Source organism: Pan troglodytes, chromosome 15 (assembly GCF_028858775.2).
Source record: "Pan troglodytes isolate AG18354 chromosome 15, NHGRI_mPanTro3-v2.0_pri, whole genome shotgun sequence".
NCBI lineage: Eukaryota > Metazoa > Chordata > Mammalia > Primates > Hominidae > Pan > Pan troglodytes.
This window is the reverse complement of record NC_072413.2, coordinates 84,932,545-85,004,633: the sequence shown is the minus strand read 5'-3', so window position 1 is coordinate 85,004,633 and position 72,089 is coordinate 84,932,545. Positions and strand designations below refer to the sequence as shown.

General features: G+C 36.7%; 1 long non-coding RNA gene across 1 annotated transcript; it reads left to right on the top strand.

Moving 5' to 3' along the window:
* Nucleotides 1-13,702: 13,702 nt before the first annotated feature.
* LOC134808409 (uncharacterized) lies at nt 13,703-62,179 on the top strand. The gene is made up of 5 exons (XR_010151302.1): nt 13,703-13,770; nt 45,674-45,737; nt 46,738-46,809; nt 49,467-49,601; nt 62,116-62,179. It is a non-coding gene; the product is annotated as an uncharacterized LOC134808409 (long non-coding RNA).
* The last annotated feature ends 9,910 nt before the right edge of the window (nt 62,180-72,089 follow it).

Here is a 72,089-nt window from a genome sequence, read left to right as displayed (position 1 = left end):
AAGGAAATACATTTGACTTCTGCTGAACAGATTTGATTTGATTGCACCAATGACAGGAATAAACTTCATACAGACTTGCTGAAACTTTATGCTGTTTTGTCATGTAGCTTAAAATGGGAAAGCTATTCTTGACCCTCTTTGTCCTTGACAAGTTCCAGAGATTGTTGAAGGAATCAGCACCAGCAAGAAAGACAATTTGTTCGACTCTGAATAGAATACTGGCTTGATCAGTACAGAGCAACTTCTTCCCCAGGATTTAGGTTACCAGGAGAACCGGAACCAAGAGCAAAGAAAATGGATTCAGTTCTCATCATCATGTGTCTGCAAGTTGAGTTTCACAGTGGGACATGTGATGAAACTGCAAAAATGTAGGATCTATTTATGTTTACTAAGATGGAACGTGGGGAATTGAGAGACATGGGCTATAGAAAAAAAGAGTATTCCAAATTTATTCTTACCAGATAGCATTATGCTCTTTTGTGTTTTGAAATAAAAATTTTGAAAGCAAAGATAATGTTTTTAAAGTATTGGCTAAATTCTACTCCAGTGCTAAAAAGAAAAAAAAATTCATTTATCAGCATATGCATGAATGTGTCTGTATAAACATGTTTGTGTATAGTTCTGTTAGTTCCGTTACTTAAAGACACTTTTCCTCCTTGTTCGGAAAGTGTTACAGCTCTATTACCTGTTGTATATTCAGCTGCTTTTTTTTTTTTCTCAGAAAACAAGTTTTTAAAAAATTCTAAAAATAAATCTGGCAGAAGACAAATCTGTGTCCTGTCAAAACTTACTTCTGTGTTTGAGGTATGATTTATTTCAATATCACTTCTTACAAACAAGATGAGAAAAGTGCAGGGTGCTGTCTTCAGAAGAACTTGCACCTACAGATGAAGAATTCCTGGGTACAGTTTGTAATGGGTAGAATGTGAAGCTTGCGCACAACTTTGACTTTCACGGTAACTTTATACTATTTTGAAGACTTATGAACACATATGACTTGAATGAAAGTAGCATTATACATTTTTGAGGTTTGGAGTGACACAGTCAACTAACCAATCGTACAGATAATCACAGTGTCTAGGACACAGTGGTGTTATTTCACAGAGCTCACCAACCTCGTAAGGGTTGGATGTGATAGGACTGATCGCAATAAGCCAGCCTCAATTATTTCCATGCAATTTGAGGTTCTTAAATGTGCCAGGTCTCTCTAGGATAAAGGAATCCGATTTTAAGCAAGAGCAGACACAGAAGGAGATCAAGATACCCAGCGTTAGGCAGAGTTCACACAGCTACAGCCTTCCCATCCTGAGATTCCAAGCAAGTCCTGGATTTGGCTGCCTTCACCACTGAGATTATGAGCACAAGAATAAGCCACTGTGTGCATCAATTTGTCAAATTTCAAATCCACGAAATATGAAAATGAATAGCACTTATCTCAAAGCATTCCATAGGAAGCTGAGAGTGCCAACATAATAATAGCTGTCATAAAGCTTTCAACTCTTTGGAGGAAAGAGTATCTCTATTTTCATGCTTACAAGTTACTTTTTGCCGTTGTCATCTTAATCACACTCAAGTAAATGAATTCATAAGCCTATATTCTTCAGTCATCTGATTTTTTCTATAAACAGAGGATTTAATAAACATTCACTGAATTTTCAAAACACCTGGTGTCATGTTATTAAGGTCAACTATTTTCATGTTTGGACTGCTGCAGGCACTCAGGGAGAATGGGAAATACTTCAACCAAACAGTAAAATTAATATTTTTCTCTTGAACTTGGAGTATACTTAAGGCAGAAAGAAACTAAGGAGGGAGGATGATAGAGTGAGAAAGAATTTCACATTTGTTCACCTTGTCTTTATAAACCAACTCAACATGCAAAGCTTAAAAGTATTTCTAGTTGGTTCTACTATTGAAAATTTCTCTTCTCATAGGAGTGGGCATAGCAGGGAATACAAGCTATTGCAACGTCATTTTAAAATATGCCTTTCTAGATGTCCTGGAATTGATGACTAAACTTAAAGTCCAGGATAAGTGGGCATAAAGTAGCCTATATTCTAAAGAGGGAGATGCCCCAAATGAGGGTGGTACACCTCCCTCAGGCTTGATATGAACAGGCTCTGTTGCCCTAATCCTATTCTAGCCTCATCCCAGGCTCTATAAGGGGAATGGAAAGAAGAGAGAGAAACTTCAGATTTGAGAGACATTAAACTGAAGAGTGCTAGGTCTTTCTCTCTGATACCTGGAGAAGAGGGTGCTAACTACTCCTGTATCTAGTGTGGCTGGTACCAAGAAAATCACTTTTAAATATGGAGAGTTTCTACAAGAAGGGAAGAGGGAAGAGTTCTATCTCCTTCCCACACTGGATATAAGTTTAGGTAGTAACCTTGTTTATTTATTTATTTTTTCTGCATCTACCTCATCTAGGGAAAAGAGATCTGGAAAGGAGATACCTGAGCACAGACAGGGTCCAGGGGTGAAACAGACAACCTTCCACCTTTTGTTTGGTATGTACAGTTAAGTATCGTCTGGGGTTCAATGTGCACTATAGCAGATTGATGTGGTTTGAATGGATTCCTTCCAAATTTCAGGTGTTGCCAGTATGACGCTATTAAAAGATGGGGCCTTTAACAGTTGATTAGGGCATGACAGCTGCTCCCTAGTTAATGGGATTAAGGCTCTTTTAAAAGAGGCCTCACACAGCATTAGCTTAGCTCACCCTTCTGCCTTCTGTCATGTGAGAACATGCACAGTAAGAAGGCCCACACCAAACCAAATGCCGGTGCCAAGATCCTCAACTTCTCAGCCTCCAGAACTGTGAGGAATACATTTCTCTTCTTTATACATTACCTCGTCTGTAGTGTCCTATTGCTGTAACACAAACAGCCTAAGATACAGATAGCCCAGCATTTGTTCCCTGGCTGCTAACTCACCCACAAAGCTGGCTATCTGGTGATGGGACTATATCACCAAAAGGCTGTGGGGGATCACACGGAAGAACAGGAACTGAGGGGTGAGCTGGGTTGGGGGAACTCTGTCATAAGGAGTCTCAACCAAGAGCTTGCTTAAAAACACTCATGTTTGGCTCCAAGACAATGGTAGCCTTAGGCATGAACAGCCAGGCTGAAGATGTGAATATTGAATTTGACTAGACAGGACTTTTAGTAGCTCAACGATGAAGAAAAACTATGAGATCGACCTGAGAAACTGACAATAATAAAAACAAAAACCAGGAAAGAGAGGTTCCTGTAGCTCATTTGGAGATGATATTTGGAGAAAAATAGAAGTGTCTGCGCTTGTGCTCCTGTCTTCTAAAGACTACTATATAAGAAGCAAACTGTGGTCATGACCCCTTGGAGCACCTGTGTGATGGGGACGTGAAGTCTTCTTCTCTATTTGTGTTGATGTCCCAGTGTCCTGTTCACTGCTCTAAATTCCAGTGTTTCATTAAAGGTACATGAGTGTTTTTAGATATTTAAAGTGATAAAATGGCTGACTTACCTGGTACCAGCTAACACACTGAAGTTATACCCCATTTCACTTAAATATTATTTTTGCTTCTAGGCAACTCAAAAATTAAAAACAGATTTTTGCCAAAGCCGTGACTGAGCCATAGTGATGTCACTTGCTCATCTGATTCCTATTATAAGATTCAAAGAATTCACAGCTGAGCACTTTCCGCCACCTTTCTCAGTTTTATTTGAGCCCAAAATGTTTGTATCTCTCTCTGTGGCAAACCAGTTTGAAAAGAATCAGGACTCCAGAGCAGAGGTGGAGCGGCAAGGGGTGGAAGGGAAGAGAGGCGAGCATGCCAATTGCTATTAAATAAATTAGAAACTGTTGAGAAAGGGGTTTTTACCACAATGTGATTGCACTTACCACTGGAATGTCTTTAAAGGGTGTATTTAAGAACACATTTTTGCTTCACATTTATGTCAAAAGTTTGGCCTGTCCTCTATCACCATCAAGTGAGGACAGGAAAGCAGGAGGGGGGAGAATAGCAAGGAAAGGTCTCAAATGAGAAGGCAGTGAGTACTTTAAAGATGTCTGATTGTCTTGCCCAGTCAGCAAGCAGTAGACAATAAAATGGCCGCACAGAGAATGTGCATATGCTGAGCCTCTACGACCAAGGTGCGTTTCTACACAGACTGTTCCCCCACAAAGAAAATAAGCCACCCTCCTTCACACATGAATAAATTTGATTAAACATGATTAACTAAATTGCTTATTTTCTGCAAATAGGAGACATCTAACTCTCTCTGATGGAAATACAGCTTACTTTATTTGTTCCCTCTTCAAAAAGAAAGAAAACGACAAAGAAACTAAAATGTTATTCATATATTTCAAATATATTTTTGTTTATGGTCTATACATATGCTATATATTATTTAAAACCCCAGCCCTAGAAACCTAGCCCACTGAAAATAATTTTTGACAGTAATATTGGGTGAGAAAGTAGTCATTTCCCATTGCAAGTGTTTTGGAAATTCTTATATGGAACATGCCTATTTGTGTAAATAAAACAAGATGCCATTCTGGGAAATGGATTCCTCTTTATGGCTGAGGAAATTAACCACAGATTTGGGAGGCCCAAAGAGAAGAGTAGGGTAATGATAACTGATCTGATTTGTGTGCAAATTATGGGATCTATTTAGACAGATTCAACTGTAAAGATACTATGGAAATCAAGAAGTTTGGCTAATTTGATAACACAAATAACTATTTATTTTTCACAAGGAAGATTTTCAAAATAAACATAGAGGCTTAGTTAGGCATGACCACACTCTTCATGAGGCCCATCTGACTTGTAATGTTGCTATAGTGACCTCCAGTATAATATGAAAATGATGCCTTCCTCTGTGCAATGTGTTTTTTTCCCTGATTCGTAAAGCAATTTCTACTAACTGTGCCGCTGCATTAAATATGAGGGCAGGCAGGAAATGGCACACAGTGTTGGCTGGAGTGTCTCCTGCAAGCCTTCATTACAATTTCCAGTCAACATTGTTACCAGAAAAATGGAGAACTGAGACAGTTCCACACATAGTTTATGCAACCAAGGCTTCCATCTTCTAAAATCTGCAGTGATAAATATTTTATAGAGGTGGGTGGCAGTAGATATTGAACTTTGCAAAATGCATCCATTTTAATTTCAAAATAAAAAATAAAATACAATGAAGCCTCCAAATTATTTTGTTATCCCAAACATGCCCAGATATTAGCATTTCTGTGGCTAAAAAGCAGGGCAGTTTTTATCATGTTCACTTGTCTGACTAAATGGTTCTGGCCCTTAGGCTATTACATTTTTAAAGACATACATGTTTTATATATAGCCCAATAAATTAGTTCCATTGTGATTTTTTAAAATGTTGCTAGAAGATTTTTTTTTGTTTTGATCTTTACAAAGAGGTAAAGTTGTAAAGATCTTCCCACCACACTATTTCAAGGTTGAATAATCTGAAAAATTTCCTTACAAAGTGAGAGACACATAGCATAATCGTTAGTAGATGAATTCTAGGGTCAGGTTTCTGTTACTCACTAACTGACCTCAGCTAGATTTCTTTTCTTTCTTTTTTTTTTAAGGCTTTTTTTTTTTTTTTAGAGCAGTTTAGGTTCACAGCAAAATTGAGAAAAAGACACAGAGATTTCTCCTATTCTCCCTGCCTTACACGTGCAGACACTCTCCTATTATCAACATCTTCTACTAGAATTGGCTAAGGTTTTTAGCCTTGTAATGCCCCAGTTTTCTCATTTGTAAAATGGGATAATAAGTACCTATTGCTAAAAAGGACTAAAGAGGACCAAAGTGTCGCTAAGAGGAATAAATAGTTCATATTTGTAAAGAACGTAAAACAATGCATTGCACATACAAAGTGTTACAAAAGTGGTTGCCAAATCATTTAATGCTGTGTTTAATAAATGTTTATTGATAGCTAAATTGTTTACTTTTTCTTTTTGTAGAGGCAGGGTCCTGCTTTGTCACACAGAGGGGTGCAGTGAGACGATCATAGCTCACTGTAACTTTGGACTCCTGGGATCAAGTGATCCTCTCACCTCAGCTTCCTGAGTAGCTGGGACGACAGGTACATGCCACCATGCTCAGCTAATTTTTTTTTTTTTTTTTGAGATGGAGTCTTGCTCTGTTGCCCAGGCTGGAGTGCAGTGGCAAGATCTCGGCTCACTGCAAGCTCCGCCTCCCGGGTTCAAGCCAGTCTCCCGCCTCAGCCTCCTGCGTAGCTGGGACTACAGGCACCCGCCACTACACCCAGCTAATTTTTTGTATTTTTAGTAGAGAAGGGGTTTCACCATGTTACCCAGGATGGTCTTGATCTCCTGACCTTGTGATCCACTCGCCTCAGCCTCCCAAAGTGCTGGGATTACAGGCCTGAGCCACTGTGCCCGGCCCATGCTCAGCTGATTTTAAAATTTTCTATAGAGATGGGGTCTTGCCATTTGCCTAGGCTAGTCTCAATTCCCGGCCTCAAGCAATCCTTCCACCTTGGCCTCCCGAAGTGCTGGGATTATAAGTGTGAGCCACCACATACAGCCTGTTTTAAGTATGCTTTACAAAACGAGGACAAAAGAGTTTTAGAATATAGAGTCAACCCATTTCATGAGTACTTTCTATGATATAGAACATTCATTGGCGATACGTTTAGGGGCAAGGCCGGTCTGCTCCTGTGTTGTGTCTGGCTGGGGGGGTTTCCTCCAAAGTCAGGCAACCATCACTACCACACAGCTTACATAGCAGTTTCACTTCTATGTCATGCTCCTACTCAGTTTGCTGTCCTTCATTGACTTAATTAATCAACTAATATATAATAGTAATATTGCCATAAATAAGCTATTTTTAATTTTCTGAGACCAAAACATCATTCTCATGCACCACTTCATGGGGAACAGGGTTTTAGACGAAATGGGCTATAAAGGGCTTCTGTTACTGCTGTTGTTATTGCTATGGGCATTTATTCACTCTAGAGTGTATTTCCATTGTAAAATTTAAGGTTCCCAACACGTTCGCCAAACAAAAATTTCCCTTATCTACATATTGAGCATTTTTAAATATTTGATAATTCTCTTCATTTTTTTCCCCTGGTTTCTCATAAATGTTTCATGGCCTAAAACTATATGAAGATTATTGTTGACAAAAGTAAAGGACTTTAAATGCAAAACAGGAAGCAATTTTATGTAATAACAGAAAGAAAGGTAAAGAAAAAGCCTTTTACAAAAATTTAAGAAAAACCAACATCAGGAAAGTATGTGACATTAATCATACTGGCTTTTGGAGCGAGGTATCCTGGTATTGAATTCCAGCATTACTAACTATAAGAACTTGGGATCTGAGATTTTATTTCCCCATCTGTAAAATGGCAATAAAAACATCCACCACATAGAAATGGTGAGGGGATCAAGAGCTGCTTAGCTTAGGGACTGGCACACAGAAAAAGAAAGTTCTCAGTTTAGAAAGCTGTTAAATTAATCGTGACATCAAATCACACATTATAAGCCCCTTGAGAACAAGTACCATATACTCCACCATACATACCAAGCACTCTATAAAGTAATCACTGATTGGCAGACAAGGCAAACATCTGCTTCTAAAAGGACTATGGAATAAATCAACTGGATTATGGATAGTTCATGAAACATACACCTTGGATAGTTCATGAAACATACACCTTGCCTGAGCAGCATCGGCTTTGAGGGCTAGAGTTGCTGACCTTCAGTCTTACTCATGGGATGGAATCATTTTCCTTTATCAAGATTAACATTCAGTTTTAATTCCACAGTGCACTATAGAAAGAAAAGTCAAAAACCAAAAATGATAGCTGTCAATATACAACGACGCTCAAATTGTGATAGAATGATCAATATCTTAACTCCTCCTTGAATGTGTTAATATTCACACTATTAACTAATAAACTTTGTTTAAATATTCAAAAATTTCTTAAGCTTTAGTTTATATAAAACATTCTTGTTGTTTTTTTTTTAAGTAAGAAGTTTTTTTATATAAGTAAGAACATGTGGTATTTGCTTTTCTGTTCCTGCAGTAGTTTACTAAGGATAATAGCCTTCAGTTCCATCCATGTTCCCACAAAAGACATGATCTTGTTCTTTTTTATGGTCGTATAGTATTCTGTGGTGTATATGTACCACATTTTCTTTTTCCACTCTATCACTGATGGGCATTTATGTTGATTTCATGTCTTTGCTATTGTGAATAGTGCTGCAGTGAGCATTCACACGCATTTGTCTTTATGGTAGGATGATTTATATTCTTGTGGGTATATACCCAGTAATGGGATTCCTGGACCAAAGGGTAGTTCTGCTTTTAGCTGTTGAAAAATTGCCACATTGCTTTCCATAATGGTTGAACTAATTTACACTCCCACCAACAGTGTATAAGTGTTCCCTTTACACCACAACCTTGCCAGCATCTGTTATTTGTTTTTACTTGTTAATAATAGCCATTCTGACTGGTATGAGATGCTATCTCATTGTGGTTTTCAATTGTATTTATCTAATGACTAGTGATATTGAGCTTATTTTTCAAATGCTTGTTTACCACACGTATGTCTTTCTTTGAGAAGTGTCTGTCTTTTTTTGTCTGCTTTTTAATGGGGTTGTTTTCTCTTGTAAATTTGTTTAAGTTTCTTATAGATGCTGGATATTAGACCTTTGTCAGATGGATAGTTTGAAATATTTTCTCCCATTCTGTAGGTTGTCTGTTTACTCTGTTGATAGTTTTTTGTTTGTTTGTTTTTCTTGGCAGAACCTCTTAAGTTTAATTAGATCCCACTTGCCAATTTTTGCTTTTGTTGCAATTGTCTTCAGTGTCTTTGTCAGAAAATCTTTGCCTATTCCTGTGTCCTGAATGGTATTGCCTAGGTTGTCTTTCAGAGTTTTTATAGTTTGGGGTTTTACACTTAAGTATTTAATCCATCTTGAGTTAATTTTTGTTTATGGAGTAAGGAAAGGGTCCAGCTTCAATCTTCTGATATGGCTAGCCAGCTATCCCAGCACCATTTATTAAACAGGATGTCTTTTCCCCATGCTTGTTTTGGTCAGCTTTGTTGAAGATCAGATGGTTGGAGGTGTGCAGCTTTATTCTGGGGCTCTTTATTCTGCCCCATTTTTCTATGTGCCTGTTTTTGTACCAGTACCATGCTGTTTTGGCTACTGTAGCCCTGTAGTATAGTTTGAAGTCAGTAACATGATGCCTCCAGCCTTGTTCTTTTTGCTTAGGATTGCCTTGACTATTTAGGCTCCTTTTTTGGTTCCATTTGAATTTTTTTTTAATTTTTCTCTAGTTCTGTGAAGAATGTCATTGGTAGTTTGATAAATAGCATTGAATGTATAAATTGCTTTAGGCATTTTACAGATTATTTATGATTATTAGTAGTATAATATTTCCCTTCCCTTAAAAAAATTAAATTCCATATTGTGGAAGCCAGGACTGGGTTCTAGAAATCTCTGACACTTAGTTCATTTAGATTTGTATGAATCTCAAGTTGGTTGGACAGAATGGTGTTTTAATACATGCCTTCTCTAGAGGAAAATCTGTTTGTTTTATGTAAATGAAATGCATTTGCTATTTTCTATCCTTTGCATTTGCAGAGCTGGACATAACTTGAACATTATGTATATATTTCTAATTGAGAATTCCATTTTCATTCTCTAACAAGCTGTTAAACCAGAGAGTGAGTCATGGCAAGAAGGCCTTGCTTACTCTGAAGACACATTATTTGGAAATCTAAAAGGCATAGATCTAAAAATGTAAAGTAGCCAATTATGAGGAAAATTCACTGATTTTTTTTAATTTTATTAAATTTACCCAAAATAACACTTTATACATCCCAGAGTATCATTATATAAGGGCATCTAATATTACCCAAGTTTTCTCCTGAATATTTCTTGGAAGATAATAATGCTAGAAATAAAGCTGGGAAATGTAGCTTTTATGGCACTCAATTTTATTACACATTTTCTGGGGGTTCAACTCTTAGAATTAAATCCATATTACTATATTTTCGAGTTTTAGGAAAGTAAATTAAACAATTTATGGTTTTTTATTGGTCTATCTATTTGCTTTTCTGAAAATCTTGCTTTCTTTAGTGTATTAGAGTGCAGGATGCCCATCGTTAGAATCTCTGTTCAGCTTGACTGCTGTTGAAACAATATTCAGCAATAAAATGTGAGTTTTGATGTGGTAATAGGCATACATTGTAAACATTTCAACTGAAAATTAGACTTAAGAGCTACCGATTTATATATCTGAGAACGTGTTTGAACAGTTTATTGATTAAAAATTCGGGATACAGGCAGGGCATGGTGGCTCATGCCTATAATCCCAGCACTTTGGGAGGCTGAGGCGGGTGAGATCACTTGAGAGCAAGAGTTTGAGATCAGTCTGGCCAACATGGTGAAACCCCATGTCTACTAAAAATACAAAAATTAGTCAGGCTTGGTGGCACACTCCTGTGATACCAGCTACTCGGGAGGTTGAGGCACAAGTATCACTTGAACCTGGGAGGCAGAGGTTGCAGTGAGCCAAGATTGCACCACTGCACTCCAGCCTGGGAAACACAGTGAGACCCCATCTAAAAAAAATTGGTAGACATTTTGAAAAAACAATTAGATAAAACTTCCAATGTAAAAAATTTAACTCAACAAGAAAATATACAACCTACTTAAAACATAGGCAAAAAACCTGAACACACCTCACCAAAGGAGATACACTCACAGCAAATAAGCATATGAAAGGATGCTCAACATTCTGTGTCATTATCAAACTGCAAATCACAACAACCATCAATGGTAAGCCACCAGACAACTACTAGCATGGCTAAAATCCAAAACACCGAAAACATCAAATGCTGGCAAAGATGTGGAGCAACAGAAACTCTCATTCATTGTTGGTGAGAATCCAAAACAGTAAAGCCATTTTGGAAGATAGTATGGCAATTGTTTACAAAACTAAACGTCTTCTTACTATGTAATCCAGTAATGATATACCTTGGCATTTACCCAAATGAGTTGACAACTTATGTTCACATAAAAACCTAACCATAGAAGTTTATGTCAGCTTTATTCATAATTACCAAAACTTAGAAGCAACCAAGATGCCCTTCAGCAGGTGAATGGATAAATAAATAAACTGCAGAATACCCAGACAATAGAATTTTATTCACTACTAAAAAGAAATGAGCTTCAAGCTATGAAATGACATAAAGAAAATTAAATACATTTTACTAAGTGAATGAAGCCAACCCTGTAATGGCTATATACTGTGTGATTCCATGGATATGGAATTCTGGAAAAGACCGAAGTATGGAGACAGTAAAAAGACCAGGCTGGGTGCGGTGGCTTACACCTGTAATCCCAGCACTTTGGGAGGTCAAGGTGGGTGGATCACCTGAGGTCAGGAGTTCCAGACCAGCATAGGTAACATGGCAAAACTCCATCTCTACTAAAAATACAAAAAAATAGCAGGGCATGGTGATGCAAGCGTGTAATCCTAGCTACTCAGGAGGCTGAAGCAGGAGAATCGCTTGAATCTGGGAGGCGGAAGTTGCAGTGAGCCAAGATCGCGCCACTGCACTCCAGCCCAGGTGACAGAGTGAGATTCCGTCTCAAAAAAAAAAAAAAAAAAAAAGACCAGTGGTTTCCAGGAGTTGAAGGAGGTGATAAATAGGCTGAGCACCAACAATTTTTATGGCAGTGAAACTATTCTGCACGGCACTGTAATGGTGGATACGTGTCATTATACATTTTTCAAAACTCATAAAATGTACAGCACCAAGAAAGAACCCTAATGTAAACTATGGACTCTGAGTTACTATAGTGTGTCAAAGTAGGTTCATGGATAGTGTACAATACACCACTTTGATCAGGGATGTTGATAGTGCGGGAGGCTTTACATGTGTGGGGATGGGGATGCATGGGAATTCTCTGTGTTTTCAGCACAATTTTGCTATAAACCTAAACTTCTCAAAAATGTAGTCTATTTAAAAAAATTAAGATTCACATAATTTCTATAAGACAATAGAAAGAATGAAAATTCTGTACATTCAACTGTATATTAGAGGACCTCAAAACTCTTGCAAATAGGTATGCTGAATTATACATTTGCCTAATCGATACAATTTAAATATTCATCTACAGCCTTATTTAATCACGGAATATTTACTGATACCTAATTGTGGTGAATTAAATAAACTATAACCTATGTGTTCAAGGATCTTACAATATGGAGAGAGAAACAGACCCTTAAGTAATCACAAAGTAGTAAGTTTTATTTAGAATGTACATATCATTATAAAGGTTTAGTGGAGAAATATGCATATCAGAATCTACCGGAATCAGGAGGTCACAGGAATTTGCCTGGAGGCTATGGCACAGCTAAATTATGACCATTAGAAAAGGTATTCACATAAGAAAACTTTCTACTATTATCTCGCATCTGCATAAGAAGTCCAGCCACATGGATCTCGATGGAGAGACCCTCAGCTAGCAGAGACCCCTGATTTAATTCTGTATACTCTTTTTCTGCAGGTTTATTTAGTGTTTTGTTTTTGTTTTCTTAATTTCCAGAATAAATTATTCACAGAAGCAATGACTGAGTGAGAAATAAGAGAGGAGGTGAGGAACTTTTGTAAATTCAACATTGTCTAACTGGACATGAGTGAGAGATTGAGTTTGGTTTCTATTGGAAATTGCTATTGGGCATGTACTTTTACAAAGGCATATGGAGTCAATCATTCATGGATGCAAGGCTTGCAAAAGATTTAAAACAGCTGGGTTAAAACCTAAACATGGAGACTGTTTCTTGGACCAATGGCTGGTCTGAACTTCATGGAAACATTCGATGAAGAGTCACCCAAAGTGAGACAAAGGCCAGGTGATTAGTTGCTGCCGCCTTTGAATCCTAAAGTGAGCACCTTAGAGATACCCAAATAATTTCTTCAAATGTCTGGCCTGAATTCTTTTCATTAATATTAATAATATATCTGGGGTAGAATTGTGGAGATAATACTGTGGACAACCTGCCTAGAAGTCATGTTTGACCCAAACACTCAACTTTACTTCTATAATGCCTAGTCCCAAGATATCTTTTAAAATATCCATATCTAATGTATTGACATTTTGACTTCTTTCATATCTCCTCTTTTGAGACACACTTTATGTGCTGATGCCAGAGTACCTAAGCTACTTACTGTTTTCTCATAACAAACCTGATCCTTTGTGAGTGATATATAAAAGAGAAACTTTCTGGTTTATTTTATATTCATTTTTAGTTCCTTTGAAATATAGAAACATTCTTTCCTCCATTCTATCATTTCCATCTCTTACGTGTGTAGCAATAAGTGTTTGGATTACACTATATGATGGCAGACAAATATGCTATTATCCAGAGTTTTGCATAATTAAAGTATAATGCATTCACTTTAGAAAATGTCCATACTTAATGTAAGTGCATAGTGCTGCCAGGATATTCTTCCCCTCCCGTCTGGGGGTTTGAAGCTTTGCTTTGCATCTCATCTCAGACACATAATTAGTTGTAGCAGCTATATTATAGTGGTCTCATAGCCTACATCACCCAAATCTTCTTTAAACATCATTTTAGCAAAGTAAACCCAGGAAATTCTGTTCACCTTACTTAAATGCTTGTAACTTTAGTATTTTTACAATTCTTTCAGGCTCAGCACAGATGGGATTTTTCAAATGAAAACCAGATGAAAGTAAACATCAGTCTCACCATCGAAACTAAAGGTAGGAAGACGAAGACCTAGCTCTGTGCTGTAACAAGATCCGCTTTTGCTGTGAAAGTGTGTTTCCAATAATTGCACGGTTACCTTTCATGAGAGACTCAAATCAGCATTTTATTTTTCCTGTTATAATTTGACATGGTAAAAGGAGAAGTGGGCTTTCCAATCTCTAAACTGTGTCAATCTGAGATGAAGGTTTTTAGCATTCTGCCTCTGTGGGGGTATTTGGATTTGTGGTTCATTTTCCAAATCCTGTTTAACATACAATTAAATAATAATATAAATATGTGATATAATCTCCCCTGGCTACAAACTTTCACTGACCCTCGTGATTTCCTCCCCTTGGGGTTTTAAATTTGATTTCTATTGCCCTTCCTTATTAAAACCTATATCCGTGTCCTTTTCCATTGCAATTTGCTAAATAGTCATTTAATTTGTATCCTTTTTAAAATTTATTTTAAATTATTCTGTTTGGAACAAAAAGGAACACTTGATTAGAAAGGAATTATTCTAACTCTGTTGCCAATTTATTTTGGATTTATTTTTATTCTTAAATCATACACCTAGATCATCTCCAAAGTAGCCTCCTAAATTGGTGCATATTAAAATCATTGGAGAAGCTTTAAAAATTTAAAGCCTCATCTCCTGATGATCTGATTTAACTGGTCAGGATCAGGACCTGGGCATTTACAAGTTTTAAAAGACTTCTTTATATATCCTAATATGTAGCCTAGGTTGAGAATCATTCTCCTAGGGTCTAGATCCCTTTCTTGAAGGGGTTTGTTCTTAAGTTTCAAAGTTTTGAGTCCTTTTTAAACCACCTTCAGGAAAGTCAAGGAATTAGTCAAGCCTAGAAAGAATGTGAATTCTATTGCACACACTCAGATTGCAGGAAGAATCCTTAGCAGTAATAATTGATCTTAGCATCATATTCTACTTCTAAGAATGAACATATGAAATGAAGTCATATCTGCACTTAAACTACTTTGAGTCTCTCTGCAGTGCACTTATCTGATCTCTTATCAGCATTTAGTGTAAACATTCTCAAAATCAGAGGCCTGTAGGCCTTCATTCCATTAGCCCCGCATACTATGGTACAGTTAGAGCTGACCTCTGACATGGCAAAGATTTCAAAACAACGATGTGTGATATAACCTCATGAGTACCTGTAGAAAAGACAGTCTCTCTGGGGCATCTATATTTCTTCTCTTTCAGGTGGTCTTCCTTGCCTCTGTAAATGGAGAAAGGAAAGACATAGGTCTGAACCAGCCAGCCAGGTATGATTAAAGTGGATGATGCAGGTTTTATTTTACATCATTTCAGAAAATTTATGAACATGGTTTTCAAACCTAGACATGATGTTATACATACCTGGGTTGTTATGAATGATTATTATTTCATTCAGTGGTCTTTCACTCTCCTAATAGAAAAAAAACGCCATTCATGATAGTCAAGTTTTATCATTAATAGGATGGCTAAATATTTTTATTAAAAATAATTGAAAAAATTCATTTTTAAGTAATATATATACTATAAATGATTAAGAAATCCACTTAGGAAAATCATATGTGGTGCATCTTTAGTATTTTTCAAGATCTCAAGCTACTAAATTGATGGCACTAGATTTATTAATATAATTCATAACTAACATCATAAGTTTTAATTCCAATAAATCATTCTTTCAAATGTGTATCCTTCTTCTTAGCTGATAATTAAAATACCCCCAAAATATACTTGGGGTCACTTGACATCTTTTATTTTATTTATTTTATTTATTTTTTTCTTTTTCAAGATGGAGTCTCACTCTGTCACCCAGGCTGGAGTGCAGTGGTGCGATCTTGGCTCACTGCAAGCTCCGCCTCCCGGGTTCAGACAATTGTCTTGCCTCAGTCTCCTGAGTAGCTGGGATTAGAGGCACCTGCTACCATGCCCAGCTAATTTTTGTATTTTTGGTAGAGACGGGGTTTCACCGTGTTAACCAGGATGGTCTCAATCTCCTGACCTTGTGAACCACCCGCCTCGGCCTCCCAAAGTGCTGGGATTACAGGCGTGAGGCAATGCGCCGGGATGACATCTTTTATTTTTTTAAACAAAGACCTTGAGAAGAGCAAAGAGATGTTTTGCTGTATATACAGATCCAGGTGTAGCAAACTTGAGACTCTAAGTACTTATGTTCCTCTTAATTATTCTGAAATAATGGGGGTAAGAAGTTCAGACAAGTTATAGGGAAACAGTAAATATGATTAAAAGGCAAATTAATAGATAGAAATAGATTGTGAGAATTTAATGTGTTTAATGTACCATGTCTAACGGACTGACTATAGAGGAGATTTGAAACCAGTGGAGAAATATGTAAATAACCTAGAGGAGAAAATCTCACCTTACCTTGAATGGATTCATGACGGAGACTGATAGTAAAAGTGATTATAGGGCCAGGTGCGATGGCTCACACCTGTAATCTCAGCACTTTGAGATGACAAAGTAGGGGATGGATCATTTGAGGTCAGTGGTTCAAGACCAGCCTGGCCAACATGGTTAGACCCCCTCTCTACTAAAAATACAAAAATTATCCAGGCAATAATGGCTTGCCCCTGTAATCCCAGATACTCAAAAGGCTGGGGCAGGAGAATCACAAGAGTCTGGGGGGCGGAGGTTGCAGTGGGCTGAGATCATGCTACCGAACTCTGGGCGACAGAGTGAGACCCTGTCTCAAAAATAAAAAAGTAATAATAGGATCATATTTAGAAATATAAGCCATGTCAAGAAAAATCTCTGAAAGAGAATTTAAAAACATAAATAAAATAAGATATTTGGAAAAGTTACCGTTATGGTATCCTTTTAGATTTCAGAAAGAAAAATTTATAAAAGATGTGTTTTTAGCAAGAAGAAATGTCAAGGGAAACATGTAAGATTTAAAGTCACAGATCCTTGTTTGAATTCTTGATCTGTCATTTAGAGTACAACACAAGGCATATTACCAGCACATTTATAAAACCATATTTATAATTTATTTTTTCATGGATGTCATGGAAACAATAAAATGTTATTACGTTATGTAAAGTGCTTTGCAAATTATAGAGGTGCTTTCAAAAATAAGTCAAGATGTACACCTCAAAGTGAGATTCTGGCTTTCCACAAGAGTTCCAAGTTGGTTAGTATTTAATATCCACAGTCCATTTGGAGAAATACTGGTCTAAAACGGTGGGAATTGAACAATGGAAGAAGTCCTTAATTTTGGAAACAGTCAACTTTAATTTAGATTGATAATGCTTGAGCAAAATTGCAAAAGTCTCTGAGTCTTCTTTCTCCTCATCTATAAATCTAAGAGTGGGAACCATTTTAGAGACCTTCTGAGATTTCATGACGTAAGTGTTATAATCAGTTGTGAGGGATATTTCAAATTAATAGTTACTGGTATGAGTTAACTTTTGTTAATGATTCATATTTTGTTAAGTGTTTGTTTAGATTATTTCTATAATATCATTCTCATTCTCCTGCCATCTGATATGCTTCCTTGAAAGGAACAGAGGTGAGAATTACCTATACCCTACAGTTTATGTGGACAGATAGGTCCTATAGAATGTGAGTAGTAGTCTGTGTTAAGAACCATCTATTACAAGTGTATGCAAAAAAAAGAGAAAAGCTGAGAACTTTTGGAGCGAACTATGTTTGAATCTTCCTTAAGCTCTGAAACAAACAAACAATCAAAAAACAGTGAGTAGAAGCAGAGCTTACAAAGCGACGGAGGGAAATCAAAGATCCTGAATTAACTATTTTCTGCTTGGATATCACTTAATCTTTTTTCTGTCTTTGATTATTCCTTTCAATATGAGACTAATGCATAATTTGTAAATAATGACCAGAGCTTTCTTCTTCACAATGAGAGCTACTTAGCCATGCAAACAGAGTGACATAAAGGAGAGGAACAATTAAGCTCATACATCCACTAGATAGCCAAACACCTAGGAAGGACTGTGAAATCATAGGGGCAGCCAGGTGTGTAGGCACACTCACAAATAGGTGCTGGGTGCTGGCAACCACCTGAGAGCACTTAGTAAGACTGAGATAAGAAAATAGGAAAATTATGAAGGATGCTCTGAAGAATCCTGGGTAAAGAGATCTTGACTCTATACCAGAGAGGAACATAGATTAGGTGGATGGACTATGGCTCGTTTAAGAAACCACCACCAGATCATGATACCTAGTCATTAAGGGTGACAAGTTGAATTGAACTTGCTCCTGCTTGGATCCAATGCCTATCTCCTTCCTAACTCAGCCCCATTTCTCATTTGTAATCCTGCTCTTTGTTCCATCAACTGTCTGGTCCTCAGCCAAGGAATCTGGACATGGATTTTGGCTTGGGTACAATTTGCTGATCTTGTTTTCCACCTTAGTCTGGGCATCTCTCACCCAAGCCTGCTAGCCTGCATTTAGACTAGAGCTTACCAGTTACTCAAAAGATGGGACTTCTGACAATCACATTTTTAAAACACCACATTGAGGTATAATACTTTCTACTGTATTTGTTTGTTTGAGATGGAGTCTTACTCTGTCACCAGGTTGCAGTGCAGTGGCACGATCTCGGCTCACTGCAACCTCCACTTCCCAAGTTCAAGTGATTCTACTACCTCAGCCTCCTGAGTAGCTGGGATTACAGGTGTGTGCCACCATGCCCAGCTAATTTTTGTACTTTTAGTAGAGACGGGGTTTCACCATGTTGGCCAGGATGGTCTCGATCTCTTGACCTCATGATATGCCCATCTTGGCCTCCCAAAGTGCTGGGATTACAGGCGTGAGCCACCGCGCCTGACCAATACTTTATACTACAAAGTTTATCTGTTTAAAGTACAGCATTCACTGATTGTCAGTATATTTACAGAATTGTACAACCATCATAATAATCTCATTTCAGAACATTTTCATCATTCTCAAAAGCAGTGTTGTACCCATTAGCAATAATTTCCCATACCACCATCTCCCAGCCTTAGGCAGCCGCTAATGTATTTTGTCTCTATAGATTTGCTTATGATTTTTGATAAATGATTTAACCAGTCACAGAAAAGATTCCATTTTTTAATCCTCAAATTGCTCACCACATGATCTCTAACTTCTCAGTATGAAGTTGTATTATGGTTTGGAATATTAGCTATTAGAAATTTATTTTCTTATGTGTGTAATTTTCAAAGTTCAATGAGGGATTCTCAAATTGTTCAGATAGGTTTTGCTATTTTTGCTGAATTTTCTTCTGTCTTTTAGCAGTGAGAGAATGGGCATAGCAGTAAAATTAAGAACACATGAAATATCAATAAGTTGACTTCTTTCCCACCACTGAATTTGTGTTTAGTTCTATGCGTCGCTGAGACATTCAGGGCATGAAGTGCCAGCTCTGGTCCTTGATTGCCCAGACTTGTTTCTTGAATTCCATAGCTGGTCACCTACTAGTCACCTATAAAACACTTATTCCCAGTTATATACACTTACAGCCCTTGCCAGGTTATAATTATACCATGTATTTTTGCTTACTAATGTGAGGAGTAGAGAGGATATACAACTAAATAACTTTATGAGAGTTTAAACGAGCACAAACACAGTAATTTTGGGGAGAGATTACTTTGATAGAAAGAATTTTTACACAGTAAACTAATATTGGTATTGATAAAAAATTAGAATCATTAATTTTTATTTTATAAAATTTTATTGTATTTTTTATTTATTTTTGAGACGTTGTCTCGCTCTGTTGCCCAGGCTGGAGTGCAGTGGTGGGATCTCGGCTCACTGCAACCTCCGCCTTCCAGGTTCAAGTGATTTTTCTGCCTCAGCCTCCCGAGTAGCTGGGACTACAGGTGCATGCCACCACGCCAGGCTAATTTTTTTTTTTTTGGTATTTTTAGTAGAGACGAGTTTTCACCATATTAGCCAGGATGGTCTCCATCTCCTGACCTCATGATCCACCTGCCTTGGCCTCCAATTTTTATTTAATAATAATACATTTTGTGTGTGCCTATTTTAACCATTTAGGGGGTATTTGATTAAAGGCATCAGAAACAGATGGAAGAAAATAAAAAAATAGAAACTGATTTATTGAAAAGATAAAGGTTGGCTCATAGAATTAATGGAGAGGGTGAAAATATGTGTCCCAGAGTGGGCAGACATGAAGGCAGCCTTGGAAATTTTGGAGTGAGGAATTTACAGAGGGTACTTTAGGACACAGTAGTCAGAATGAATAAATTTCCATAAGGTCTGTGTATCTCCTTATGAGTCAAATTCCAGGGAGAGATTGTCTAATTAGCCCAGCTGTGATCACATCCTCATCCCCTCAGCCAGGATTTGTTGAAACACCTGGATTAAGCACATCACTAAGATTGTATTCAAATGGAGAAGGTGACATTTCCCAAAGCAGACATGGGATGATGATTCTAGAATTAGAGGGAATGAATGCTAGACTGTTAATAGCCAGCATAGTATTTATTTTTCAAAAACTTACATAGTACTTACTCTCATCTGGGTAGTGTTTCAAGCATTTTATAATGAATTCCTCATTAAATCCTCATAATAATGCCCTGTGGTAGGCACTATTATTTTCAACTCCATTTTATAGGCCCAGAGTGGTAAAGTAACCTTCCTGAACTCACACAGCTAATAAGAGAGAGAGAGAGAGAGAGAGTGGAGAGATTTGAACACAGTCTGGCTTCTGAGTCCCTGCTCTCAACTGACACTATGCTGACCCTCTCTAAGCACAATTAGGGAATATCATTTCATTGCTTTTAATAAGAATCCTGTGAAATAAATTACCATTTCAGAAATAAGAAAATCTAGATTCAGGAAGCTTAGAACTTGACTAAGGCTGCAAGACTTCAGCACTCATACACTTCCAATCACATTATACTGTCTTTTGAACTTTTCATATAGAGGTGGGCGTTAACATTCTATTAATGGCTTAAAATGCCACCTAGATGCTTAAAAGCTGCCTTCAGATCTCTATGCTGTGTTTTTCCCTATGTAACATTTGAAAGCAGTCTTTTCCTTTTACAATTCTGTGTGCATTTCTTTCAATAAGAAGGCAAATATCAAATCTCTGAGGAATGCCATGTGAATAAGACAGTCTCTGAAAAAGCTGAATCAAGATGCAGTTTGTGTCTTGCCTTTCGTTTTCCCTTCTTCTGAACCACCTACAGTTCTTCAAAAGAAGCATTTTCCTTATTCTGAGTATGCCATGGATTCAGTTCCCCAGCAGATCAGCCCAGTCACTCATGGAGCTGAAACCTTTTTAGTGCCCAATCTGTCCAAGATCTTAAAAAAAAGAGAATTTCTAATTTTCCTATATGAATCCAAAAAATAATAAGCTAATTCTGAATTTTGCTTATATCATGTAAGTTTAAAAGTCCAAATGCAGACGTTAAGCCCTTCTCGGAATATTTTTACCTTGGAGGCATCTGACAGGACTTTTTTTCTGAAAGATATGTACTTAAAATAATACAAAAGTACAGGATTTGGGGAGAGGATTTTTTAATCTTTTCCTTCTGGTCAGATTTAATCCATTGAGCAGAAATGTGACTGATGGTGACCACACACTCAGTATCCTTACTAGCAAATGCAATGTGTTTTACCAGCAAGAATATAAAATGGCTGTATTGACCCTTCATTCTTCTGGGGCTGACATGACATGTGACAGGTGACATGGCATCCCAGGGAGATGAAGCCTAGGTTGTGGACACCCCAGGGACACTGATTACATGAGCCCGCCATTCGCTTTGACTCAGGAGGATATTGCACACTGGTTAAGAGTGGCCTCTTAAGATTGACTGCTAGGATCCAAACTGGGCTCCACCACCTTCTAGCTAGGTTACATTGGGCAGCTCACCTGTAGCACTCTGTTTCAGTGTCCACAGAGGGTGACTGTGAATATTACATTAGACCATGCATGCCTTAGAAACCAAAAAGTAACTGCTATATTAGGCATCACAAGAGTCATTAGTAAAGGTGAAAGAATCAACAGTGTACAGTGTACAGCAATTTTTGGAAATATAATTTTGTTTATATGTAGAATGGGGTTTCTTTGCAAAGCATCATTTTTTAAACTGCTTGAAAGTATCTTCAGAACAATTAATAGATACCATTTGTTTTCATTGCAGTAGAGAACCACTGATCTAGAGGTCTGGTGAAAGCAGCAAGTAATAGGATGAAAATAAAAAGCAAGAGGACCAGATAAGCAGTCAGAATTACAGTGTATGAAATATTTTCTCCATATTTATTTTATTAAAATATCAGTTATGTCTTCCATAATCTGACTCCAGCACTTTTTAAAGTGTCCATTAGACAGGAAGGGGTTGTAGAAATTTTCCATGGGTGACATCAGGGACGTCAGGACTTCATCTGTATATCGATGCCTGTATATATATTTTTTATTTTTTAAACTTTTTATTATGGTAATTCAGAAACACACAAAAGCAAGGAGAACAGGATAATGAACCCTCATAGACCCATCTCCCACCACCAACAGGTTTGAACTCTTGGCCAATCTTGCTTCACCTTTGTTCCCACCCACTCCTCAGACCTTAAATTAATTTGAAGCAAATCCTAGATATTCTGACATTCCATCTAAATAATATTTCAGTATCTATTACTAAAAGACAAGAACTCTTCACTTAATTAGTTTTTACTCCCAACTTTTGTTAGATTCAGGGGGTAGGTGTGCAGGTTTGTTACATGGGTAAATTGCATGTCATGGGGGTTTGGTATACAAATTTTGTTACCCAACAAAATAATCTACCCAACAGGTAGATTTTCCAGATTTCCATTCTCACCCCACTCCTACTCTTCACCCTCAAGTAGCCCCTGGTGTCTATTTTTCTCGTCTTTATGTCTATGTATACTCTTGTAAAATATAACCAAAATACCATTATTATACTTCCATAAAAATTAATTTATTTATATTATCAAATGTCCAATGTGTGTCTGTAAATTATATATATATATATATAATTTTTACAGCTTATATTTTGAATCAGGATCCAAACGAAGTCTACACATTGGTTAATATATATGTAATATATATGTCTCTTATAGCTCTTTTATTTTATTCTGATTTCCAACTTTTAAGTTCAGGTACATGTTCAGGATGGGCAGGTTTGTTACATAGGTAAATGTGTGCCGTGGTGGTTTGCTGCACAGGTCATCCCAGTATCCATTAGCTATTTTTCTTGATGCTCTCCCTCCTCTTTCCTACACCCACACACTCCGATAGGCCCCACTGTGTGTTGTTCCCCACTACGTGTCCATATGTTCTCATGATTTGGCTCCTGCTTCTAAGTGAGAACATGTGGTATTTGGCTTTCTGGTCCTGCTTTAGTTTGCTGAGAATAATGCCCTCCAGCTCCATCCATGTCCCTGCAAAGGACATTAATCTCATTCCTTTTATGGCTGTATAATATTCCATGGTGCATATGTACCATATTTTCTTTATCCAATCTATCATTGATGGACATTTAGGTTGATTCCATGTCTCTGCTATTGTGAATAGTGATGCAATGAATATACGCATGCATGTATCTTTATAATAGAATGATTTATATTCCTTTGGGTATATACACAGTAGTGGGATTGTTGGGTTGAATGGTATTTCTGTCTCTAAGACATTGAGGAATCACCACCCTAACTTCCACAATGGTCGAACTAATTTACACTCCCATTAACAGTGTAAAAGCATTCCTTTTTTATCTACAACCTTGCAGGAATTTGTTATTTGACTTCTTAATGATAACCATTCAGACTGGTGTGACTTGGTATCTCATTGTGGTTTTGATTTGCATTTCTCTAATAACCAGTGACACTGAGCTTTTTTTCACGTTTGTTAGCCACATGTATGTCTTCTTTTGAGAAGTGTCTGTTCCTCCCCTTTGCCCACTTTTTAATGGGGTTGTTTGTTTTCTCTTGTAAATTTATTTAAGTTCCTTATAGGTGCTTGGATGTTACAGCTTCATCAGATGGATAGATTGCAAACATTTTATACCATTCTGTAGGTTGTCTGTTCACTCTGATGATAGTTTCTTTTCTGTACTGAAGCTCTTTAGTTTAATTAGAACTCATTTGTCAATTTTTGCTTTTGGTGCAATTGCTTTTGGCATCTTCATCACGAAATATTTGCCCATGCCTGTGTCCTGAATGGTATTGCCTAGGATTTTTCTAGGGTTTTTATAGTTTTGGGTTTTACATTTTAGTCTTTATCCATCTTGAGTTAATTTTTGTATAAGGTGTAAGGAAGGGGTCAGCTTCAGTTATCTGCATATGACTAACCAGTTCTCCCAGCACCACTTATTAAATAGGAAATCCTTTCCCCATTGCCTGTTTCTGTCAGGTTTTGTAGAAGATCAGATGGTTGTAGGTGTGCAGTCTTATTTCTGGGTACTCTATTCAGCTCCATCTGTGTCTGTGTGTCTTTTCTTGTGTCAGTGCCATGCTATTTTGCTTACTGTAGCCTTGTAGTATATAGTTTGAAATCTGGTATTATGAAGCTTCTGGCTTTTTTTTTTTTTAACTTAGGATTCTCTTGGCTATTAAGGCTCTGTATTGGTTCCACATGAATTTTAAAATAGTTTTTTCTAATTCTCTGAAGAATGTCAATGGTCGTTTAATGGGAATTGCATTAAATATATAAATTGCTTTGGGCAGTACAGCCATTTTCATGATATTGATTCTTCCAATCCATGAGCGTGGAATGTTTTCTATTCATTTGTGTCCTCTCTGATTTCTTGGAGCAGTGGTTTGTAGTTCTCCTTGAAGAGGTCCTTCTCTTCCCTTGTTAGCTGTATTCCTAGGTATTTTATCCTCTTTGTGGAAGTTGTGAATGAGAGTTCATTCATGATTTGGCTCTTGGCTTGCCTGTCAATGGTGTATAGGAATGCTAGCAATTTTTGCACATTGATTTTGTATCCTGAGACTTTGCTGAAGTCGCTTCTCAGCTTAAGAAGCTTTTGGGCTGAGACAATGGGGTTTTCTAGATATGGAAACATGTCATCTGCAGACAAAGATAGTTTGACTTCTTCTCTTCCTATTTGAATACTCTTTATTTCTTTTTCTTGTCTGATTGCCCTGGCCAGAACTTCCAATACTGTGTTGAATAAGAGTGGTGAGAGAGAGCATCCTTGTCATGTGCTGGTTTTCAAGGGGAATGCTTCCAGTGTCTGCCCATTCAGTATGATATTGGCTGTGGGTTTCTCATATATGGCTCTTATTAGTTTGAGGTATTTGCCTTCAATACCTAGTTTATTGAGAGTTTTTAACATAAAGGGATGGTGAATTTTAACAAAGGCCTTTTCTGCATCTATTGAGGTAATCATGTGATCTTTGCCTTTAGATCTTTTTATGTGATTAATCAAATTTATTGATTCATGTATTTTGAATCAACCATGCATCTTGAGGACAATGCATACTTGATCGTGGTGGATAAGCTTTTTGATGTGTTGCTGGATTCAGTTTGCCAGTATTTTGTTGATTTTTGCACCAGTGTTCATCAAGGATATTGGCCTGAAGTTTTCCATTTGATTGTGTCTCTGCCAGGTTTTGATATCAGGATGATGCTGGCCTCATAGAATGGCTTATGGAGGAGTCCTTCCTTTTTAATTTTTTGGAAGGGTTTCAGTAGAAATGGTACCAGCTCTTCTTTGTACCTTAGGTGAAGTTCAGCTTTAATCCATCTGGTCCTGGGCTTTTTTTATGGTTGGTAGGATACTTACTACTGCATCAATTTTAGAACTTGTTATTGCTCTATTCAGGGATTCAATTTATTACAGGTTCAGTCTTGGGAGGTATGTGTCCAGGAATGTATCAGTTTCTCCTAGATTTTCTAGTTTATGTGCATAGAGGTATTTATGGTATCCTCTGATGGTTGTTTGTATTTCTGTAGGGTCAGCAGTGATATTCCTCTTATCATTTCTGATTTTTATTTGAATCTTCTCTCTTTTCTTTCTTGTTAGTCTAGCTAAGACCCTATTTTGTTAATTTTTTCTAAAAAGATATGCTTATTTATATGCTCCTGGATTTTTTATTTTTTGTAGCTTTTTTCGTGTCTCTATCTCCTTCAGTTCACCACTGATCTTTGTTATTTCTTGTCTTCTGCTAGCTTTGGGGTTTGTTTGCTCTTGGTTCTCTAGTTATTTTAGTCGTGCTCTTATGTTGTTAACTTGAGACCTTTCCACCTTTTTGATGTGGGCATTTAGTGCTATAAATTTCCCTCTTTACACGGCTTTAGCTGTGTCCCAGAGATTCTGGCAGGTTGTATCTTTGTTCTCACTAGTTTCAAATAATTTCTTGATTTCTGCCTTAATTTTGTTATTTACCCAAGAGTCATTTAGGAATACGTTATTCAGTTTCCACGTAGTTGTGTGGTTTTGAGCGAATTTCTTAATCTTTACTTCTAATTTGATTATGCTGTGGTCTGAGAGACTGTTATGATTTCAGTTCTTTTGCATTTGCTGAGGAGTGTTTTACTTCCAATTATGTGATTAATTTTACAGTAAATGCCATGTGGCCATGAGAAGAATGTATATTCTGTTGTTTTCGGGTGCAGAGTTGTGTATATATCTATCAGTTCTATATGTATATATGTGTGTGTATTTGTGTATATATATATATGTATATAATGCATATGTATGTATCTATCGGTTCTGTATCTATCTATCTATAAATATTTATGTATCTATCCACTTGATCCAGAGCTGAGTTCAAGTCCTGAATGTTGTTGTTAATTTTCTGTCTTGATGATCTAATATTGTCAGTGGGGTGTTAAAGTCTCCCACTATTGTTGTGTGGGAGTCTAAGTCTCATAGTAGGTCTCTAGGAACTTGCTTTATGAACCTGGGTGCTCCTGTATTGGGTGCGTATGTATTTAGGATAGTTAGCTCTTCTTGTTGAATTGAACCCTTTATTATTATGTAATGCCCTTCTTTTTGTTTTTTGTTCTTTGTTGGTATAAAGTCTGTTTTGTCAGAAACTAGGATTGCAACTGATGCTTTTTTTCTGTTTTCCATTTGCTTGGTAAACTTTCCTCCATCCTTTTATTTTGAGCCTATAGGTATCTTTTTTTGCATGTGAGACTGGTCTCTTGAAGACAGCATACCAATGAGTCTCCATTCTTTATCCGGCTTGCCATTCTGTATCTTTTAATTGGGGTATTTAGCCCATTTATAATTAAGGTTAGTATTGTTATGTGTGCAGTTGATCCTGTTATCACGATGCTAGCTGGTTATTTTGCAGACTTGTTTATGTGGTTGCTTCATAGTGTCACTGGTCTGTGTACTTCAGTGTGTTTTTATAGTGGCTAGTAATGGTTTTTCCTTCCCATATTTACTGTTTCTTCAGGAGCTCTTGCAAAGCAGGTCTGCTGGTGATGAATTCCCTCAGCATTTGCTTGTTTGAAAAGGATCTTATTTCTCCTTCACTGATGAAGCTTAGTTTGGCCGGATATGAACTTCTGAGTTTGAATTCTTTTGTTTAAGAATGTTGAATATTGGATCCCAGTTTCTTCTGGCTTGTAGAATTTCCACTGAGAGGTCCACTGTTGGATTGATGGGCTTCTTTTTGTAGATGATCTGACCTTTCTCTCTGGCTGCTCTTAACATTTTTTTCTTTCATTTTGACCTTGGAGAATCTGATGATTTTGTGTCTTGGGGATGATCTTCTCATGGAGTTTCTTACTGGGGTTCTCTGCATTTCCTGAATTTGAATGTTGGCCTGTCTTGCTTGGTTGGGGGAAGTTTTCCTGGATGATATCCTGAAGTATGTTTTCTAACCTGGTTTCATTCTCCTTGTCTCTTTCAGGTGCCCCAATTCATCATAGATTTAATCTCTTTACATAATCCCATATTTCTCAGTTTTTTTCATTCCTTTTCATTCTTTTTTCTCTATTCTTATTCACCTGCCGTTTTTCAGAAGGATAGTCTTCAAGTTCTTAGATTCCTTCCTCTCCTTGGTCTATTCTGTTATTAATACTAGTGATTGCATCATGAAGTTCTTGTAGTGTGTTTTTCAGCTCTAACAGGTCAGTTTTGTTCCTCTCTAAACTGGCTATTTTGGCTGTCAACTACCATGTTGTTTTATCATGATTCTTAGATTCTTTTTATTGGGTTACAATGTGCTCCTTTAGCTCGGTGAAGTTTGTTATTACCCACCTTCTGAATCCTATTCCTGTCATTTCAGCCTTCTCAGCCTCAGCTGAGTTCTGAGCCCTTGCTGGAGAGGTGGCGTGGTCATTTGGAGAAAAAGCGGCAATCTGGCTTTTTGAGTTTTCAGTGTTTTCACATTTTTTCTCATCTTCTTGGGCGTATCTATCTTTGATCTCCAAGGTTGCCGACCTTTGGATAGGTCTTTTGTGTTTTGTTGTTGTTTGTTTGTTTTTCTTTTAACAGTCTGACCACTCTTCTTTAAGGCTGCTGCAGTTTTCTGGGGATCTGCTCCAGACCCTAGTTGACTCAGTTTTTTCTGTACCTGGAGGTATCACCAGTGAAGGCTGTAAAACAGCAAAGATAGCAGTCTGTCCCTTCCTCTGAGGGCTCCATCCCAGAGGGATACTGACCTACTGCCAGCCCAAACACACCCCTAGGAGGTGGCTGGAGACCCTGGTTGGGAGGTCTCACCCAGTCAGGAGGAAAGGGTTCAGGGAATCACTTAAAGAAGCAGTCTGGATGCTTTTTGATAGAGAAGTTGTGCTGTGTTGGAGATTCCTCCAGCCCCTGATCAGTTTGGGCTCTCCAAGATCCATAGACTGAACTGGCTGAGAATCTTGAATGGCCAAGGTAGCAGACTTCCTGCCCCTCAGGCACTCTCTGTCTGAAAAAGTAATTAGAGATCTATTGGCCCTGTAGAACACAGGTGGGGTGGGATGGATGCCCCAGCTGAGAGGACCTGGCTGGGAGGACCTGCCCTATGAGGAGGAGTGAATCAGGTTCCACCAAAAGCAGCAGTCTGACCATGCTTTGACCAAACAGCTGTGTCATGGTGGGGAGCCACATCTGCTCCTATTGACATGGACTCTCCAAAGCCCACAGGCTGGAATGGCTGAGTTATCCAACCAACCCAGGTGGCGGCTCTCCCCTCCCCTGGGCACTGTGTCCCAGGGAAAGATCAGAAGTCTATTCATAATAAGTGCAGGCAGGTGTAGTGGGAAGTCCTGGCTGGGAGGTGCCTCCCAGTGATGAGAAATGGGTCAGGGCCCTGCTTAAAGAAGAACTGGCCCCTTCTTTGTTTTATATTTATCTAATTTATCTATATCTATATTTTGTACATAATACTGGGATCTTTGAGGGAATAACTGAAAACCAATAGACCGGTAAAGAATTTCAGGTCCTTAGCTTGTGCTGAGGACTTGGGTAGGCATTCAGAGGTCTGAACCTGGCAGTTATGGGTCCAGAGATGCTGGCCAAAGTTGCAAACTCAGTAGGATGGTGTAAGCAGGGTTGGGGGCAAAGTACAGGTCCAAGAATAGCATGAACATCTAAGCAGATGGTTTGATGTAGGAAAACACTTGGATATTTTGTGCAGATACTGTATTTTTAAAATGCACTATCTCATATGTTCTGGAAAACAATCATTTGAAGAAGACAGCATTTTCTTGATGTTCAACATGAGGACACTGAGGCTTAGATGTTAACTAGTTTCCTGTGTGCTATTTTTTGGACTGAATTTGTTCGCCCAAAATTCATTTGTTGAAGCCCTAACCCACAATGTAACTGTGTTTGGAGACAGGGCTTTTATGTGGCAAAGTTAAATAATGTCTTAAGTGTGGCACCTGAATCCAGTAGGTTTGGTGTCTTTCTGAGAAGACGAAGAGAAACCAGAGCTTCCTCCACAATATGAAGAAACAGAAAAGGCAGCTGGCTTTGAGTCTAGGATGTAGCTAAGACTTCAAAGGAAGTTCCTCTTCCTTTGAAGAGGAACTTCACCAGGAACCAAACCAGCTGGCAACTTGATCTTGAATTTTCCAGACTCCAGAACTGTGAGACAATAAATATCTGTTGTGTAATTCATGAAGCTTGTGGCATTTTGTTATGGCACCCTGAGCTGACTAATGTAATGTAATTATGAACTACTGATTGGCCAGGATTTGTGGTTCAAACCTGATAGGATGTGCTATGGTTTCCAAAAGAGCATCTGTTGGAAACTTGGCCCCCAAAGTAACACTGTTGTGAGGTGGGGACCTTGGAAGGTGGATAAGTTACAAGGATTCCAACCACATGAATAAATTAATGCTGTTATCATGGAAGTGGATTAATTATCACAGGATTGGCTTTCTTATAAGAGCTAGCTCTCTCTAGCACTTGCTTTCTTGCCTTTCTGAATATCCACCATGGGACTAACTTTGCCAGATGCTAGCACAATGCTCTTAGACTTCTCAGTCTTCAGAATTATGACCAAATACACTGCTTTTCTTTATAAATTATCCAGTCTGTGGTATTCTATTATAACAACAAAAGATAGACTAAGACAGGAGTACAGAAAAATATAAATAGATTTAAGATGGAAGCTGAAGAATATAATTTTGCATTGGTAGGTTGGCTTATACAAAAGTAAAAAATAGAAAGTTGGCATTTGGTTATAGGATAAGGCCTCTGCTTGACTTCAAATAGCTTTCTTTTTTCTTTCTTTACGGAGATTAAGTCTAGCAGGTACTATTCTCCAAAATGGAACAGGGCCTTGAAAATGCCAAAGATGAAAACAGAGACTCCAGTCCAGAGGGCCTCTAGGGAGACAGCCTATTTTAACATGATCCCTTCTTTTATTTTGAACACCAAAGCGGTTCTAGATGTAACTGCATCTATTAACCTTTTAACTATAGTTTTGTTACTTAACACTAAAGTTCTCTAAATGGAATCAAACCAGATACATGTACAGTAGAAGGATGACATGATTTCTATACTAGATTAGAAGACAGATGGGTGACTTTGCTCAATCATCACTCAAGCTTTCCTACCCAAAAGAACATAAGACTACAGTAATATGTAATGTGATTCAACATTTTTTTGTTTATTTACTTATTTCTATTTCAAGCAGTTGGGTATTTTGAATTCATTTGGCATTTTGATGATAGACAGTCACCAGTGTTGCTTTTTAGTTCTCTGATTCTCATTCTGTTACCTGAAATGTAACCAATGGATAATTATCCTTTTGGTTCACTGTAACTTGGGGGCAGGGGAAAGACAGAAACTCCATTTATTATATAGAGAAACCACAGATTTGCTCAGGAAGGGATTAAGGTGTCTTCCTAGTTCAATAGTGTAAATACTTTTCTTTTTAATCAGTCATTTCTAGGATGTAGCTAAGACCTCATAATTCTTTGGTGAAAATATAGTGTTATGATTTCTTTGGTATCCTCCAACTGATAATTTTTGCTGTGTGTCAGTCTGGTCCCTTACTGGGCATATGAATGTAATACTATTTCTATATGTGCACTCTTTCAAATATGAAGTTCTAAGGGCTTCTTATACGGTAGAAGAAATGAAATACTACTTTTATAGTTTTCAGCTAATATTGAAATCAGCAGTGCTAAAATGCCACAGAACAGTGCTTGCAAGATTTCCAGAACAGTCTTGGCAACCAAACTGCCTGGGGAGTTTGTATATAAACTGAAATACCAGCTTGAATATGTTTCCCTTAAACAAAGGAAAACTTGAAGTTTTATCTATCAACCTCAGTGATAAATAAATCTAGAGCTTCAAATTCTGTGACATTTTAAAACCAGACAAAGACAATGGTCCAATGGCCATAAGAATAAACAGATAAGTCTTCCTCCAAAAACTGGTTAAGAAAGTAAAACTGTTGCTGCATCATAAGTACGTCCCATTTCTGTCTCTGCTCCCACCTAATTCGCTATTATACAACTTCTAGATGGATTTTCCTATACCATAGCCCTGGTCATTTCTCTCACCTCCTTAAAATGCTTCAATTGTTTCCTGATGTCTACTAAATAAAACTGGCATTTGAGTCCAGTTTAACATCTGGCCCCAAAACCCTTTCTAATTACTGTATCTTGGCCAAACTCTCCATTGCACTTCAAACTTCACCAAGTCTAAGACTGCTCATGAGTTTTGAAATATTTGCTTTAACAATCTTCCTGAAACATCTATCACTTTCCCTGTCAACCACAAACCCATCACAGACACTCAATACAAAGCTGCTTTTGGAATATGGGGTCCTGAATGCAAAAGCCTTCAGAATCCAGGCTTAATGAGTAAAAGACATAAAAAAAGTTTGATGTTTGTCTTAGCTTGAGATGCTACTACAAATGCCACAGATGAGTAGGATAAATAATATAAATTTATTTCTCACAGTTCTGGAGGCTAGGAAGTCCAAGATCATAGTGACAGCATGGTCAAGTTCTGGTGAGGGCCCTCTTCCTGGCTTGTAGGTGGCCACCTTCTTGCTGTGTCCTCATGAGAGAGAGTTTCATCATGGGGGCTCTACTTTCATGACCCAGTCTAAACCTAATTATTTCCCAAGGTCTCTGCCTCCAAATACCATTACTTTGAAGATTAAGGATTCAGCATATGGGTTGTGGGGGTATACAAATATTCAGTCCATAGTGATGATAAGTGATAACCAACATTGCCTTGGTGATGGATGCTAATAGAAAATAATGGGGCCGGGGTAAATAGGAGAGCACAGAAACACCTAAGGGGGCTGCTGCTACACGCTCTAGTCAGCTGCTGTCATGTGTGAATGCCAGCCCAACTGATTATTTTTTTAAAGGGAAACCTAACTATTTGGTCATCAGAATTACTACATTATCTAATCTGTAGGTTGGTGGGAGAATGATTAGAAATGTACAAAATGCCATTAGCAAAATATCATTGAACACATTTGGTAGCCAGTAAATAAATACTAGCTGTATTCTTATTAACAGTTTTGATATAAAAGAGGGAGAGAAGAAGAAAAGGATGAAATGTTTTTTAGTATTTTTTTTATTATACGTAAATTCTAGGGTACATGTGCACAACGTGCAGGTTTGTTACATATGTATACATGTGCCATGTTGGTGTGCTGCACCCATTAACCCATCATTTACACTAGGTATATCTCCTAATGCTATCCCTCCCCTGACCCCATAACAGGCCCCAGTGTGTGATGTTCCCTTTCCTGTGTCCAAGTGTTCTCATTGTTCAATTCCCACCTATGAGTGAGAACATGCGGTGTTTGGTTTTTTGTCCTTGCGATAGTTTGCTGAGAATGATGGTTTCCAGCTTCTTCCATGTCCCTACAAAGGACGTGAACTCATCATTTTTTATGGCTGCATAGTATTCCATGGTGTATATGTGCCACATTTTCTTAGAGAAAAATATTTTCTCCATCAATTAGGCAGATAATACAAATTTCAATGGTCAAAATTTTCTACATACAGCACACATTTTTCCCTTAAAAAAGATACGTTTTGCTATGGATTGAATATTTATCCTCTCCAAAATTCATGTTGAAATTTGAGTTGTAACATACTAAGTAATGTACGTTGTAACAGTACGAAGAGGTGGGATTTTTAAGAGGTGATTAGATCGCCAGGTCTCTGCCCTCATGGGTGGAATTTATGCCATTATTAAAGGGTGAATTTGGCCCTTTCTTGCTTTCTTTTGTCCTCATGAAAGCTTTCATGAGATGCGGGCCTCCAATCATGGACTTCCCAGCCTTCAGAATTGTGAGCCAATAAATTTCTGTTCATTGTCAATTTAAAAAAAGGATAAAAATAAATTGAAATATATATATATATATATATATATTTTTTTTTTTTTTTTTTTTTTTTTTTTGAGACGGAGTCTCGCTCTGTCGCCCAGGCTGGAGTGCAGTGGCGCAATCTCGGCTCACTGCAAGCTCCGCCTCCCGGGTTCACGCCATTCTCCTGCCTCAGCCTCCCGAGTAGCTGGGACTACAGGCGCCCGCTACCACGCCCGGCTAATTTTTTGTATTTTTAGTAGAGACGGGGTTTCACCGTGTTAGCCAGGATGGTCTCGATCTCCTGACCTCGTGATCCGCCCGCCTCGGCCTCCCAAAGTGCTGGGATTACAGGCGTGAGCCACCACGCCTGGCCCAAAATAAATTGAAATATATTAAAGAAGATAAAATTGTAAGCAAAAGCATATAATGAACATTATACTATGTTAAATATTATATGAAACTGTAAGTTTTCAGAGAAGGAAGAGATTATTTTCAGCTGAAGATATATGTGAAGACATTATTTGAGACAGAGGTTGCACTCTGGCTTCTCCCAGGCTAGTGTCAGCAAGTGCTCATGTATCATTCAGGTTTCAATCAGAGAAGCAGAGTCCTATGAGTTATACAGAATAAGAAATTTGTTACAGCAATTAGACCTTACATAATCATGGGAGCTGTTGAGGAGATCTATGTGTGCTTGTTTCCCCCGATATCTACTGTTGGGCTTCAAGTTGATATAGACCAGCCAGGTCAGCATCTGCAAAGGAAAGTGGGACTGAAGTGGGCTAGAATAAGAGAAAACTGACATCTTTGTTGATGAGCTGGAACATAAAAAAAATTGAAACCTGCATCTGTCTTAAACTGAAACCTGTATCTGTCTCTCTCCCAAACCTGTTGATACAGGTAACCTTCAGGGTATATGGTGTCTTTTTCCACAGATCAACACAGGTGCTTCGGCAAAAACTTAACCCAATTTTAGAAGGTCCAGTGCAAGTTGGAGGAGCTAGAAGTCAGGACACTGCCTCATGCCAACAGCATGAGCTTTTGGGTCAGAGTTATCAATCCAGACCAGCTAGAGGGCTGACTTTCACTTCTAACTTCCAAATCTCACAGAAACTTCTCTTGTGGCCATGTCTAATACAAAGTCACCTGGGGAAGGCATTTTGAAAAATATAATTGCAGCTTAGCTAACAAAAACTTCAGTAAGAAAACACCTAGTATTTGTCTATTGGCTGCCAACTACGTTCAAAGATATTTTACTAGTGGCTTTCATGTGTTTCCACTAAATATCCCACCAACCCCATAGATTAGAAAGTGTAGTGACTCTGATGCTTATGGCTACAAGAAACAAAATCCTTAACAAAAAGTGGCTTAAGTAATAATAATATTTATCTTATATAACCAGAAGACCAAAGGTTGAGCAGACTGTGGAATTGGTGTGTTATTTCTCAGCTCCACTCTTTGGTCATTCTGTTGGTTCTACCTTCCTCTGTTGGTTGACTTCATCCTTAGAGCAGGAGGAAGATGGCTGCAGTTGTTTTATGAGCTTTTCTTTACCCACAGGCAACCTTCTTGGATAGAATCCAAGACATGCCTAGGCTGGTTCTTGCACAAATGATCCACATCTGGTCCATAGAAAGCATTCTTACACCCTCTCACTCCAGATGTGTAGGTCGTAAAGGAAGACTTAGGGCATTATTTTCCTTAGGTATCTGCACCTACAACTGTAGACAACATTTATAGTTATTTACGTGGTTGCTTTGAAGCCCTTTTTATTAGATATGAAATAGGATTCATGTTGCCCACCACTCTGCCACAAAGGAGGGGAAGCACCCACAGTACGTCTCTTTCCAAAGTATTATCTTTTTAATTTCCTGCTATTTTCTCTGACTCTAGCACCTATAGGCTAAAAGTAGTGGCCATCAACATGTCACACAACTGTTTTTTTCCCCAGTTCCTTCGCAAGTCCAGCATAGGTGGCCACAATCCCACAGTGGATTGTGGGAGCCTTTGATTCCTTGGTCTTTCATATGAATCTGACACCAAGTAAGTTATGTTTTCAAATGTAATTATACATACAACATAAATTTGCCTCAAGATGGCATGTTACAATTTGCCATAGCCATAATGTCTTTCTCTAATATGGTGAATCTAGGTACTACTGTGTTTCACATTAGGGGAAAAGAATCATGTTACTCATTTTCTTGTTTATTAAAACATAGGATCTTCTTTCACCAAGTCAGCAGATAGTTTCTCACATAAAAGCTTTATGAAAATAGGGAATGCATCCAGGGTTTCATGAATGTACTGATTTGATGCTCAGACATTTACATGAATTATAAAATAATAATCATAGACATGATTTTAGTGTCTACTAGATGTCAATTGGTTTTATGCATTATGTCAGTTCTCCCAATGATCTTGAGGGTGAGTTACTATATCCAGTTTACAGAGGATGAAAATGAGTTGCCACCAGATTAAGGATGCTTTCTGTGGTTCCCTAGCTATTGTATTAGTCTGTATTCACACTGCTGGTAAAGATACATAAGAGACTAAGAAGAAAAAATGGTTTAATGGATTTACAGTTCCATGTGGCTGGGGAAGTCTCACAATCATGGTGGAAGGTGAAAGCCATGTCTCACGTGGCGGCAGACAAGAGAAGAGAGATTGTGCAGGGAAACTGGCCCTTATATAATCATCAGATCTCGTGAAACTTATTCACTATCACAAGAACAGCATAGGAAAGACCTGCCGCCATGATTCAATTACCTCCCACTAGGTCCCTCACACAACACATAGGAATTAAAGGTGACATTTGGGTGGGGATGCAGTCAAACTATATCATCCCACTCCTGACCCCTCCCAAACCTCATGTCTTCACATTTCAAAATCAATCATACCTTCCCAACAGTCCCCAAAGCGTTAACTTATTGGGGGAAGCAGCCCCCAATAGTTCATCATAGGTTCTTTCCATTTTCCCTAAGTGTTGGCCGGTCTGAGAAATAAAGAGAAAGAGTACAAAGAGATAAATTTTACAGCTGGGCCTCCAGGGGTAACATCACATATCGGTAGGTCCGTGATGTCCCCTGAGCCACAAAACCAGCAAGTTTTTATTAGGGATTTTAAAAGGGGAGGCAGTGTACGAACAGGGAGTAGGTCAAAAAGATTACATGCTTCAAAGGGCAATAAAGATCACAAGGCAAACGCAAAATTAGAATTACTGATGAGGGTCTATGTCCTGCTGTGCACATATTGTCTTGATAAACATCTTAACAGAAAACAGGGTTCAAGAGCAGAGAACCAGTCTGACCAAATTTACCAGGCTGGAATTTCCCAATCCTAGTAAGCCAGAGGGTACTGCAGGAGACCAGGGCGTATTTCAGTTCTTACCTCAACTGCATAAGACAGACACTCCCAGAGTGGCTGTTTATAGACCTCCTCCCAAGAATGTATTCCTTCTCCAGGGTATTCCTTGCTGGGAAAAGAATTCAGCAATATCTCTCTTACTTGCACGTCCATTTATAAGAGCTCTGTAAGAAGAAAAATGTGGCTCTATTCTGCCTGACCCTGCAGGCAGTCAGACCTTATGGTTATCTTCCCTTGTTCCCTGAAAATCTCTGTTATTCTGTTCTTTTTCAAGGTGCACTCATTTCATATTGTTCAAACACACGTTTTACAATCAATTTGTACAACAGTGGTCCTGAGGTGACGTACATTCTCAGTTTACGAAGATAACGGGATTAAGAGATTAAAGTAAAGACAGGCATAAGAAATTATAAGAGTATTATTAGGGAAGTGATAAATGTCCATGAAATCTTCACAATTTATGTTCAGAGATTGCAGTAAAGACAGGCATAAGAAATTATAAAAGTATTAATTTTGGGAACTAATAAATGTCCATGAAATCTTCACAATTTATGTTTCTCTGCCACAGTTCCAGACAGTCCCTCCGTTCAGGGTCCCTGACTTCCCACAACATTAACTCATTTTAACATTAACTCAAAAGTCTGCAGTCCAAAATCTCATCTGAGACAAGGCAAGTCCCTTCTGCCTATAAGCCTATAAAATCAAAAGCAAGTTAGTTACTTCCTAGATACGATGGGGGTTCAGGTATGGGTAAATACAGCCATTCCAAATTGGAGACACTGGCCAAGACAAAGGGGCTACAGGCCCCATGCAAGTCTGAAATCCAGAGGTGAAGTAAAATCTTAATTCTACAAAATGATCTCCTTTGACTCCATGTCTCACATCAAGGTCACACTGATGCAAGAGGTGGGTTCACATGGTCTTGGGCAGCTCCCCACCTGTGGCTTTGCAGTGTACAGCCTCTCTCCCAACTGCTCTCATGGGCTGGCATTGGGTGTCTGGATTTTCCAGGTGCACGGTAAAAATTGTCAGTGGATCTACCATTCTGGGGTCTAAAGGATGGTAGCCCTCTTCTCACAGCTCCACTAGGCAGAGCCCCAGTAGGAACTCTGTGTGGGGGCCCCAACCCCACATTTCTCTTGCACACTGCCCTAGCAGGGGATCTCTATGAGAGCCCTGCTCCTGCAGCAAACTTCTGCCTGGACATCTAGGTGTTTCTATACATCCTCTGAAATCTAGGTGGAGGTTCTCAAACCTCTATTCTTGATGCCTGTGCACCCACAGGCTCAACACCACATGGAAGCTGCCAAGGCTTGGGGCTTGTACCCTCTGAAGCCATGGCCCAAGCTGTACCTTGGTCTCTTTTAGTCACATCTGGAGCAGCTGGGACACAGGGCACCAAGTCCCTAGACTGCACACAGCACAAGGACCCTGGGCCTGGCCCACAAAACCATTTGTTCCTCATAAGCCTCTTGGCCTATGATGGGAAGGGCTTCTGTGAAGACCTCTGACATGTCCTGGAGACATTTTCTCCATTGTCTTGGTGATTAACATTTGGCTCCTCATTACTTATGCAAATTTCTGCAGCTAGCTTGAATTTCTCCTCAGAAAATGGAATTTTCTTTTCTATCACATTGTCAGGCTGCAAATTTTCTGAGCCTTTATGATCTGCTTCCCTTATAAAACTGAATGCTTTTAACAGCACCCAAGCCACTCCTTGAATGCTTTGCTGCTTAGAAATTTCTTCCACTAGATACCCTAAATCATCTCTCTTGAGTTCAAATTTCCACAAATCTCTAGGAAAGAGACAAAATGCTGCCAGTCTCTTTGCTAAAACATAACAAGTGTCACCTTTGCTCCAGTTTCCAACAAGTTCCTCATCTCCATATGAGATGACCTCAGCCTAGACCTTATTGTTTACATCACTATCAGCATTTTTGTCAAAGCCATTCAACAAGCCTCTAGGAGGTTCCAAACTTTCCCACATTTTTCTTTTTCTGAGCCCTCCGAACTGTTCCATCTTCTGCCTGTTACCCCGTTCCAAAGTCACTTCCACAGTTTTTAGTATCTTTTTCAGCAACAACCCACTCCTGGTACCAATTTACTGTGTTAGTTAGTTTTCACACTGCTGATAAAAAATATACCTGAGACTGGGAAGTAAAAGAGGTTTAATGGACTTAAGCTCTTGTAGCTGGGGAAGCCTCCATGTAGCTGGGGAAGCCTCATGAGCATGGCGGAAGGGGAAAGTTACATCTTACATGGTGGCAGACAAAAGAAGAGAGCTTGTACAGGAAAATTCCCCTTTATATAATCATCAGATCTTTTGATGCTTATTCACTGTCACAAGAATAGTACAGGAAAGATCTGCCCCCATGATTCAATTACCTCTCACTAGATCCCTCCCACTAATTCATGAAATTTGGGTGGGGACACAGCCAAACCATTTCAGCTATCAATTCAGAGTTTGGTTATCTGTGTTTTATCTAAAAGACAATATTTTTATTATACACAATATTTAGTGCTTTAAACTCATGCATCAAAAATAATGCAAGAGAACAGATGCACAGCTGATATCATACTAAATAGGGAAAGACTGAAAGCATTTTCTCTAAGACCTGGAACACAACAAGGATGCTCACTTTAACCACTGATATTCAACATAGTACTGAAAGTCCTAACCAGAGCAATCAGACAAGAGAAATAAATAAAGGGCATCCAACTTGGAAAGGAAGAAGTCAAATTATCCTTATTTGCAGATGACATGATCTTATACTTGAAAAAAAACTAAAGATTACAACAAAAAAACTATTAGAACTGTTAAATTCAGTGCAGAATACAAAATCAACATGCAAAAATCAGTAATATTTCTATATGTCCACAGTGAATAATCTGAAAAAGAAATAAAAAAGTAACCCATTTATTATAGCTGCAAATAAAATCAAATACCTAGATATAAACTTAACCAAAGAAGCAAAAGATCTGTACAATGAAAACTGTTGAACATTGCTGCAAAATTGAAGAAAACATGAAATATGAAAAAAAAATTCCATGTTCATGAATTGAAAGAATCAATGTTTAAAATGTTCACACTACCCAAAGTAATCTACAGATTCAATGTAATCCATATCAAAATATCAATAACATTTTTCACAGAATTTTTTTAAAGTCTTACAATTTATATGGAACCACAAAAGACTCAGAATAGCCAAAACTATCCTATACGAAAAGAACAAAACTTGTAGGAATCACATTAGCTGACTTCAAATCATACTACAGAGCTATAGTAACCAAAACAGCATAGTTCTGGCATAAAAACAGATACATAGACCAATGGGACAGAACGAAGAACCCAGAAACAAGTTTATACCTCTAGAGTGAACTCATTTTTGACAAAGGTGCCAGAATATACATTGGGGATAGGACAGTTCCTTCAATAAATGGTGCTAGGAAAACTGGATATTCATATGCAGAAACATGAAACTAGACCCCTATCTCTCACTATGTATGAGAATTAAATCAAAATGGATTAAATACTTAAATCTAAGACTTTAAACTATGAAATACTGGGGAAACTCTTCAGGACATTGGTCTGGGCAAAGATTTCTTGGGTACTGTTCCACAAGCACAGGCAACTAAAGCAAAAAGGGACAAATGGGATCACAGCAAGTTAAAAAGCTTCTGCACAGCAAAGGTTATAACCAGCAAAGTGAAAAGACAATCCACAGAATGGGAGAAAATATTTACAAACTATCTATCCGACAAGGGACAAATAACTGGAATATATAAGGAGCTCAAACAACCCAATAGGAAAAAAACCTAATAATCCACTTACATGATGTGCAAAAGATCTGAATAGACATTTATCAAAAGACATACTAATGGTAAACAGACATATGAAAAGGGACTCAACATCATTGATTATCAAAGAAATGAAAAATTCAAACTACAATGAGATATCTTCTCACCTCAGATAAAATGGCTTTTATTCAAAAAACAGTCAATAACAAATGCTGGCAAGAATGTGGAGAAAAGAGAACCCTCATACACTGTTTGTGGAAATGTAGATTAGTAAAACCACTATGGAGAGCAGTTTGTAGCTTCCTCAAACAATTAAAAATAGAGCTACTCTATGATCCAGCAATCTCACTGGTTGGTATATACCCAAAAGCAAGGAAATCAGCATATTGAAGAAATATCTGCACTACCATGTTTATTGAAGCACTGTTCACAGTAGCCAAGATTTGGAAACAAACTAAGTATCCATCAACAGAAAAATGGATAAAGAAAATGTAATACATATAGACAATGGAGTACGATTCAGCCATAAAAAGAATGAGATTCTCTTATTTGCAACAACCTAGATGGAAGTGGAGGTCAGTATGTTAAGTGAAATAAGCCAGGCACAGAAATACAAACATCATATGTTATCACATAGTTGTGGGACTTAAAAATAAAAAAAAAAATTGAACTCATGGACATGGAGAGTAAAAGCATGGTTACAAGAGACAGGGAAGGGTAGCGGGGTGGGGAAGGCTATGGAAATGGTAAATGTGTACAAAAATATACTTAGATAGAATGAATAAGATCTAGTATTTGATACCCCAACAGGGTAACTACAGTCAACAATAATTTATTGTACATTTAAAAATAACAAAGAGAGTATAATTGCATTGTTTGTAACACAAAGGATAAATGCTTGAGGTGATGGATACTCCACTTACCAAAATGTAATTATTATACATTGGATGCCTGTATCAAAATATCTCACATACCTTATACATATACATATACACATAGGTATACATATACATATGTATACGTAGGTATACATATACATATGTATACGTAGGTATACATATACATATGTATACGTAGGTATACATATACATATGTATACGTAGGTATACATATACATATGTATACGTAGGTATACATATACATATGTATACGTAGGTATACATATACATATGTATACGTAGGTATACATATACATATGTATACGTAGGTATACATATACATATGTATACGTAGGTATACATATACATATGTATACGTAGGTATACATATACATATGTATACGTAGGTATACATATACATATGTATACGTAGGTATACATATACATATGTATACGTAGGTATACATATACATATACACCTCGTAGGTATACATATATATATACACCTCCTATGTATCCATAAACATATACACCTATGTATACAGAAAAATTAAAAATAAAAATATCATGCAAATGAGAAAGTCTATATCATTTAGGAAAATGTCTATAGTTTACATTTATATAATACATCTTTTTTAATGCTCACATATAATTTTTCACAGCTCCTCCATGAATTAGCAAGTGAGTGCATTAGCTTTTCCATTTATCAGATGAGAGTGACTAAGGCAAACACCAATTAATTACCTTGCCCATGTGCTCAGCAAAACCAAGTGGTTACTGGGGCTCGTAGTCTCCTAGTGGAGGAACTAGGTATTAGTTATAACAGTATGGGTGCAGGATGCTGGATGAGAGATGTATGGTTAAATGTGGAATTTGTGACATATCTCTTAATCACCTGCTTTGTGATACAGATCTTTTCTGTAAATTGGATGCTAGTCATACTTCCCAATTGGGAATTATAAATGATCTGATAATATAAAGCTTTATAATTCACTGAACACAGAGTTTGGCCATTTTTGCTCAACAGATGCTCAGGAAATCTTAGCTCTTACACTACTAACTTAGGTGTTTATGACCACACACGTGAATAAACTAGTCTACTTCCCCCCAGTAAAATGAAATTGATAAAAAAAAATATGTGGAGAATCTATATAGTGGTCACATATTCAGTATTGACTGAGGAACCACATTTTCAACTATTTGTACAATTGACTGTGACCATAGATCTGATTTTTCTGATGCTTATAGCTCAAGGTCAGGTAGTGCAGGCTTGAATGCTTAAGTTTAAACTTACGAATATCGTTTTGTTCTAATTGATAAAATTTGGGTAATTTATCAGAAGAAAATTTAAAAAAATCACACTGAACCTGCTACATTAGTTTTTGGAATAGTTGGGGTGAGTAATCAGCAACAACCTAGAAACTTCTAACTTCAAGGATTTTGAACCTAGTGTATTTTTCCTCCATAATGGTCTTATCTAATATTGTGCACTCCTTTTTTTTCATCTGTATGCCCATTATTCTGCAAAATTTATAGCAGTTTTTGTATCTTTTTTTGTTGTTACACATGGAGAGCATTTTTTGGCAGTAATTACACAATTTGCATTTTTAAAGAGTAAACTGCAATCAAGAAAAAAATTATCATACAAATTGCTGTGTGTGTTATATGGTATCCGCAGAATACAGTGTTTACTTCTCTGATGTGCACACTAGATCTATCTTAGAAAAATAGCTAGAGAGGAGGAAAAAACAGTTTTCAAAGAGATTAAGAAGACAGTTTCCCACTAAGAAATATTTTTGCCTAAAATTTGAAGAGATTAAAGTATTTTTCTGTATTTTGATTGGGGAAAAATTCTATCTCACTTTTAGCTTTACATAGACTCTCACACCTCTTTTTTTCTGTTTTTCTATTTCTGTTCGAAAATATTTGTGGTATTCACTGTTTCTGAAAAATGTGAGCATCATATATTTAGTCCTAGATATCTTTAAATGACAATTGGAGAAAAAACATTTACAAAGTGATGTTACCTTTGGTACTAAAATATAGGTAATCAAAAAGGTTAATAGCCCACACTGACAGTAAAATCAAAACAAAATCACAAAAAAGCAAACAAAATAGTAATATCAAACCTTCAATAAAATAAACATTAAGAACAACAAAGCCATTCTTGAATAAGTGTTCTCTCATACCTGAGTAATATGGTTTGGCTCTGTGTCCCCACCAAAATCTCATCTCAAATTGTAATCCCCATGTGTTGAGAGAGTAACCTAGTGGGAAGTGGTTAGATTATGGGGTGGTTTCCCCCATGCTGTTCTCATGATAGTGAGGGAGTTCCTATGCGAGTTGATGGTTTTAAAAGTGTTTGGCAGTTCCCTCTTTGTTCTCTCTCTCTTCTGCTGCCATGTAAGAAGTGCCTTGCTTCTCCTTGGCCTTCTGCCATGATGGTAAGTTTTCCTAGGTCTCCCCAGCCATGCAGAACTGAGTCAATTAAACCTCCTTTGTTTATAAATTACCCAGTCTCAGGTAATATCTTTATAGCAATGTGAGAACAGATTAATACATTAAGTGTATGTTCAGAATTCTGCATTTTCTTCATGGAAAAAATGTCTTATATTTTGCATAGTCTGTGTAGACAAAGGCTACAGTTGTCTATTTTGTGGTTAAGTTTCTTGACCATCTGAATTACAAGTTTTGTGTAACTGACTAAATTAGCAAAGCAGTTGTTAGTTGAGCACTTAGAAGTGTCAAAGACATTAGGGTGACTTTTTGATCCAATATTTTTGTTTGATGAAATCAAGTAATTTTGTATATAAAATGGATTTTTTTTAGAATTCTCACACTGAACTCAATAATCTTACACATAGTTTTAGAAAATCGTTGTTTCTTTGTGGCCTGGAATTCATTATACAGTAAACCAAGAGTATCATATTGTTAAGTCTGACTTTGAATTCCAAGTTGACTTTAAAAGTTACACATAGCACATGGAAAAAATTCTCCAAATGAGTATTTACCTTTTCAGAAATCAGTTTAACAAGCACCAGTTTATGAACAGGGCTTGCTATAGGCATGTAATGACATTATTTGTACTCCATGTTGGAAGATAAAGTATTGAGTAAAGTTTTTAACATAAAAATTTTGCTTATTAAAATGAACATTAAATATTGTTTCCTAGACTAGAAATAGAGGGATAAGTCTGTAAGGGAGTAAATTTGATGAAAACAAAGTTTCCTGAAGTCTGAATACTATGTTTTCCTTATGTTTGTGGTTGAGAATATGGTCAGAATTTTTCTTTTAGGTTCTTCACAGTCTCCATTTTTCATTTTCACTGGGAGCTGAAAGTCAAAAGACATGAAAGAAAAGAAACACGTATTGGAAAAGTTTCAAGTGAATTCTAATATGCAGCTTGATGAGTATTTAATTCTAGAGAAAGGAAACTGCCTGTAGGGTATAAGTGTGAAACGCTCACCCTTTCACTGTGGCAATGATTTTTTCATGCATGTGTATGAGTTTCCCTGAATCGACTGGAATGTAATACCTACAAGGTTAATTAGATGTGCTGAAATGTAAACGTTCAGCACTCTCAAAATGCCTAGTTAATTCAGGTCTCACCTAGGCATCTATGCTATCTTTTTAACCACATTGTTTTCCAAGGTCTGAAATTCATTTATAGGTAACATCCTCTGAACCTTTTCAGTAAAATAAGAAGGTATTTGAAATGCATGGTCAGTCAACATCTAACATAAAATCTTAAGCCTCAGGTTTTGAAAAGAACAATGTCAATTAATGAAGGTTGTTTCTTATAGAGCTAACACAAAGAAGAGAATTACTGTTAGTATTCTGGTCAAAACTGTGTGATCCATCATGAAAATTGAAACTACTCTACAGAATGGACGGATTTTGACTTATTTGTGATCTTAGTGAGGGGAATGAAGTCACAGAGAAGATGCATGGGTCATAAAGCAAAATCAATGTGGATACTCAGTTAAAGAAAAGCATTTTATATTTATGTCAATTGAAATGGAAAAGAAACTGTTCCTGTAAAGAAAGACAAAATATTCTTACTTAAGAATTTTTAATTTGCTTGTTCTTTATTAGCATGCCTTTTGCTTCTTCATTTTGAGAATTACAGGATATTGTAAGACAAATATGTTTCCTTCAATTTTACCACTTCATCAGTATTCAGCTGGGTACTCTTCTCTGGTCCTGGAGCTTAGGACAAGACCTACTCCAGAATTTGGAGGTAAGGCTAGGCTTTCTTCTGTTTCTTGTTTGTGTTAAAATAAATGGGAGATCAGTGAGAGCTTTTTGCATACAATAATACTAAAAAGAGTTCCTAATAACCATTTAAAATTATCTGGGAAAATATCACAGTTGATTTATGAAATGACTCCAAGTGATAATTTCCCCAAAACATGAGTTGTTGGGTCAATACACACACACACACACACACACACACACCCCACACATATATTCTTAAACAGGATTGTGTGAATTATTTTGAACTAAGAACAATCAAAGATTTTAGTGCTATTATTAAAAGTGAAACCAAACCAACATTTTTCCTTACGCTCAAATTAAAAACCTTTTCTGGGCCTCCATAGTCATCCAATTCAGAATGAAAAGGGGGCATGAAAAAGTTACTCACAATTATATTTAATCACTGCTATTTCCAAAATCATGAATATGCTAATGTTTAATTTCAAGAACAACTCTGGAGAACTTTCATGCAGTGAAGCATGAGTTTATTTATAATGGTCAATTGCATTTTTTTCCAGTATGTTTATAACTCCATCAATTTCACATAGTGAAAAAATTGATGCGGCTTCTAAACCACAAATTCCAGTTTAAGCTTCTCATTTATGAGCTTTATGACCTTGATCATAATCTCCTGGCCTTGTTTTATCATCTCTAGAACAAATATGGTGAACGAGAACAAGAACATAGAACATAGAACAAGAACATAGCATAGAACAAGTCATAGGCTGATGTGCCTATTTCTTAAAAGAACCACCAAGGTAATCCATATATTAGAACTTTATAAGCTATTAAACTACACACAAGTGTAAGAACTGCTACTACTACTACATTTATGTGTGACCCATTAATTACTCCAGTTGGTTAGAGCCTAATATTCTTAAAGCCAACAACTTGAGTTTATTTCCCTAGAGAAATCATTGGTTTCTGAAAAATCTGGTAAATTTATCTTAATATCTCCCCAACTTTTATTTTCATGCTGTTAGCCACAGTGGAATCAGGTATGAAAATGCTGAGGACTCAGTGCAAACGTCCTGACCCACCTGAAACAACTCAAGGTACATGCCCCGATAATAGCTATTCAATGACATCAGAGTTTTCTGTAAAACTCACCACCTTTTGAAATGCAGTGGCATGATAAACTCTTAGCATCAGGAATAATCTAGATTCGTTAGGTTATCTGGTTAAATGATTATGATTTTAGGCTAAGTTTAAATCAAGTAGTCCCCCCCCCCACACAAGCATGTGCAAAATATATGGATTATAGCTCTCATTTTCAGAGCTACTCATAAGCACATCTTTAGAATTTATGATTTACCTCCTCAACTAGCGAGTGCTTTTAAAAATTTTTAGTTGTTTTCAACAAAGATCTCAGCTTATTGCTGTTTATTTTAGGGCAGGGTGATTCCAACCTTTATATCAAGAATTTTGGGTCTCTTATTGTTCCCACCTGTGTAGAGTTGCTACAGAATTTTATTAACTCTTAGCACTAAACAAGACAGTTCTGGAACATAATAAGGTAAACCTTGGGTTGCATCCCTATTCCTTCCTGTGTCCACTGTAGGGCAACAATTCTATCTCACCTTGACGTTCAGAGTCAATCATATCCGACAACACTCTTATACCCTTTTTGTTCTGTTCATCTGTTGGCATGGAGAGCACAAAATGACAAGTGGTAATTTACCTGCCAATTTAATAGATCTGAGTCCTGTTGTCCACTGAGGGACGGTTTTCTCTCTTAGGTAATAAAGCCTCTGAACTGTAAAAGTCCAGAGTCATTGGGAAGCAAAGCAGACATATGTGAGTAGATCATTATATATAACAGGAAGATGTGGCACTCCCACATCTACTCTTTAGTTGCTGTATCTGTGAATACTGACTGTGGAGAAAACAGAAGCATAAATCAGCTGTGGTTCAGAGTCTATCACCTTTACCATGAAATGTTATCTAACAATCATGCCATAACGAAGACTTTAAAAGCTATTCTGGTTTTTTCATATGGTCAGCTGTTTCTGAGTCATGGGTATATGAAGAGACCCACAACACTGATGTGCAACAATATATTTCCCTTTATTTATTTATCATTTTATTAGGTGTTCATTTCTTTGCTTACTGATACAGAGTGTCCCAAAATCAACAATAATGTTGTGTAGGATGCTATTATTGTTTTTAAAATATGTAGTTCACCTGTTGGGTGGAAAAAAGCAAAAGAAAATCCAGAATATGACTTTTTCACTAAGGGTAAACTGTTGTTTCCACCATGGTGAAAGAGGTCACATGACACTGGTTGACTATCTGGTCTCCTGGATGTACACTGCAGTAGTGGGTCTCAGTTTTTGCTTTGCTCCTGGAAATTAGATCAGGCAGCAGGAGCACTGGATAGGTGAGTCTTTGCTTCAGAGATCAAAGTAGTTGAGCCTATACAGTCTTACTACCATAGTTAAATTGTCCACGACCCTGTTAAGAAATTTCTAAGGTAGTTGGAAGTAATACTAGCTGATATTACTGTAAGGGTCCTTTTAACCTCCGATTAATAGTAACCTCTGTTGACGTGAGGACATTTTCGTAAAGATTCATGTAAGACATAAATTTCCCTACACTGAGTCAATTCTTAGAGCTCCACTTACATTATTCATTTCCAAATCTCATGTCATCAGCCATCCAAATGGGTTCCTATAAGCTCCTCATTATTTTGTCAAACCCCCAAATAATTATACGTACTTATTTCAAACCTTCCAAGATTTTCAACCAAGGCAGGGAACAGCCTCATTAAATTTTGAAGAGTCACTACTCTTGCTATCAAAAAATTCAAAGAGTGGATTGTGTTTTGGTATTCACAATTCTCTGAGACTTCGTGTAAGCCAATTTCCTAAAGATCATAGGCCCATTGTTTCCTGATGAGTGCCCTAAATTTCCTATGAGGAGCTGTGAATTCAATTAACATTATAATTTGGCAACCCACAGAAGCAAATTTTGTGTCTGGGTTTTGGCTTAGTTTAGTGGCTCCAGGAGATAAAGGGCTCTTTCAGAGAAGTCACAGGGATCTTTTAGTTTCCTGACTACACTGGAACCAAAACCACAGAACAAAGACACAGAAATTTGAACTTATCAGACTATTTATTTTAGTTATATAGGCCCAGTGGAGTAAATCTTCTACCTTACAGTCTTTTTTAAACCAAATTATTGAAGTATGATTGATACATAAAACCCATTCTACAGTCTTGAATTCTATTTCTCATGTCTATTGGCTCTTTAAAGCTTACCATCAACGGGCACTTCTTTCCAGGTCATCATTGATAATAATGTAATTGGTTTGTCATTTGACATTTACATTCTAGACTACCACTACCCATCCCTTAACCCTTATTAGATTTTTTAAATTGCCTTTAGTTTCCTCTAGCTTCCAAATAACAAATCCTAGATTCTCCTTATTTATCTGAATATCTTTGGCTTGCAACAACTATGTGTACAAATTTTTATGTTCTCATCCTTGGATTCATGAAGCAGAAAAATGGATTTAACAAAAGAATATGGGTAATTCACAGAATACCCAGGAAAGCTATAGAATTAGGCATGAGAAATGGGCAAAAAGTAAGAAAGAGTGAGTAGTAGCCAGGACCACAGCAAAACCATGCTACAAAACAGTCTAGTGTCAATGATGCTGATCACTCCTTGTTATAACTTTGTTACTTTCAACATGCCTGCTGGTCTGTAGCCATTTTTGATACTGCTGGTCCTAGAATTTCAGTGTGACTGCTACTGGTAGAATGAATGCTCCACCATCTCTGCTCCTTAGCAAACACCAATCAAAAGCCTGAAGTGGGAGAAACTGCTTGGCAAGATTGACTGGGTAAGTTTGTATATGGTGCTTTCAGATTCTATGGTAGGTGGTTTGTGCCTCCCCATCACTACGTAGGCATTTCTAGGCATGTTCAGATAGGCTGGCTAACTGGACATCCATTCTTGTCTCTTTCCCTTGACCATCATCTCAAAATACTTTCACTCCAACCCTCTTTTTGAGTTAGGAGTGGCCATCTAAAATATTTATAGCCAACGAAACATATGTTGAATTATGCTGATACATGTTTGAGGATATTTTGCTTTTCCTGATATTAAAGATAATTTCAACTGGTTTTATCTCTTCCTCCTCTTACCCTGCTATGAACGTGGGTATGAGGTTTAGAGTTGTAGCAATCATCTTTTGACTGTAACAGGAATTGGAAAATAACAGAGATGCAAATGTTGATCATATTGAGCCCTTGAATCAATGCCAGCAGAAACAAGATACAGACTTCTTATAATGTAAGGAAAATAAACTCTTGTTTTCTTAGGCCTTTGAACTCATGTTTTCTATTACTTGAAGCTCAGCACATTCTGACTTGTATAATGGAGAATTTCCCAGATCCTGGAGAGGCAATAATTTTAAAAAGAAAATAAATAAAGTCACTTTTATTTTAAACACTAAATAAAAGTAAACAGACACTGATTTCCCCATGTTCACATCTGAAATAGTTATTAAGAATATTTAGAAATTTGGGCACATGGTGTGTGAGTTGATGACAACTTCTTCCAAATACCTTTGGAAATTTGATCCATAATACACATATTCTTCCTATTAGACTCATGTACGTTAACATATGGCTAACAGTTTATATTTCTTAAATTTACTATCCATTTCAAGATGAAACACAACCACTGCTTCATGTTTTCCCTTAGCAAATAAGTAGATAAGATGAAATGTAACAGATGTTTATTTTTTCTCAATATGAACTAATATGCAGGTACGATAATAGAAATCTATCTCTCTTACACTAAAATAATCACAGGTACAAGCACGATAGATAATAATGATCTGTATAAAAATTATAAAATTCAAATGCCACAAAACAAACTTAAGGTATTTAGTTTTGTGACTAAATGTTCCAGCTAATTGGCATAACTGAAACAGTGGTTGCAATCCAAATTCCTATTGGGACTAGACAGGTAACATAAGTGAGGCCTGGTACAAGGGGGCAGGCATACGTTGAGTGAGCGATTGCCCCATCAAGGTAGAAGCTAGTTGGCTCCTGTTGATTGCAGCCATGCTGGAATGCAGCAAGCTTGTCAGATCTTTGCATTTTAAGCAAAAGCTGAACATCTCAGATTTGTATGTGAAGTTTCTTAATAGCTTCCAATTTTATTCAATTAAATAATATTTAGAGTCTCTATCTGGATTTTGTGCCAATAACTTGTGACCTCCACCTCAAGGAAAGATTTAATTTTTTTAAGATTTGTCTTTTTAAGTGGGAAAAAATCTACATTATAAAAAACAACATCCAAATGTGCACATGCCTGTGAGTACATGCACACACACACACGTACACACTGAAATAAAGAGAAATAAATATTTTTTAAATTATATTTAAGTTCTGGGATCCATGTGCAGAACATGCAGGTTTATTACATAGGTATACATGTACCATGGTGGTTTGCTGCACCCATCAACCTGTCATCTACATTCGGTGTTTCTCCTAATGCTATCCCTCCCCTTGCTCCCCATCCCCGACAAGCCTCAGTGTGTGATGTTCCCCTCCCTGTGCCCATACGTTCTCATTGTTCAACTCCCACTTATTTTTAAACATTTTAATCAAAATGCTTTCCCTTCTGGAATTCCCTAGTGGAAATAATCACTAAGGAACACAGATGGACTTTGCTAAGTTTCTTATATACTAAGTGTTTGTATATTATATACTAATGTATTTTCAAACCAACACTTGTTCATTTCCTATTAAAAACATACTGAATTTCTTTTGTATTTTAATTATTTTGTATTTATTATTATTACAAATGTATTTGTATTATTTGTATCATTATTTTGTATTTGTATTTTTTTGTATTTGTATATTTATTACCAGCAATGCTAGTAATAAATAAACCCTTGAGTCCTAATGCCATATGATAACAGAAGTTGATTTTGTATTCCTATTTTGCCCAATTGGCTAAGGAGTTGGGGATGAGGGAACTGTCCTCTGTGCAGGCAACTAAGTCTAATGTAGGCTCATGATTTTCAACATGTGGCTTTCCTGGACATTAATATCCAGTCTAAAGAAGAAATTAATTTTTTATGGGTTAAAACTGGCTGTATCATATATTGATTAATTCTATACTTTGTTGTTTAGAACTGAGTCACAATGTCTTAAGGAGGATGCAGGGGGGACAATGAATGTATTCAATGCCTGGGCTGCAGCTTTCAGGCAACAATCTTACCACAAGGGAAGAACATGAATGGTGGTGAATATGTACTCATGGGTGCACTAGGATTCTAGATTTACATTTGATTGATAGATTTAGAGACAGGATCTCATTCTGTTGCTCAGGCTGGAGTGCAGTGGTGCAATCATAACTCACTGCAGGCTCGATCTCCTGGGCTCAAGCAATCTCCTGACTCAGCCTCCCAAGTAGCTAGGATTACAGGCAGATGCCATCCTGCCTGGTTAATTTGTCTTATTTGTTATAGACCTGGGAGGTCTCTCTATGTTGCCTAGGCTGGTCTTGAACTCTTGCCCTCAAGCAATCCTCCTGCCTCAGCCCTTCAAAGTACAGGCTTGAACCACTGCACCTAAGCTGGATTCTAGATCTTTTTGACTAAATGTCTTTATTTCCAGTGGCTTTCTTATTTCATGTACTTTGGCTACATTAGCAGTAAATTTATACAATTCAAGAAAAAAATGTGTTTTTTCACAAGTCATTCTGTAGTAATTTTAATTTTACTAAATTATAATGTTTGGTTAAATTGATTATTCATAATTTTCCAAACTAGGTCACATTCAATTCCATTTGATTCAATTTAACTTACAAATATTTTATCAATAACTTCTATTTGCCAGGCATTTTCATGGTTTCATGAGAAAAAGAAGTGTGAATACCTGGGATATTGTAGTTAATCGTGGTGGATGAGTGATATGCATTCATCTCTAAGACCTCTTCAAACATCACTAATGAGAGTGAATAAGAGCAAAATATATACACACACTGGGATGTAAGGAATGGAAGGAGAAAAACATAGCAAGATGTGAAATTATTTTTGGAAGAATGAAAAACAAGTAGAGGCATGGTAATTGACAATGTACCTGAAACAGCTGAAACACAGGTCTTGAGCAGGTTGATGTCAATAGACCACAGCAGCTTAGCATTTGAAAGTACATGTATTTTAGAAGATAAGGAAGACACATCAGGCTAACAGAGGATGATGTTAAAAATCCATAAAAAAAAAAAAAACCTTCCACTAGGGACCCCTCACTTCGTTCCCCCTTCCCTCCTAGCCAGCCACCTACCCCTGGAAATATTCGCTGAAAGTATTGAATGCCAGAGCTTTACAATTCAGGGATACAAGCAAAACAGGGTGAATATGAGGTTCCCACAGAAAAGGAAGACTTAGTGAAAAATCTATGAACCACTGAATATTGACAGCTTCTATCCCTGTCTTCAAATCTGTTCCAAAAATTCCTGCAGCCAGTTCACATACTCTCCTATGGGTGCTTGTACCTAGGGTAAGATGGCTTCCCTGTGAAGATCCAGGATCTCCCTATGTGGAGGCCTAATGGTCTTACACATGGATAAAGAGTTCCATTCAACAGTCTAGCCTCATAAAATATGAAAAACAGAAACTAACATGAAAACAAGACCTCACAGCAAAGAGAGAGAATCCAGGGAGCAAAGGAACAAATTCAATGAAACTATAGCTGATATTCTGAGAGATGTAAAGGAACACAGTGTTATAGTTGTTATTGCTTTAATAAGAAAAGATAGCTTCTTTATGGCTTATTTGTAAAATGGTACCTCACAGTGTGGTTATAAAGATTACATTAATGAATATATGGAACTTACTTAGAACACCACCAAGCACATAATAAATAATACATAAGCATTAACTATTATATTTAAATTACAGAATATTGTGTTATAGATTTATAATTACTTCATAAATTTTTCAGGATTAAAACCTGTATTTAAATTAAATTAATGTTAAAATATAAAAATGAAATTAAGAAAATAATTTCATTTACAATAGTATAAAATATTAACATCTTTAGAAATACATTTAACAGAATTAGTGCAGAACTCATACACTGAAAATGATAAAACATTGTGAAAAGGAATTATAGAATTATAAAATTAAAAAGCTACTTGTCTTTATGGATTGGAAGATCTAATACTGTTAAGATGACAAGCATCTCCAAATTAATCAACAGATACTATGCAATTCCTCTCAAAATCTCAGTTGTTTTTTTCTGCAGAAATTGACAAACTGATCCTAAAATTCAAATGGAAATGAAAGGAACCAGAATAGTAAAAATTATCTTAAAAAATGAAGAACAAATGTGGACAACTCAAATACCTGATTTCAAACTTACTACAAAGTTATAGCAATTAAGACAGTGTGGCACTGATGTAAGGATATGCAAAAAGATGACTAGAATTGGCAGCCTATAAATAAGCCCTGATTTATGTTCAATAGTTTTTTTTTTTTTTTTTTTTGAGATGGAGTCTCGCTCTGCTGCCCAGGCTGGAGTGCAGTGGCGCAATGTGGGCTCACTGCAACCTCCGCCTCCTGGGTTCATGCCATTCTCCTGCCTCAGCCTCCCGAGTAGCTGGGACTACAGGCACCTGCCACCACGCCCGACTAATTTTTTGTATTTTTAGTAGAGACGGGGTTTCACTGTGTTAGCCAGGATGGTCTCGATTTCCTGACCTTGTGATTTGCCCGGCTCGGCCTCCCAAAGTGCTGGGATTATAGGCGTGAGCCACCATGCCCGGCCTGTCCAATTGTTTTTAACGAAAGTGCCAAGAAAGTTCAATGGGGAAAATAGTAGTATTTTCAACAAATGGTGCTGGAACAACTAGATATACACATGCAAAAGAATAAATTTGAATCCTTACCTAAATCCATGTAGTAAAACTAAACATGGATCATATATGTAAACATAAGAGCTAAAACTATAAAAGCCTTGGAAAAAGCATAGAAGAAAACTTTTGTGACCTTGGTTTTGGCAATGAATCTTATGACAACAAAAGTGTAAATAAACAAAAATTAGATACACTGAAGCACATAAAAATTTTAAAATTCTGTGCTTTAAAAGACAATGTAAGGAGGTTCAAGTAACAACCTATGAAACTGTAGAAAATATTTGAAAATCATGTATCTTATAAGAAAAATAGTTCCAGAATATATAAAGCAGGGGTCTCCAAACCCTGGGTATGGACTGGAACTGGTCCATGGCCTGGTGGGAACCAGGCAGTACAGCAGGAAGTGAATGGCGGGCAAGCAAATGAAGCTTCATTTGTACTTACAGCCACTTCCCATCACTCCCATTACCACCTGAGCTCTGCCTCCTGTCAGATCAGCAGCAACATTAGATTCTCATAGGAGTGTGAACCCTAATTGTGAACTGTGCATGTGAGGGATCTAGGTTGTGAGCTGTTTATGAGAATCTAATGCCGGATGATCTGTCACTGTCTCCCATCACCCCCAGATGGGACTGTCTAAATGCAGGAAAACAAGCTCAGGGATCCCACTGATTCTATATTACGGTAAGTTGTATAATTATTTCATTGTATATGAAAATTAATAATAATAGAAATAAAGTGCACAATAAATGTAATGTGCGTGAATCATCCCAAAACCACCCCCTCCTCCCAGTCTGTGGAAAACTGTCTTCCACAAAACCAGTTCCTGGTGCTGAAAAGGTTGGGAACTGCTGACATAAATAACACTTGTGACTCAATAATAAGAAGACAACTAGATTTAAAAATACACAAATAAGTAGATATTTACCCAAGGAAGATATTCAAATGGTCCATAAGCATACGAGAAGATACTCAATTACATTTATCATTAGAGAAATGCAAATTAAGACCATAACAAGATGCCACATCACACTCACTAGTATGGCTAGATAATGAGTGGTACCAAGGATGTAGAAAGTATTTGGCACACTCATATATTGTTATTGGTAAGATTGTAAGATGTCGTAGGCTTTACAGAAAAGAGTTTTATGGTTCCTGAAACTATTAAACAGTTTTATAATATGACCCAACATAACCAAAAATCACATTTCTAGGCATATGCCCAAGAAGATGAAAACATATGTCTAGCAAGTATATATATATAATATACATATATGTGTCTAGCAAGTATATATATATATGTCTAGCAAGTATATATATATGTCTAGCAAGTATATATATATATATGTCTAGCAAGTATATTATATATAGGTCTAGCAAGTATATGTAAACAATAATGCTGCTATGAAGTTTTATGTGTATATATATAATATATACTATATACACTATATATAGTGTATATATACACTATATAGTGTGTATATATACACTATATAGTGTATATATACACTATATATAGCATATATATACTATATATAGTATATATACACTATATATACTATATATTACATATAGTATATATACACAGTATATATACACTATATGTACTATATATTACATATAGTATATATACACAGTATATATACACTATATGTACTATATATTACATATAGTATATATACACAGTATATATACACTATATATACTATATATTACATATAGTATATATACACAGTATATATACACCATATATACTATATATTATACATAGTATATATACACCATATATACTATATATTATACATAGTATCTATACACCATATGTACTATGTATATTATATAGTATATATACACCATATATACTGTATATTATACATAGTATATATACACCATATATACTATGTATATTATACATAGTATATATACACCATATATACTGTATATTATACATAGTATATATACACCATATATACTGTATATTATACATAGTATATATACACCATATATACTGTATATTATACATAGTATATATACACCATATATACTGTATATTATACATAGTATATATACACCATATATACTGTATATTATACATAGTATATATACACCATATATACTGTATATTATACATAGTATATATACACCATATATACTGTATATTATACATAGTATATATACACCATATATACTGTATATTATACATAGTATATATACACCATATATACTGTATATTATACATAGTATATATACACCATATATACTGTATATTATACATAGTATATATACACCATATATACTGTATATTATACATAGTATATATACACCATATATACTGTATATTATACATAGTATATATACACCATATATACTGTATATTATACATAGTATATATACACCATATATAGTATATTATACATAGTATATATACACCATATATACTGTATATTATACATAGTATATATACACCATATATACTGTATATTATACATAGTATATATACACCATATATACTGTATATTATACATAGTATATATACACCATATATACTGTATATTATACATAGTATATATACACCATATATACTGTATATTATACATAGTATATATACACCATATATACTGTATATTATACATAGTATATATACACCATATATACTGTATATTATACATAGTATATATACACCATATATACTCTATATTATACATAGTATATATACACCATATATACTCTATATTATACATAGTATATATACACCATATATACTGTATATTATACATAGTATATATACACCATATATACTGTATATTATACATAGTATATATACACCATATATACTGTATATTATACATAGTATATATACACCATATATACTGTATATTATACATAGTATATATACACCATATATACTGTATATTATACATAGTATATATACACCATATATACTGTATATTATACATAGTATATATACACCATATATACTGTATATTATACATAGTATATATACACCATATATACTGTATATTATACATAGTATATATACACCATATATACTGTATATTATACATAGTATATATACACCATATATACTATGTATATTATACATAGTATATATACACCATATATACTATGTATATTATACATAGTATATATACACCATATATACTGTATATTATACATAGTATATATACACCATATATACTGTATATTATACATAGTATATATACACCATATATACTGTATATTATACATAGTATATATACACCATATATACTGTATATTATACATAGTGTGTATACACCATATATACTGTATATTATACATAGTGTGTATACACCATATATACTGTATATTATACATAGTATGTATACACCATATATACTGTATATTATACATAGTATGTATACACCATATATACTGTATATTATACATAGTATATATACACCATATATACTGTATATTATACATAGTATATATACACTATATATACTGTATATTATACATAGTATATATACACTATATATACTGTATATTATATATAGCATACACTGTGTACATATACTATATATACTATGTATACAGTATATATAGTATATACAGTATACATAGTATATATAGTATATACTACATATATACTATATATATACTATGTCCACCAACTAATGAATGTGTAAATTAAATATGGTATATCCATTCAATGGAATATTATTCAGCAAAAAGAAGAAATAGAGAAAGCATGCTACTATATAAATGAGCCTTAAAAACATTATGCTAAGTGAAAGGTGCTATTCAGAAAGGGCCACAACTGTATGGTTTCATTCATCTGAAATATCCGTAATAGGCAAATGCATAGAGAAAGAAAATAGAATAATATTTGCCAGGGACTAATGGTGGAGGGTAATGGGAAATGACTGCTATTGAGTACAAGATTTAAAAATAATTTAAAAATAAAATTAGAGGTAATAAAAATAATTTAAAATTAGATAGTGGTGATGGTTGCACAAATCTCAGAGTATAAAAAAGCACTGACATATACATGTTAAAGAATGAATTGTATGGTATATGACATATATCACAATAAAGCTGTTATAAAATAGATTTAAAAATTAATCCTGTAAGACAAACAATTGTGATACCATAACTTATTTTGAAACAGAAATAAACATATTTTGAGAAGAAAGAATCAAGAAGACAAGGAGTTGTAGGTGATTGGTGAATTGAATTGAAAATATCTTAATGCAGCCAGGTGTGTTGGCTCATGCCTGTAACCCCAGCACTTTGGGAGGCTGAGACGGGTGAATCACTTGAGGCCAGGAGCCTGAGACCAGCCTGGCTAAGATGGCGAAACCCCATCTCTACTAAAAATAACAAAGATTAGCTGGGCATGGAGGCACATGCCTGTAATCTCAGCTACTTGAGTGTCTGAGGCATGAGAATTGCTTGAACCTGGAAGGTGGAGCGAGGTTGCAGTGGGCAGAGATCACATATCACACCACTGCACTCCAGCCTGGTTGACAGAGCAAGGCTCTGTCCCAAAAAAAAGAAAAAGGAAGAAAGGGAGAAAGAGAAAGAGAGGAAAGAAGGAAGGGAGGGAGGGAGAGAGGGACTGGAGGGAGGGAGGAAGGAAGGAAGGAAGGAAGGAAGGAAGGAAAATAAAGAAAGTAGAAGGAAGGAAGGAAGCAGAGAAAGAGAGAAAGAAGAGAGAAAGATAAAGAAAAAGAAAGAAAAGAGAAAAAGGAAACGTTAATGTTATTAGTGGATTTGAACCTCACATCACATAGGGTGAGTTAACTGACATACATTCACTGTGGATATGAAATGAGATTGATGATGGAAGAGTAGACATAGAGAATAAGGAGTGGGTGAAACTTTATAGACCACACAGCCCAATAAAATGTAAAAAGCTCTTAGATATAATCATATTTGCATGTATTGTGAGTGGTACAGCAAAGAAGGAAGGAAAATGATTCATGTTCTAGTTCCATGCTGACATGGGATTGGTTTGAAATGCAACTTTTTTCCTCACCATACTATATTTGTTCTTTCATTCCATTTCTGTACATGTCACACAAATTTGTCAGCAATAAAATAGAAACTAATCACTTGCTCTGAGAAATATGTCAAAATTAAAATACACTTAAACAACCTCAAATCTCTCCCTAAAATGCAAAAATCATATGGAATATTAACTACATTCTTTTTGTATTTATTGTCTTATTAATTTTATAATATGATGTAGTATAACATGATTTATTAGCTATAGTCTCATGCTGCTTGTTTTCTATGATTCCATTATCTTTGCTCTTAATTATGACTTTATTCATTATTTTTCTATCATTTCAATAAGTAATTAGATTTACTTCCCTGCAAGTCTGCAGGCTCATTCATTCCAAGTGAATTCTTTGAAGAATTATTTATGGATTAACTATCCTACAATTATAGTATTAACCTACCTTCTTCCTATATAAACTACAATTTCATAAAAGGTCAAATGATGCCTCCAATATCTGTATATCTGTTATTTATTACCTTCAGATTTTAAGAACTCACTAGTGCTTATTTAGCTATTTATAAGTCCAGCTATTTAAATATTTCTCCTTTAGATGTAAAAGACTAATCCAACAAAGTAAAGACTTCAGGTAACTAACCAGATAAATGAGGCAAAATATAGTTTTAAATAAAATAATGTTAATATTACATATGTGGATCTCCTCCTCCTTCTCCTCCTCCCTGTTGTCTTTCTTCAAGGTAAATTTAAACCAGATAAACCTGGCCAGAATGCGTGTATGAAATCACTCCTAAGCATTCTTTTATGTAACTATTTTATGCTCTTAATTTATGCCTCACAGTTCCCTTTAAGGGATACACTGGGATGCCTTTCATGAAACACAGTCAGTCCTGCTAGGATACTGATACCATTGTGAGTTTTAATTGATAGTATGTTACACCCCTGTGGAGTACATCCCCAAATATAACACCATTAGATTCATCAGAAAAGCTTTTTTCTAAGGCAATTCAGTTGGTATTTACTCTTTGAATCCAGTAACTTATTCCACCATTAATGAAAAAATAGTCCAACCAAGAAGAATAAAGTGTTCTTGACATATACTCAGTAGAATATTATCTTACCTGGTGGACTATTTAACACAATCACTTTTATAGTTGCTTGTCATGTGCTAGGCACTGTTCTAACGCTTTACAAATGTTTATCCACATAATCCTCAAAATAAGTTTGCAAAATATATATTAGGATCACCGTAACAATTTGGCACATGAGAAACCCGAAGCCCGTAGGAGACAAACAGCTAGTAAGTGGCAAATCTGTGATGATACAATGCCTCTAGACACCTATCCAAGTGCCTCTGCCGGTGGATGCAGGAGGTGTCTCTCTAGTAGGGCTTTCCAGTGATACACTGTGCCTATCTTAGAAATGAAGTCTTCACCAGAGGAGATGAGCAAGGACTGAGGACATCGCCTCAAGTCTCTATACTAGGCATCTAGTAGAAGGTTTAAAGCATATCTTGATCTCCAGCTCAGGCTAATTAAATTGGGCTTTTTCAGCCCTTTCCCCAAACTCAATGGTAATTATATTAACAAGTAGCAAAATGCTATGAAGGACTTTTGAACAATTCAGTCATAAGCCTAAGAATGCTGGAGAATAAACAAAAAATACCAGTGATCTGACACATATTTAATTAGCTTGTACCTCACTTATGTGAGATATGCATTTACATTTGAAAAAGGCTGCTTTTAGGCTCCAAGATTCTTAAGTGTAAGGATTACTGATTTATTAATATTTGTGTCTTAAGGATATAACAAGTGACTGACGTACAGTAGATATTAACTCAAAGTTTGATGATAGATTTCCTGGTGGAAGGAAGGGAAAAAGGGAGGAAGAGAGGAGGGAGGGAAGGAAGGAAGGGAGGAGGGAAGGAGGGAGGGAAGGAAGGAAGGAAGGAAGGAAGCAAGGAAGGAAGGAAGGGAGGGAGGAAGGAGGGGAGAGAGGGAGGGAGGGAAGGAAGGAAAGAAGGAAGGAAGGAAGGAAGTCAGGCAGGCAGAGAGGAAGGGAGAAAGGAAAGGAGTTAACAATGTCTGTGGTAAATGCTATGTTTCCTATTAAGTCCCAAATTGAAGACAGCAGTTACTTTTCCATTTTCTTTTAGAATGTACAAGAATTCCCTTCTATACTTTTAAATTTTCAAATATACAACTTACCATATAGATATTAATATTCTCTTATTTTTAAGTCTCCTATTCTTGTCTAGACTCAATACTGCCAAAAGCATTTCAACTGCACTTTATGCATTTTAATTACATAGAATTTCCTGTTTTAATGCTTATGAAATTGGAACGTCTTTCTATTAGCCGTGGTGCAAATTGCTTAACAGAAATGGAATACCAGCTACCCCCTGCCCCATCCCGTTTTACTCGAGGGAGAAGAGACAGGTAAATTCATGGAGTTCTGTTTCTTTCCTTCCCAGAAAACAAAACAAAACAAAACAAAACGATAAAACAGGAAATTCACCTTGAGAAAAACATCAAGCAGGTAAGGCTTTTCATTCTTTTCACAGCCTTCACAAATTTGTAGATAAGGCACTTAATTTGTGGTCTCAATGTTTTGATCTAATTTCCTGTATTTGTATCTCTGGCAACCCGGATACCATTGCCCACTGAATAACCTCAGCATAACCACACTGCCACAGGCTGCCTGCAGCAGACTCAGCTAAATGCAAAAGCCATCCAATGACTTCTGCCACAGAGGCTGGCGGCATATGTAATTCTCTTAAGAAAATAATTATTCCAGCATTCAATGCATCATTTTTCTCACTGTTGTTATTCTGTCACTTGTGACTTCCTCATACCCAAACCCAGTAATTGTAAAGCCTATAGCTTAGTGGTTTAGTTTATATGACACGTGCACACACACATACATACACACGTCACACATTCATGCCACACCATCATGTATAGATGGCTGAAAGGAACATACTGATAACTGAGAGATAAGAATGCAGGCTGGAATTTCTCATTTTCTAGTAAAAAGATGCTTATCATATCATTGAACATTATTCACTGATAGTCTGTGAAGCTGCTTGCAATCAGATTTCTTTCTTTGTATTAGTTTCTATCTTCCCTTAGTGCTCAGTCTAGTTCCTTGTACCTCTTTCATCTCAGTACCTGCTTGCCAACTAACAACTTATTTGGAGAAGAAGAAAAGGAAAGAGAGCTATAATATTATAAAGTTAATAATCCACAACTAGGTATTCTGCAGTAAACTGAAAGTCCTTTGCAGTCTTCAACTCTGCTTTATATATTAAACACCTGGATTATGTACAAATGATGAAGTTTATATATGCATATTGCTGTGTTATAATTAGTCTATAAAGGGTATCTGAAACCATGATATTGTTAAGCTTGTACAACATGTTTTCATATGCATCAAAGCACATGTATTATACCAAAAAGAGAAAGTATTCAAAACTATCCGAAGTTTAAACCAAGTCCAACTGTTTCATACCAATGAGAATTATGTCTCCTTAAAGACTAATAAAAAACTTCACAAAACTCTCTCCCATTCCTTCCTCCCTCCTTCTATCTATTCCTTTCTAGTTGTCTTGTGCCAGGGACTGAATTAACAAATTAGAATACAATAATGAGCTAAATAGGTAGGGTTTGGCCTCCGTATGACTTACTGTCTTATGGGGCTGATTTACTAAGAAGTAAATACATAATTGTGCTATCAAACTAACTATCTTGTGTGCAAAGCCAGACAATAAAAAGCAGGCATGATAAGGCTGAGGGGAGTTCTTCTGACATTCTTTTACATTATTCTGATGGCATAAACACCTTAGCACCTCAACAGTTCAAAAATCACATCGCAGATATCATTGACTGCAGAGCTGGGAATCAGAATCGAGCTTCCTCATCCATTAACACAGGCCAAGTTCATTTGCAGCTCTCATACTTGTCACAATGGAGATAACTGTTTTACTAAGAAGTCAGCATCTGATTGGGAATAAGAAGAAGACTACAGAAGTTGGAGAGCGTGGTTTTATCAGTTAGGCCTACAGAATTCCACGCAGTTCTAGGATAGTGACTCTCTGGGGCCTGCAAGTGAAAGAATTTCTTAAAGAATCTCTGGTAAAGGAGCATGAGAAGGAAGTAGGGGGCCAGACGAAGGATCATGCAACACAGCCAGCTGATCATTTGTTATGCCACCTTTAATGCTATCTGCATGTGAAGTTTCTGTCCTACCCGCCATTTGACAGAAACAGTATGTACAACAGCTTTAGAACTTGACACTGAACTAACCTCAAGTGGTTTCCAAGGATTTCATAGGGAAATTAGTAATAAAGTCTCTTTAATCAGTCTGTATCCAAGACATCTGCTTGGGAACACAGTGTCTAGTCAGACATACAAATAAAATAGCTGAGACAATAATGCTAAGGTTTCTGTGGTTGGCTAATTCAGACGAAGACAATTTCCATGTTGTAGCTACGTTTTAACAAGATAACTGCCATTAATAAATCATTCACCTAATGACATGCTTGGTGTCTAATACGGGTTATCTTATAAAATCCCTGAACGTTGCTATACAATATGTATTTTATTTTATACAGATACGGAGCCAAGAAGCTCAGAGAGTTTTGTCTCCAAATAACACAGCTAGCAGGTGATAGTCATAGGATACAAATTCATTTTGGTGGATTCCATGCTCTGATTTCTTATTACTATACAAATTGCCTTCCTGAAGAGACTTAAGACATGGATTTTCCATCAAGGAAAGGATAATCTTGTTATAGACATAGGACTCTTAATTGAATGTAAATCAGCATATATTTACTGAATACTTCTGTGGACAAGACACTATGAGGTTTAAAAAAATAATTATGGAATAGTCCCTGTCCTTAAGAAAAGCTTCTTAGAAATAAGGAGGTCTTAAACACCATTAAAAACCTGCATTTCATTGATGGAGCTCTAGTAATCTGAACAAGGAAGTGCTTTACCCAAAATCATTGGCTTCTTATGGCCAAACTGGCATCAGAAGCCCATAATAGAGGTAGCAGTAGTAGCAACTGTATTCAGCATCATGGATGAACAGCCAGGACACAAGGTCCTGCCTGCTCGCAAAGGGATTCCACACTGGGGTTTGGTGTTCTGCAGCTGGTGTCTTGCAATACTTAACAATTTCATCTTTGAGTCAGTGCTTTTAAGTGAAGTCCTCGGGGACAACAAGGTATATGCTGGGGATCTGAAGTTTCTGGTCTAGTGTGTTTCTTTGTACTCCTGACTCTGCCTCCCCAATACCTTCTCTGGGCTGTCAGCTACCCACCCCATGTGACCTTGGGAACCAGCCAGCCATACTCTCCCTTCTCCTGCTTAGCTGCAATGCCTGCCCTTTATCTTTGGTAAGGAGCTGGGTGGGGACACAAAGAGGGTTCAGGGAATGGTTCACACCCCATGCATTGTTTTTGACCAGGGTTAGGGAGTTGTCATATCTGCCCTAGGCTGGCAGAGGCACATTACATTTGATGGGTGACTCAGCAGGGACAAGCCTTTTACCCATCCTCCGCTTCCCAAGGCAGAAATTGCAATCTATTAAGATTCACTGACCAGTCCTGGATTAGAACAAAGGTTTTGTGAGAAGAGAAGACTTGAGTTTCTCGTGCCAGGTCAGAATGTTAGCTGGCAGGAGGGGTAACCTTCTACTGAGGCATCGAGCAGGACCCTAAGGCACCTGTGAAGTTTTATACTTTCCAGGTGATTCTTCCCATGCCTAAAAGCTCATGGCACTAAAATAGCAAATAACAAAAAACATAGCATAATGACAGAGGGACCCCAGAATTTTAAAAACAAGATAAAACAAAAGTTTGTATTTTAGTACTTTAAGCCACATTTTTCTCTGTTTTTTGAACATCACAGCTCCATAATATTCATTTTGCACTCGACCTAGCAATTATGTAGTTGGCTCTGGTTACTATTCACTGGGGGCTGAGTATGTGCTAAATACATGAACTACAGCATTTAGCTATTATGAAATCTCTCTATGACTGAGACACTGCTGTTAATCTGAGTTTATGAATAAAGAAAGCAACACTTAAAAGAATCAAGGAAATGTGCCTAAGATCACACAGCTAGTGAACAAGCCCCAAACTTTGATCTATGGCTTCTTATAGTCATTATTTTTTATAATTGTATTCTCTATTTTATTTTATTTTATTTTATTTTATTTTATTTTATTTTATTTTACTTTACTTTATTTTATTTTATTTTATTTTATTTTGAGACGGAGTCTTGCTCTTGTCGCCCGGGCTGGAGTGCAGTGGTGCGATCTCGGCTCACTGCAACTTTTGCCTCCTTGGTTCAAGCAATTCTCGTGCCACAGCCTCCCGAGTAGCTGGGATTACAGGTGCCCGCCACCACACCCAGCTAATTTTTGTACTTTTAGTAGAGAGGGCATTTCACCATGTTGACCAGGCTGGTCTTGAACTCCTGACCTCAAGTGATCTGCCCATCTTGGCCTCCCAAAGTGCTTGGATTGCGGCATGAGACACCATGCCAAGCCCGTATTTTAAAAAACTGTTCTTTACTGCTTCCATCCTGTCTGGCCTCTGGTACACACAGAGCCCTCTTGCTCCACCATATCCGTCTCCTTCCTGCTGTCATGGGCTACAGAACTAAACCAGACTCTACAGTGGCCAAACACACTAGGCAGATAGAATGATCCTGATGTTTACAGGAAAACAAAAGGCAGGGCTCTTGTCCATAGGAACCTCTCAAAGTAAAGACTCCGCATTTTCTCCATGTAAAATTTATATTGTCTATGCATTCAGTAAGGTGAAAACCCCATGTAGGCTGAGCCTTGTTTTGTTTTGTTTCTCTTAGAACTACACGGGGGTCAGTAAGTCTACATGAAGCCTGAACTCCTGAGGGCCTGAGACATAATTTTGAATGATGCCATAAGAAACAATGCCAGTAGTTCTATCTTTAACCATAAAACCTGTAAGGTGCAAGGTAAATGCAGCTCTGGAAAATCACATCTGTGATTAGACATTTTTTGGTTCTCCATATATCCTTGTCTCTACTTTTTTAGCCAAAAGTAAATCACACCAGCCTCCACACCAAATCATTCCTGTTCCCCAAGCATGACCAGGATACGTGCAAACATCTGCCTTCACACCTCAGGTACCAAAATCTCGTTTGTTTGGAGAAAATGAATGTAACACACGAGCTTTCCCTTCCCAAAATGCTCATTTATGGAGAAACAAGTTTCAGTCTCTAAATGATTACCCTATGCCTGGCAGGTGGAGATTGCAGCACCGGTTCCGTTAATGATTTCTGAGGTGACGCTAAGGCCTCAGAAGCTGCTTGGCAGAACAGCTAGCAGGAAACTAATGAGTATCCCAGCACGACCCTGGCCCATTAAAAAGGGGGTATTGCAGGGAGAGAGGGGCGAGCAATGAATTAGAGGCCTCAGTCTCTGCTAAGAATATCAGCGAAGGACCTTAATGCAGTCTAGAAAAGAAAATTAATCACTCATAATGATTGGGGTGTGTGTGAATATTTGATTTAATTTCATTTATAAACATTTTTCTATGGAGTGATGCATAGTATCAGAGATGGCCGAGAAGCACAATCTAAACTTGATTTAATGATGAGATGGGCATGGAGTGGTGGAAGTGACAGCAATTACAGGAATATGTTCTTGGAGAAGGCATTCCTTTTCTAATGCACTTACGGTGATCTTGGCTAAAATATAATAGAATTCTGCTGTGGAGAATGTACCTTGAAATTTTTTATCTTAAATGCTAGAGATAATGAATTAACAAATTGGAAAATTAAAATATATTTACATAAGCACTAACCTAGTATTGCATTAGTAAAAAGAGCAATGGAAACATAATTTCAGTCACTGAGCTCAGACACATAATTGTTAATCATTGGAGTAAAATAATAACCGAATAATAATTGAAATGTTGAATAATAAAGATGATGAAAACGTGTTTTCTGAAGAAGTTAGGTTTTACTTCTGTAAGGTTTAACAGGAAAAGAGACTTTATATGAAAACATCTATTTATATGATTCATAGGAAATATAAAATATCCCAGATGTAATAGGAAAAACAACGCAAAATATGGGACTGGTTATTAAAAGTTATGAGTTAAAAATTTACTCTTTAGTTAAATATCTTTCTTGGCCTTTAAACAAATTAGTTTTCTTTTCTCTCCATAGCCTCATACTTAACCTAGAGCTCTATTTTCCAAACCCTCAACTGAGGAATTAACCCAACTAATGCTTAAAAATCTACAAGTTTTGATTTGCTAGGGTATCACTACAGACTAACAGATGGGAAATTATACAGGGCAGTGACTGCCAGGATGATTGACCAAGCAAGGAATCTGGTCTCCATCCAACTGTCCAGACCATCTCAGCAAAGGGCCACACACTGTTTGGGGAGAGGGGTAAATGATGACCCTTCTTTCTAGCAACTCTTCGTAAGTATGTGGTCTTGGGAGACATTTAGCTTTTTCATGCTCTGTTTTTATTATCTGTTTTAAAAAGAAGGGGTAATGGGTTTTCTTGGGATGAAATATTATAAAGCACAGAAGAATTTGTGATCTAAAAAGTTATTTGCAATGTCATTTCTTTACCAAAGAAAGGCACCAAAATAAGGTGTGCAAAGTCAAGGAAATCTGGTTATTTGACAATAAAAAATGAAATAGGATTAGAGCTTATTCTTTCAACGAGCAGAGTGGAAAATGCTCACTCTTTGAAGGCACTTATATAATCAGATGCAGACTCACCACCCCTCAAACATGATATCTCTTATACTATCAGTTGCTGAATGGCACAAAACTACATAGGAGTACAGCATTGTCCCCATCTCAAATGCTATTTCAGATGTTAAGAGAGATAACATGATGTCAGCCTTTGGGCTTACTCCTTTGGCAAAAGTTGGTGAACAGAAAAGGAATAGAACCCAGAGACACATGCTCACCAAGAGCTCTCCAAGCATGGCATCAACCTGTTCCCTGCGAGAATGGAAATAGAACCGTACCTCAGGTGCACAGGATGTCAGAGCAGCCCTCTGCCAACAAAATGACTTCTCATAAAGGCTGGTGGATATTGTGTAATTCACCAAAAGCACTCCAGAGGATGATTCCCTTGACCGGACAAGTTGGGATATGCTTCTGTTCTGCTAGGTATTGGAAAATAGAGGCAAATAAAATTTGATCCAACCCTTGAAAAACCTCACTAAATATAGAGAACTACATATAGAAATATATGTATAATAAATAATTTCTGGAGCTGGGATAGAAGTTCAGGGTACAGAGAGTAACAAAGGGGGTATGAGCCAATTTCATCAGAATGGAGGGGACAGAAGGCGGAACTTACACAGGGGAAATTATTATTTCATTTGTAATAATCATTTTTAACCTTCTCTTGGAGTGTTTTTCACTTTTTTTAGATGTATGATTTGATTTTCCCTATTTCTGAACACAACAAGAAAACTTTTATGTTATGTGTATCTAATTAACCGTATCTCTCCAGAAGTCATCAATGTATCTTTTGTATAGCTGTATTTTATTGTGGACAATGTCTCTATATTTTATATGTTTGTGATTTTATAGATCTATTTAAGGAAATCAACATGTATCCAAATCCATTACTCTTTAGTGGAATAATGCTGTGAGGGAAAGACAGAAATGTTATGCTTATTTTGCTAAATCCTACACATTGCATATTTCAATGCCCTATTTAAGAAAATAAAAAATGATACTGTATTTTAATTTGCAGGTTTTTAAGCACTGGTGAAATAAATTTTATATATTTCTTTGGCCATCTGTATTCTTTACTATATATATTTTATGGAAATGACTGTTATGAGTTTTTTAAATAGGGAAAATAGCTAGATTTTCTCATTTTATTTGACGAAAACTTAGGCTGAGAAACATGATTTTGAGCCCCCAAATGTATGATATTTGCATGTGTAGAAGTAGAGATTGCAATCCATTTGAAGTTTAAGAAAATATTATGACAACATAATGAAATCAAAACACTTCTTTCCATTGTTCCTTCGGTATGTCCTTGGGTTGAAAGATTGTGTGAGGTCCACGGTAAGAGTGCAATTAACTACACATTGGTCTGTGAACCCACTCTCTGATTTTTCAACCTGTCAGCTTATACTTTGACCGCTGATAACATGACCTTGCAATCCTTACACAGTCTTGTCACAGCTGAATGCAGACATCTGTAAGATTAGGTTCAGGAAATGGAGACTTAGAAGAGTAAAAGAGAGAAAGAGCTCAAAGTCTGAGAGGAGAGGAAAAAAGCAAACGTTGTTAATGCTTGGAATGCAAAAAGGGGGCTTGCCTCCTTTTCCTGTGAGTTGGATACCTCCTTTTGCAATAATAAATTATGTGCCAGGTCAACTACAGTGGTTGTGGTTGTGGTCCATCTAGACAAAACAAGCTTTTGTCTCTTTAACCAGAATAGTTTTGCGATGAACCGGTCTGTGGTTTTTAATACAAAGAGTGCGCCTGAGGAATCCTGAAATAAAGGGCAGATTATGAAGCAATGATGCTTGATATTTATAATTACCATTTTATTATTTTAAAACACTTTTAGCATATTGAAGCCTCAGTGCTGAAAAAGTTGCTGTTAGCTGATACCACAGAAAAATCATAAAAGTTTTGAGGAAGAAGGAATCTGACCGCTTATCTTGTCTGGTATTCTTATTTACAAGGGGATAAATATGATTCTGAAAGATGGGATGATTTGTTCAAGGTGACACAGAAAGGTAGATGTAGATCCAGTATTGGCACAAAGATTTCTTATTCCTGACATGCTGTCATTTCTACCACACACATTGACACTGTTTCTGGCATCTGTATACTAAAATATCAAATATTACTGAGCATATATTATTATGTGGTAAAACATGAATGAGGCACCATCTTATTTTAAGTGTTTAGGTTCTTCAAAAATGTGAAACCTCAACAATGAAACATAGATAGGTAGTGAAAAAAACATGCTTTCTGACACCTAACTATGTCATTAAATGATCATTGAGTGGAATAAGTTGCACTTTTTACTGAAATGCTTTGGTGGTCCATAACATAGGTCCAACCAGCAAATTTCTATAGATTACTTTTGCTCATAATGCTAATATAAACATGTTTATAGTCACTAGTGTCACTAGTGTCAAAAAATGTCAATCCACTCCCTGTCACAGAAATTATGGAAGATGGCTTATAGTCCAGACACCTTTCTGTTTTTGTCATCTGTGAAACCCCAGTTAGTAGTGCCTACCTGGAAGGGCCATTTTGCTCCTCTATTTCCAGGTCTCTGTGTTGAAGGGCCATTACTTATTTCCCTTCAAAGAAAGTGACCGAATTGAATACAGAGAACCCCCAACCTCCAGGAAACTTTATGGGAAAGAACTGCCCACTCATAACTCAGGATGGTTTAGGAAGCTGACCTCACCTTCCATCACTAGGAGCTTCCAGTCATCTATGCAATGAAGTGTGACAACAGCTTTAATAGCATGTGAAAATGTATTTTATTATGGGGCCATTAATTTATCCTGCTGGCTATGTGATGTTCTCCATATGCTACGCGGGAAAGTGCCCTTCTGCTTTGAGATCCTTCCTGATGAGCACTCTGCTCTTACAGTGTGGAGCTCTAATGGGCACCTTTTCCCTGCTCTGCCCTTGGCAGACATCAGCCTCATTCCATCATTTTGTTTGTGCAAGGAAGAGTGGAATGTCATGGAATTACATTCTTAACTTGCGCATTTTCTTTTTAGTACCCAGAGGTATCTGCAAAGCTTTGCCTATGCAATGAATTTAAGAGCATTATTATCAAGAGAATAATTTCTAGCATATAGAAATTTTTTGAAGCTCCATTAATCTTACAAAGAGGTCTGTGAGAATATGCATGGAATAAAAAAGGCATATAACTATGGAGGTGGATATTTACTTTCCAAATCAGAAAAATAAAAATTGCACACCAATGTGGTAACCTAAAGAAAAAAATAACTATCAAACTTGTTTTTAAAAATATATGCTATATATGTGTTAAAAGAAAATCTTAAGAAAAAATAATTTAGCAGAGTTTATTTGAGCAAATAAATGAGTCATAAATGAGGCAGCACCCTAAACCAGTAAAGCTTCAGAAAGCTCCACTCAGCAACATGACAAACAGTATTTATAGACAGGAAAAGAAAATGGCATACAGATATAACCTGATTGGTTACAGCTTGATATTTGCCTTATATGGACATACCTGAGCAGTCAACAGCCTGTGATTGGCTGAAAGCTCGGCTGCTGGGATTGACTGAGACTTGGTTACTCGTTACAATAATATACTTTCAAGTTCAATTGTGATTTGTTCATATAAGTTAGGTTATCCTTTGCTGCATAAGGCAAATTCAGTTTAATTTAACATATGT